The sequence below is a fragment of the Sciurus carolinensis genome, chromosome 3, assembly GCF_902686445.1.
Source record: "Sciurus carolinensis chromosome 3, mSciCar1.2, whole genome shotgun sequence".
Taxonomy (NCBI): domain Eukaryota; kingdom Metazoa; phylum Chordata; class Mammalia; order Rodentia; family Sciuridae; genus Sciurus; species Sciurus carolinensis.
Window position 1 is genome coordinate 129,701,493 of NC_062215.1, and position 72,089 is coordinate 129,773,581.

A 72,089-nucleotide genomic window follows, 5' to 3' on the forward strand; every position below is an offset into this window, starting at 1 on the left:
AAAAAAAATTACCTTCAAGTTTAGGGGAAATTTTGAGATTTAATTTAAGCTTGCCATAAAGTATTCTTTTGACTGATAACAGCAGAATTGGCAGGTATTGACATTTTAAAATAGAATCAGCTACTATAACTTTCAAACAAATAACAGTGCTATTTTCACCAACTTTAGGAAGTTTGGATTATTGTACTGGGTGCAAACTAGCATTCCAGGGGTTGCCCTTATCAAGAGCCTGTGTACTAAGCTACAATCACTCCTTCCTGGAAAGCCTGGATAACAGGGGCAGCCTGGGTAGTAATTCATCTGCTATGTGAACTGACTCTCTTGTAGCTGAATAAATGAACACATGAGCAAACCAAAACATTGGTCAGCACACTCTCTCACAGCATTCCTTTAAAAGTAGTGTGGATGCAAGTTAGGTACACGCGCGAAAAATGCCCTTCTCTTGTCTAGATGATATCTAGGCTGAAAAGATTTGGAATTTATGAAACAGGGCAAGCAGAACTCCTTCGCTCAAGTATGCTACCATCACATCAGGAAAAAATATGTGACTTTTTGATCAAGTTAGCACCTTGCAAAGGTCTAAAGTTAGAAAACTTTTTGGGAGAAGGGACTTCAGGTGTACAAAATGCTTAGCAGAAGGACCTAATGATTTCTGGGAATATTGCAAACTCACTGTCATCTATCACTGACATATTTTTATAGGAATGCTTAAAACTGAATAAAATTTCTGGCAAAGAGAAATTTGTTAACTTTTAAAAAATAAAAATTAATCTCTAGTAATTGTGGAATAGTTGACTTTTTAGAAATGGTAATATTTTGGAGATGTGGTTTTACTAGATAAACCCTAGGGAGTACTGTTAAGCAGCTTAATTTTGGGCTTTGTTATGACAACAGATATAATAGTTTCAAGTTCTTTTCCTGAGATTATAAATGAACTGTGTTCAAATCATGACCCTCTCACTTAGTAGTTCTGTGGTTATGAACAAGTAAAATAACTACCCTTCAGATACTTGTCTTTGACATAGGACAAGTAATAATACACACTCAATGTCCTAGGGCTATTAAGGTAGATCGTGGCTATGATAAGAATCTAAGATAACCAATGTTCACTAAATATGAGCAATTCATATTATTAATTGCACAACTCTGAAAATAATGTAACTGTTTATACAATAAAACTATGTAAAAATCTTGACAATAAAAAGTTCCCTGTTAGCCATTACCTCCTCTGGTGGATAAGACTTTAGCACAGCCAGACTAACTGTCTTCCCTTCTCTGACTTGCTTTCTGCTTAATTACCTATCTACTGAAGCTGATGAGCTATTATTATTCAAATGCAAATCCTCCTGCTCCTAGTTAACAACGAAAAAAGTCCATAAAAATCCAATGCTTATATTTTCATAATGGTCAAGATTTATTAAGAGTTTATCTTCTAGACATTATACATAGTTTCATTTAATCTTCACAATAACTCTATGAAAAAAGTCCCATTATGACTTTTATTCCTTTTATGGGTAAAAGAACTGAAATTTAGAAGAGTTATGTAAGTTACTGCATGTCCTGCAGTTAGGAAATGTTACAGATGAAATTCAATTCAGAAAATCTGATTTTAACACTTACAGTTTCAAACCTTATGCTGTTTCCAAATGTATGATGTATATAAGATTTAAGATAATTAATTTGGTAGATAAACTTTTTAAGGGTTTTCTTATTTATTTAAATGTATATTTTAAAAAGCTAAACTTAAAATCACAACCATAATATCAAAATATTTTTACACAGACTGAGACTAAAGCTAGCTCACTGGGGAATGTGCCCAACTTAGGTCATGTGATTTCACGGCAGTGCTTTGACATACCTATTAACACCTCCAGTTATCAAACCATGAGGATGTAAGCATCATATAGATTACTTGGGCACTAACATAGATTCTCATATATCAAAATTCTACATTATTATGCCACACATCTATTATAAATTGCAAGTGGGGCTGTGCATGCTACAATTTCCTTTTCTCTTGAATCTATCATGGGTCAGCACTTCATAAATAAGTCCTTTAAAAAACATAATGCTAAAGACACTGATGGAAACATAGGTGCTATGGTGATCTCATTGAAATCAGTCATGTGTTTTCAGAATAGTAGGAAGACCAAATTGATTAATCACCTGAAACCATCTGTTATCCTTATAAAAGCACCAGCTGTAAAGAAAACAAAAATACCATGAAAATATAGTAAAAATTATTTGAAACTTGGACTGTCAGCAAGCGTAAACATCATTAGGTGAAGTGTGTTTGGGGATGCTCAAAGTTCTGGTAAGGAAGCATTCTGTGTCAAACATCAATATCGAAAGGTACAATGACTATGGTGGGAAGAATTAAATTTTTATGGCAAAGCAGAAAGTATTCAAGGCCTCAGAAACATCAGCACTGATGACAGGAGCTGATATTGCAAAGTTGCAGAAGCCTTGTTTATAATGGTGGTTTAATTGGCAAGGTTGGAGCTGTTCAAGTAATTGGTGAGACACTTATCAAGCCAGCTGCCAAATAGCCCAGGTATATTCTATGGGACCAAGTAACAGGAAATTTTCTGGTAGGGCAACTCTATCAAATACAATGACAGATAGGACCCATATAGAGAGCAGTGTTTATTTTCCTCAGTACAATGAAGTCCATGACCTTCACTAGAAACTAAGACGACAGTAATAATTCAGCAGATCTTATAGTATTTGTCAGAGATGAGCTGAATAAAGGAGCCCAATAGGACATGGTTTGGCCAATCTTTGTTAACTCTTGAAACTGCTGAAGAGATTTTAAAATCATTGATAACTTCAAGACAAACAGCGACAGGCAAGCCATGTATTGGGTTATGCACAGATGGTGTGAAGGCAGTGGTGTCCAATAAGAATGACTTGTTCCATGTATTCAAGCTGTTGCACTGGAAGCAGGATCTGCTCCCCATTTCACACATGGGGGAACTTCTCACCACCAGAGATATGAAAATTTAAGAAAAGATTACTATTGAAACTATGAAGATTGTCAACACCAGTAAGGACAACAAATTGAATTCTCTTTTTTCTCAGCTTTGAGAAAATATCAACATTAATTACAATTACTGTTTCCTAGAGTAACTTGAAAAATTTCATGACTTTGGTGATAAATTTTACATAGTGGGTAAGAACAAATGCACAATGGAGACTGGATTTGTAGATCAGTAAGTCAAAAATATTTCTCCTTTGAATAACCTCAACTTGTTTCAAGGCAAGCAGCTTACCACTTTTTACATGAAATAAAAAATGACTGTGATGATTCGCAGATAAGAAGCTATGGAACATATATTCTGATTATAGTGAGTTGGATTATTACATTGGTTTGAATGACCTTATAAAAACTTATCAAAAGCAGTAAAATTCTGAAAATTACAAGTATTCATTTGATAAATATCTCCATCAATACTTAGCAAAGGAGAACAACTTTGGTTTATGAATGAGTAGCATATTTTTTATGACTTGGTCTATTAGGTGTTCTTGACACATTCATATTTAAATGAATTATGCAAATGGATTCTTCCAGAAGTTTGTTGAGTCAAAGTTACTTAATACATTTTATGGCACCATGATCTGGGAAGTAGCTCAGGATGTGTGTACACAAAGGTTTTAGGGACTTACTACAACTGGTCAATTTGTGGTACATTTTTCATAGATTCTTGAAAAGTGGTAAAGTCCCTCCTTGTAGATATAGAACTCATGATAAAGCTACTAAATAAATGTTTTGATGCTATTATTCATGTCCTCGATATCCTTATCATTTTTTATTTGCTTGTGCTTTAAAAGTTTGAGAGAGTCATGGTAAAGTTTGCTCTTCTGTTTTTTTTTTTCCCTCTGTCTTTTGCTTCATAACTACTTGTTAGGTTCTTCAGTATATTAAGGTTGCCATGATTACAACTTCATCATAGATAGTAGCCATCTTTATAACAAGTTAAACTTTTTGCTCTATTAATCATGTTTAGCATTGAACTCTGAATTGTTTGATTTTTAAGTTTTCTAGACTTTATTTTGTTTGTGTACACCAAGCATTCATTTGTTGGATAGTTTTCTTTCATCTACTTCGAGTGGCTTTAGTTTTATTATATGTGTCTGTGGTTTATCTTTTGTATGTAGCATATAATATATCATTTTTGACCAAATTTGGGCAATCTATTTCAATAATGAATTTATCCTGTTTATTTTGTTATCTTTTTGTATGTATATGTAGACTGATTTCTTTCACTTTACTTTTGTCTCTTAATTGTATTCATCTGTTTTATTTTCCTTTAAATTTATTATCAGGGATTTATTTCTTCTCTAGTAATTTTAAGATGTGAAATTTATATTTAGATGTCAACTCTAGTTTTCTAAAGCCCCAAAGAATTTATTTTCTAACATATTAGCTTCAAAAATTAATCAGTATACTCATGATTTCATTCTGCCTTCTCAGAATAGTAATGTTGTTTATACCCCCTTTTTTCTTTTCTCTCTCTCTCTCTCTCTCTCTCTGGTTATAACAATTCTCCCTTCAAAATGTATGAATTTTATCAGCTTTTAACTATGTTCACATCTCACCTATGAAAACAGTCTTCTCTTGATCACACGTTGCTCTTGTGCAACTCCTTCGTTTTCTTCTTGCTACTAAGCTTCTGGAAAAAATTGGAAATACCAGCTATCCCCATTTCTCACCTCCCTAGGCTTCTGCCTGTCACTCCACTGATTTTCCTCCTACCTCTAGGAACTGGTCCTCAGTCCTTTCTTTCATACCATTCTCCTCCACCAGGACTTTATATGTTGTTATTTTCCTTAGGGTTTTGTCCTAGGTCCCTTATCTTCTCTCTTTGGGACATTCAGCCTAAGCGTTTCAAATGACACAAAGAAATGACTTGCAAATGCGTGTGCGTGTGTGCGTGCGCGCGCGTGTGTGTGTGTGTGTGTGTGTGTGTGTGTGTGTAGCCCAGACCCAACCTGAGACACTCCAGGTTCATACATGCCACTGCCTTTGTACCTTAAAATCAGTGTATCTATAACTGAAATCCTGACTGTCTTCCCAGTACCTGAACAGAGAGTTGTGAGAAAGCCAAGAGTGATGGTAGAAATGAGATTTAAGACATCGCCCAGGCCTGATCATGACTAGCTTTGGAGGTCATGGCAAGACTTTGGTTTTCACTTTGCGATATAATGCCATCTGAGCCTTCTCTAAGAGAAGTAATTGTATTTGCATTTTAAAGGATTGCATTGCCAAAGGAGAGTGGGCAAGAATGGAGCAAGGAGACCAGTGTACCTCTGCTGCAGAGGTTTAAGTGTACACAGCCTTGCAAGAGGATTGTTAGCAGCAGCAATGGAAAAGATTAGATGTGATAAGATTCTAATACTTTTCCAAGGTAATCTAACATGTATATGTAATGTATATGTATATACTTTGTATGTGTATATGCCTCTTCTAAGGTTTAGTTCCAGCATCATCTGCTTATGAATTCTTTTCAGCCTGTACTGTTCCTTTAAACCCTATAGTATTCTCTTTTGTGACCTGTAAATGCCTCAGATGTTACCATTACTACTTTTTATTCCACCTGTTTCTTTACATATGTTGTTCTTCCAACTCTTTGAGGGCTGGCATATCATATCTGATTAGTATCAATGTCCCTACACAAATCCGGGCACATAAAATATACTTAATAAAACTTTGTCATATTCAGGGGTAATAGTCAAAATTATGAACAGCCATACTGAACATGAAATGGCCAACCTGAAGAGATGTCCAAATGATCATAGAGGTCATCATACTGGTGCGTATCAGCTGAATATTAACCCTTCAAATTTCGTTTTCTTCTATTTATATGCCTTTATGTAATTTTGATCTATGTGGATCCAGTGAAATAATATATAACCAAAGATTCCATAGTTCAATATATAGTTCTTTTCAGAACCCAAGTTCTTAAGACAGCTCTGGTCTTCACTCTTACCTGGGCTTTACTGCATGTCAAGTGTGAAGACAAAATCTTACCAGATCTTCAAATCAACACATCTTTCAAATTATCTAAAAGAGCATTGATTTTACCTTCCAAAGAGAGAGTTTTGACACTCCCCAGGTAGTTCTCCATCACATGAAGTGCTTTTATCTTGCCTCTGACACACCAGCTGAATCACTGAGAACAGTGAATTACAGGCTTTCATTGAAAGATTATTTATACAGCAGTCAGAAATATCTTAACCATTGACAATGTTAAATAAAAATCCACTCACTGACTCTATGCAAACCAACCAGCAAGACAAAAGCAACCATGAATACTCAAAGGGAAAGCACTGAGCTGCTCAAAAAGGGCCTCTTTTTGACCTCCTGGATTTAGTGATACTCTTCTTCTGAAGACATTTCACTAAACAAAAGTTAAGGTGAAAGTAAAGTAAGTAAATGTGTGATGATTTTTTTTCTGTATATACACACACACATATAGATAGATACATGTTTTAATCATCCTGTTATAAAATAGTGCCTTTTAGAATTTCAGCATATAGGACCACAAATCATCTGAAATGCTACTTAATCTTTAGAAAGTATTTACAACAATCCAATGCCCCCTAGAATAAGAGAGCATTTAATGTGGCAGACCATGATGAAGGGGAGGCAATAAAAGAGAAAGCACAGCTTGAAGTACAGTATAACTGGGTGACTTACACCTCCCTGCTGAAGGCAGCAGACTTGCAGTTACAGAACTGCTAATCTGTTCTACTGTTTTTTAATCAGATGTTGGCATTATCTGCCACTAATTGCTTTTTCATTTCCACTTGTAATTATTCCATTGCATGTTTGTAGTGAGAAGCTGAAAATGAGGCAGATCACTGAGAAAGAATTAATTGTTAATGAATAATCATCAGTAGGAAGCCAATTTCATTATCTTCAAAGAGGTAGCCAGAGATTAACCACTAGCTGTGGTTCTCCTACTTTCTGTGCATGACTGTAAAGTAATCACAAATAATCACGCCCTCCAACTTCATCAATTATTTTCTATTATGTGGATTGATACCCATTTTTGTCTTTGTTGTTTAATTATAATGGCAGTATTCATGCTGGGGAGTGCTAATTGGAAGGTGTTACATTCAGTGGGCTCTAGGCCTAATTATTAGAGCATCTTCTTCATTAGCACATGATCCTAGAAGGGTTGCATGGTAGGAGTTACTAATTTTTCCAAGTTACAAGAATATCATATTAGGAAACTTTTGCACATCTTTATGCCAAATAATACACAGAAAATCTTATGTCTGGTCAAAGTTGCATGCCTACCTGTAGAGACTTTTTATTTAAATAAACCAAATGGTTTACTTAACCTGGGTCCTGGAACATAAGGCCTGTATCTACCCTGGAAGTTGGATCTGCCCAGGACTGTTGATGAGCTTTCGCTTCTGCTTTGTTTCTGCCATTACCGACATTCTCCCCTCAAAATGGCTCTCGTGACCCCCTGGGACTATTATAGCTCTCAGTGGAATTCTACAGGCTCTTGATGGACAGACACATGGTGAGATGGGTGTGAAGGTCAGGATGGAAGGGTCCTAATGTTTGTTTCCTTAGTGGTCTGGTGATGCCATTCCACCCATACTTAGTTAGAAAATAAATATATAGTTGTACTTCATATTTGCATGGGCTTCTCAAGGGAGTGTGTCTTTTACTTACTTAATATTTACTATGATTTGACTTTGTTATTATTAATACATATTAATTACACAGATTAATTGGTTTCATTCATGCCTTGATGATGTCCACTCTTCCTTCTACTTTATTTTTCTCTCCCCATTTTCCCCAATTCCTTTGGTCCCCTTCCCATCCTTCCCATTCATTAATTTTTTTTTTTTTTTTTTTTTTTTTTTTTTTGCGGTGCTGGGGATCGAACCCAGGGCTTTGTGTTTGCAAGGCAAGCACTCTACCAACTGAGCTATCTTCCCAGCCCCCATTCATTAATGTTGATGCTGTTGTTGTTGCTCCTCCTCCTCCTTCTCCTCCTCCTCCTCCTCTTCTTGTTCTTCTTCTTGTTCTTCTTCTTGTTCTTCTTCTTGTTCTTCTTCTTGTTCTTGTTCTTGTTCTTGTTCTTCTTCTTCTTCTTCTTCCTTTCTTAGTTTCCCCATATGACAGAAAACATGAGCTTCTTGTCTTTCTGAGTCTGGCTCATTTAACTTAACATGATAACCTCCAATTCCATCCAGTTACCTGCATATGACATGATCTTCTTTATGTCAAAATAACCCTTCATTGTGTATATGTACCATATTTTCTTTATCCATGCATCTATTTGTGGGCATATCTTAGCCACTGTGAACAGTACTGAACTAAATATGGGTATGCATGGGTATGCAGCTCTCTTTTATATGCTCACTTCATTTTCCTTGAGCATATACCCAAGAAAGTGGTATAGCTAGATGACATGATAGTTCTATTTTTAGTTTTTTTGAGAAGCCTCCATACTGTTTTCCATAGTGGCTGTTACTAATTTACATTCCCACTGACAAGGTATATGGGTTCTTTTTCTCCACATCTTGGCTAGCATTTTAAAACAATATACATAGTAGCCATTCTGACTGGGTGAGAAGAAATTTTAATGTAGTTTTGATTTGCAGTTATCTGATAGCTAAGACATTGAGTCTTTTTTCACATATTATCCATTTTTATTTCTTCTTTTGGAAAAAATCTGTTCACAACATTTGCCCATTTTTTTACTTGGATTACTTGCTCTTTAATTGTTAAGATCTGCAAGTCTTTATATATTCTAGATATTAATCCTCAGTCAGAGAAAGAGCTGGCAGATTATTTCCTTTTTTGTGCAGAAGCTACTTTCTTTGATACAATCCCATTTGTCAATTCTTGCTTTTGTTTCCTGAGCTGTTAGGGTTCTTTTCAGGAAATCATTTTCTGTGCCAATACGTTGGAGTATTTTCCCTATGTTCTCTTCTAGTAATTTCAAGTTTTCATGTCTTACATGAAGGTCTTTGACCCACTTGATTTGATTTTTGTAGAGTGTGAGAGATAGAGATCTAGATTCAGTCTTTCACTTGTGGATATACAGTTTTCCCAGGACCATTTGTTGAAGAGCATCACTTTCCTCCAATATGTATTTTTGTCACCTTTGTCGGGAATCAACTGGCTATAGGTTTATGGATTTATTTCTGGGTCCTCTATTCTGTTCCATTTCATCATGTCCTTTAACAAAGCAGTAGATTCCCTGCTGTGGCCCTAGAAACTCCTATAGCGCAAACTCCCACATATAGCACAGGTATATTCACTTGCCTTCCCTTTCCATGGTGCTTCACAGCTCTTTAGTGAGTATGATTGAATAGATTCCTATAGATTTATTTCTAATCTAAAAAAAAAAATCCTCAGTACTTAAAATCTCTTTCAGGCACCCAAGGTCTTTTTTTTTTCTTATGAAACCCACAGCTAAATAAAGGCATAGCTTGCAGTAATCACAAGCTTATTGGCTTATAAAACATGTTTTTGAAAACATTCAGGAAGAAAAACTTTACAAAACAGATAGAAAACTTGGGTGTAGTTAGAAAAGTGGTGTAATTTTGGTGTAATTCCTAGCCACATGTAAGCCATGGGAGGTAGTATAAATTATTAAACCCCATAGAGCCTGAGTTTTCCTCATAAGGTTGTCGTAGCATAATTATATATAAGAAGTATTATATTTAAAGGGCTTAAATACTTGAGTCAGAGGGTGAGAATGGGGAAAGCATACATAAGTTTTTATGGGTGTCTTACATATGGGTCACTGGGACATAATAGATTAAGAAAGGTTCAGATGTCTCCTAAGCTTTATAGGTATAACCACCAGTGAGAGGTACAAAGCCTCCAGACAGACAACACTGTGTGGTGAAATTCCTACTCAGAACTTTTCTCTTGAGTACAATAATAAGATCACAATGACTTTTACCCAGGCACGAAATAACTTTACGCTACAAGGACAATAACACTGAGTTTTTGCACCTCTCATTAAATGAGAGGTTGGTAGTGAGAAGTGGAATTTGCTAAATAAGAGGGAAAAAAAGCAGAAATGGAGTAAAAGGAATGATATACACATGGATACTCCCACAAAATCACAGTGTTTTCTGTTATACAAGAGAAAAGTGATTCCCATGGTATAAAACTAGTAGATTCTCTAATGTATCAATAGGTAACATTTGTGTGTTGCATTATTCCAAAGTGGTGAGCTGTAAACTGATGCTTTGGCATGACATGCTTTCTTTTGTGTAATAACCAAGACCCCTTGTTTACACATCTTGTCTATCTAACTTTTCTTTCATGCGTAAGACATTTTACAGGGCACTGAACATGCGCTTCGAGATCCTGACCTATGATATAAGTGTTAGAGCAGTTTGCTGATGCTCAGTTACTGTTAGCAAAATGTTTCTACCTCCCACTCCCTTCTTGGCCACTTGAATGGTCTTTTTTAATGAGAGAAGCATGTTACCCTGTTATCCTGCAACCCCAAACCCCAGCTCTCTCATGGCTGCTGCATGGCATAGTTAAAATTATGAGTTGAAGTTCTTTTTAAATTTTTTATTCTTTTGCATGGAACTAAGGGATGTTCAGGCTGGAGGTAGTATGATAGAGATAGTTACCAAGAAACTCCATTCTATCCAACAAGAGGATATACTGTCCATAAGAATAGTATATGACCCCTTAGAGCATGAAGGCTTTCTGAAAGTAGGACATCTGACCACCAAAATATACCATAAGCATTCTTTTCATAACCCAGAGAGGGGAATCAAATGCAGCATTCTTTACTTATTGGTGTTGAATATTTAAGTAAAACAATAATAATGTTATCATATATTTTAATATACTTTAATTCACATATTTAATATTGTGCTAAATATATAGAAATGCAAAAGATATAGTCTTTACCCTGCAAAGCTTAAGCTCATATATGTCATCTCTTAATGGCAGCCCTGTTTCAGTGTTTCACAGGTGAGCAAAAGAAATACACCCTGGAGATTTTAGAGACCTCTGAGTGTTACCAGGGATAAAGGAAGTTATAAAAGTAAGTAATATGATCTTAAATATTATGAAATTTTTGAGACTATAGACCTGGACTTCATGATGAAACTCATTCAATATATTGCTCTTTGAAACATATTAATTAATATAAAAGTAGGTGGAGCTACAGTTTATGAAAGAAATCTTGATATACTTCTAAACTGTGTTTGGGAGCATTCATTCTGTCAGTTAAGTCAGCCATCATACATTCTTCCAGATGAGACCTTTCTAGCAATTCATACAGTTTTAGTTCTTCATGCAAGAGATAAAAGCCATGACATAGCACCAGGCCCACATCCTGTACATTTCCATTTGAAGTAGATTCTGAATTAAGCATAAAGATTAGCAGATAATGTCAGGAAACAAACCATGACAGAGCTGTCCAGGACAAGTAAAAACAATACCCCTACAGTACTAGTCTCCTGTTTTGTCATCTCACATCAATTTTAATACCTTATGTCTCATCAGAGAGCACTTATACTCTGACATGTTCCCTCTTGGTGCAAGGTGGCAGCTACTAAAATATAAATCACTATAGAGAATTACTGGATTTAGAGCCAATTCTTCTAATCGAAAATAACAGCAATGTTAATTTCAGGTTGAGAATGATGGCTTTTGTATGGTGATATAATGGTACAGACTATAATGGTGTCAACTACTGCAATAAAATATGCTTCAAATGGGCTACCTTTTTTACATTTAGACTAGAGTGACTTCTGTCACATTTCTTTTTTTGGCATGAAACTGACTTCTATTAAATAAATATTAATCCCTAGCAGTCTTCGAAGCAGGCTGAACCATATCAGGATTTTAAATAACTTCATTAATTGCTTAACTACCTTTTCCCTAAATTCCTAAGGGATCCTTTGATGCTAGTCACTCTAATGAGTTACCAAGTGATTCATGACTTCAACCTGTTATCATGCAAAATACATTTCCAGTTGGAAATCTTTGCAGATGGTTTTGCCAGAAAGTGAGTAACCTTTCTAGACTTTAAAGAGGGCAGATCCCATTTATGCAGTGTATGAAGAAAAATGATTTGGCTCTTTTTTAACATTAGCGCTCTAAAATGGTATAATGTACTGAAAAATCAATTTGAGCAGTATATGGTCAAATGAAGGAATTCTGTTTGAATGGTAAGATTGTCTGCATTGTTTGTTAGTGAATTATCCATGAAAAATCTTTTTATTACATGCTGTCTAGTTCTTGCTTTGTTGCAAACTTTTACTCTACCTCTCTCCTTCCAAAGTGCTCATAGAAAACACAGAATATATAAAATTAATTTAGACAAGACATAATTGGTAAACTATTTTTCAAAGGAGAAGAAATGATTTTTGAAATCTGTTTCTTTAACAACTATGTTTCCACTTAAATTGTAATCAACATTGTATAATCTTTGTTTTTAATTAAAAAATATTTGTATCACACTAGTATATATGTATAATTTTTAAAATCACTGAAATGTTAACAAGGAAGTATATTGTTATGGTTTTGGATCTGGAATGCTCCTCAAAAGCTTATGTATTAGGCAATGCAGCAAAGTTCAGAGGTGAAAAGATTGGATTATGAGATGATGAATCACAGTTGATGAATCCATATGCTGAATTAATAATTTGAATGAACTACTGGGTGGTAACTGGGCTGGTGAGGAATGACTGGAGAAAGTAGGTCACTGGAGGTGTGCTCTTGGGGATTATGTCTTGTCCCTGGTTCCCTCTCTCTTCTCTCTCTCTCTCTCTCTCTCTCTCTCTCTCTCTCTCTCTCTCTCTCTCCCTCCATTGCTCCCTCCCTCCATGCTTCCTGGCTTCCCTGAGCTGAGAATCTTTCTTTTGCCACGTCCTTTCTGTGATGATGTTCTACTTCCCCTAGGGGCAATTGAGTCAGCTAATCTGAACTGAAAACCCTGAAACCATGAGCCAGAATAAACTTTTCCTCCTCAAGGTTGTTCCTGCCAGGAATTTTGATCAAAACTACAAATGCTTATATATATATATATATATATATATATATATAGATATATAGATATATATATATATATATGTATGTATAATTTCTGGAGAAGAACTCTGGTAGTCCAACATTTTCCCTTGCACTCTGGACTGGCTGCTGTCTAGTACTGGTATAGATTCCACTTAGGCTTTCCTTTGTTCTGGTGTTGAATCACCCCTTTCCAGTGTTCTGGAATAAAGGAAACTACTAAACTGCCTTTGGGACATTCATTCTATCAGTCAACTCAGACATCATACATTCTTATAAATGAGATCTTTCTAGCACTTTATACAGTTTTAGTTCCTTAGGTAAGATATAAGCTAATCATATAGTACATTCTGTACATTTCCATTTGAAGAAGTATATCTGTAAAGATTCAGAGATAGCTGTTGAATAGATTTTAAAAGTTGAATGTTTATAATATTCCTAGGTCTAGGAATATTTGCAGGTCTATGTTCTTAGGCAATAAAGAAAGATGGCTGGAAGAATGTATATAGACTTTCTTTTCATCTTCTTTTACAGGAAGATATCTTTGAGTCTCAGACTTCACTAAAGATTAAATCTTTGAACTCCTAGGAGGATAATTGAAAGGTAGTCCTTTAGGTCAAATAATCCTTTTAATTTATAACCATGCTTTCTACTTCTACTTTGAGAATCCGGTGCCTCCAATTCCTAAACATCATAAATGATTTTATTTTCCTGGGACCTGATTTTAACTTTCCATCTTCCCAACATTTGTTGACATTGGCTCCTTTTTCTTTTGTCCAGTAGGTAATGATGGTGGTGGTGGTGATGATGATGTTACTATCACATTAGTCGTGGTAAAGAATGCAACAGTGATAAATAGATTTGTTCAATCTGCTGTTGGTATTTTCAAGCTTTGTCTTTTAGTCAGGGATTTGGGCTGTCAACTAACAGTAGGTCTAATATGAACAGAACATATTTCCAATTTATTAAGATAGAAACTCCTCTAAGTTTCTTTGTGAATATTTCAGTCATTTTAAATCCCTGCTCCTAGGGATTCCACAGAACTTCCCTGGGAGCTACCACATTCAGAAGGAAGAATAAAAGACTTCTACTGGCTAGGACATTAGGACATCAGTCCCTCCTCCCACCCAAAACTTAAGAAATTCAGTCTTTGCCTGATTCAGATATTATATTTCATATGATTTTAATTGGGTAAAGATTTCAGATATCTAAAATGTTTGAATTCACTTTAAGTCAAAATACAGTTAAATATAGACTATGTAGACCTCTTGAGAATGAGTGACTGGGTCTTGTGACATAAAATGACATTTTATGATCCTTAATGTGTTGTCTTTTCTTTACTGTCATTCACACATGGACTGTAGACTAAGCTTCTGTGTCAGCACATGGTCTTACTCCAAGAGGATATATTTCACACCTTAAGGAGATGATGAACTGGGACAAAAAGTAGTACAAAGTTCCTCAGTGTGCATAGCTGCTCTATCTTATGACTTTCATTTTCTTTTCATTCTTTCTCTTGTCTTCCTTAGTCTTGTAACAACTTAGCAAGAAGTTCATTCTTTTTTGCATTAACTGTCATCATGTTCAGAGAACATAAGCAAAAGATTCTTTCATTCCATTTGTAAAGTAGCAATCAGTCTATATTCCCTATAACCACCAGGTGATTGTTTCCATACACGCAGTTCTCCCTTAAATACCAAAGAATTTATTTTCCTGGACACAGAGCCATTTAAAAACTTGATACTTTTGGAAATCTGGAATGTTTTCTTAGAGAATAACTGACCATAGGTGAAAATAATTAATAAGTTAGACACAGTATAGACTTAGTTAAACACCTGATTTGTTTTACAAAGGAGCAAATCCCAGTGTCCTAACTCTCATTGTGAGTATTGCCATTGAGGGGAAAATAAACAGTCCCCATGCATAAACCAGTTTTTTGTGCTTTTCTGACTGGTATAACTTCAGAATCCAACTGTCTCTATGAAATTCAAAGGCAAGAAGTTTATTCCTGAGTCAATTGCGGTCATCTTTAAAAATTATATGCTTATAATATAAAATTTCTCAAATATAGAAATCATTAGATATATCTCAGTTTATTAAGAACCCAACATATGAAATGTTTGGAAACTATAGGATTGTTACAAAAGAATACATGTGGGTATTGGAGTGGGACAAAATTGAATTATTAGAGACTCAGCACAAATTAAGCTTAATTTGGGATCCTTTTATGCTTGTATATATTCTAAGGGAGAAGTTTGTGTGTCAGTTGATCATATCATAGTAGTCAAATAATACTAGACATTTTCCTATTCAGAGGAATGTAAGTTAGAAGAAAAAATACCATATGATATTGTGGACAGATACTTCCAAACATGCTGACTATTTGTTGAGATTTAAAATAAATTTTGCCTATAGCTTTTCAATTCCTAAACTACCTTATTCCCTCTAAAACAAACATGAGAGGCAGAAGTTCTAAAATGTAGTGAAATAAAATGTAAATGAAAATCTTTTCCCCCCCTAAATACTGCAATAAATTCTCAGTGAATCAAGAACTCTACCTTGTTGCTAGGTAAACCATGCTCAGATAACACTAGTGTTTTGAAACAACCCACATCTCAGTGTCTGAGACCAAAGAGAGGTAGGCAAATCTAGAATTGCACAGAGTACAATTTACTGAGGAACTTGAGGACAGAACCATGGTCCTGGGAAGCAGCAAGAGCCAATGGATCCCCAGAGTTTGGTCTGAAGGAGGGACGAATGTATCTGTCAGGACAAAAGTGATTTTATCCAAGTTGTAATGTACTTGGCTTATCTTAAGCTAACATCAGAGTATCAGGCATTTTCTTGGCATGAGAGTCTAGTTGTCAGGCTCCACATTTCAATCTAGTGGTTTTGTGTGTTTATAGTTTTCTGGGAATCTATACAGGAAAAACCAAGTAGAGTTCCTCTGGGTAGGTCATGGCAGTTATAACTCAAGATGGCTACAGTCATGTCAAGTCAAATCCACACGATGCTCTTGCTGCCACTGCCACAATTCCCAGGGCGGTATCATATTCTACAGTGACTCAGACTGAACCCTTAATCTCAGTGTCCTTCTTTTTGCTTTCTATATTTTTCATTTAGGATGAAAGATATGACACCTTTTTTATTAGATAAAATGTATATTAATAGGTTAATATTAATATTAATAGGACTCAAATTACCAATCCCTCCTTTTTTTAAATAAAATCAGATAACAGAATTTTCTTAAGTTTTGTTGGGTATGATTCAAATATGCAAGTATAGCAAATCTGAAATGAATTCATTTGAACTATACTTCAATTCACTTTTAAAACCAAAGTCAAAATGCAGGTTAAGTTCTGATTACAACATTCTCATTCAGTTGCAGTAATATGGTGACTTCAACTGAGCTCATTAATTATTTTCTACTGATGTGTGATGTGATGTTTTTAAAAAGTCATAATTTGGGATTTTCAAAGTTTATGTGTTTCCTGGTGTTTTTGAATGACGTAGTCTCACTACTCAAAATAAAAGACATTCATTTACGTCCTAGAAAACTACAGCTCAAATTTTCTAGCATCTAGATGACTGAACATTTTGAACGGAAAATTGTCTTTTCTCACAATTTTTCTATTTTTAAAGGACAAAGTTTAAATGGATATGGAGAGAATGAAGGCTATAAGGTAAAACCAATGAAATAAAGATGAATTTTTAAAAAAAGACATCATCATGATGGATTTAACAAAAAGTATAAAGAAAAGGGAATGACTTTTGAAGTCAGATTATTAGGTGAGGAAGTTCAGGATAAGAACTCTAGTCATGGGCTGGGGTTGTGGCTCAGTGGTAGAGCACTCGGCTAGCATGTGTGAGGCACTGGGTTCGATCCTCAGCACAACATAAATAAATAAACCAAAGGTCTAAAAATTACAATAACATTAAAAACAAAGTTATAAAAAAAGAACTCTAGTTATTTAGCAAGTATGGATTAAGTACTCAAATAATTCATAGTATTTTCCAGTGTACTTGGGTGCTTTGAAATAACTAAGCATATTCTCTGATCTATCTCAAGATAGACAGACATTGTCTATCTCAAGATAGATAGACACGATATCAGATAACAGAAAGCAATTGATATGAATATAAACAGATATATAAACAGATAACTACAATATTTGCAAGTCTGTGTAGAATGGAAACAAGTCAAGAGGAAACTGGATGAAAATTATAAAATTTACAAGAAGATAAAGGCTTAGCTCTCCCTAAACTCAGAAATGTGGCTGATTTTTTTTTTTTTTTGAGCATAAAAAGGAAGAAGACAGAAATAAACCTTGACCCACCAATTTTGCAATAACCAGTTTTGACTTCCAATATTATTTGTATCCATTGCTGAGAATAAATGTGCCAATAGACTTAGGAAGGAAATCATGTTTAAAACAGGAACTTCAAAGGTTTTTTTAAAAGGTTGTGCAAACGACATTTCAGGCTATCAGGAACATTTGCTTTGTTAAAAAGTCTGGATGTATCATGTGACTAACATTTTTACACCATGACTGAAAGTGTATTTATCATCTTTCCTTTCAACAAACTCCCTCTCCAGCATTCCCAGCTCTAATGATTGTCATCACCAGCTTCCAAGTTGCCTGAGTCAGAAATGTTGGCATCTTTCTTTTAAGTCTTATTGCTCTTTCAACTTTTATGTCGTCTTGGTCCCTGAATTTTATACTTTCACAAGAGTCTGTTGACTTCATTCACTTTTTCCTTTCCCATTGCTTTACTTCAGTTGGAGCTTCCATCAGTTTGGTTCCTACCTCTTCCATTCCTCCCTACTAAAGCCAGGGTAATTTCCCTTTAGTGTGAATGAGAATGGATCATTCCTAGTTTAAAACCCTCCTCTGTCTCCCCATCATCTCAAGGGTAAAGTCTAAAGCCCCTAACATCGTTTATCAAGCCCAACTTGCCTTGGATTTTATTTGCTTCTTTAGTCTCACGCCTGGGACTCTACTTACTACAGTCATTCTCAGTCCTCCACGTAGCAATACGGGGACTGCACCCTTTGTTTCTGGGTAGTCAACAAACTCTGTCTTTCATGGAATGTTCTTCGCTCCCCTCTTCCCACAGTCCCCCATTACTGTTCTTTCTGATTTACTCGTAATTAGTCACCTGGCCCTCAGCCAGGTGAAATTTCCATAAAAACAACTCTCTGGACTCCTATCCTTGGGTCTTGGGTGAGGGGTCAGTTACTGTGGTGGGTGTTCCTTCTGTTGTCATTGCGTGTTTATTTGTAAGTCTCTCTAAGATACAAGTTCAGTGGGAGTAGAGATGGTACCTTGTTGCCTTTTAGACTATATTTCCAATTTGTAGCACAATGTCTGGTACTCACGGAGTATCTGTTGGAGGAATTAATCAGTGGTAGACATTTTTATATATTATTCCACAAAGTTTTCTTCAATAGGAAGAAAAAAACTGTGCTAGTATCAAGAGACAGATCTGTCACACTAAACCTCATTAATCGTATTTGTAGACAGATCTTTGATACTATTCATATAGGGCTGTCTTGACTAAGCAGACTTGAATCTAGACTAGCAAAAAATGATGATAACTAATATTTACTGAGGCCATACTGTATGTTGGACAATATATTAAATTGTTCTCAAATATTATCTTATTTAACCTCAGTTAATCCAAAAATCCTGGCAATGCTTCTTAATTGCTCTTTTCTTCATTCCATATCCTTCAAAACATATTCTGAATCTATCCACTCCTTCAATTCTTTCCTGTTTCCCCCTTATAACCATTACCTAAAGTACCATTGGATTAATGTCATGTTTATTAAGAAGTAATTTGCATATAGTGACACTTGCATGTTCAGTTCTACAGTTGGATGAGCTTTGATCCATGTAAACTGCTGTGTAACCACTACCACAGTGTGGTACAGAAATCACTCCAGAAAGTTCTCTTCATGCACTTTGTCTGTCTCCTCATCTCATTCCAGCTACTGACCCAGTCGGTCCTGCCCTATGGTTTTGCCTTTTAGAGACTTTCACACAAAAGAAATATGTAGCATAATGATTCTGAGATTTATCTGTGCTGGCGCACGTAGCAGTAGTTTGTTCCTTGTTATTGCTGAAAATTATGTTTTATGGATGTATTACAACTTGTTTGTTTCTTTACTAGTTAATAGACATTATATTGTTCCTGGTGGGTTATTATTTTATTTAAAACATGCTATAAATATCCTCACACAGGTCTTTGCATGGACAAATTTTTTTGTGTATGTGTGATTAAATGTCTAGAAGTAGAGATTGTTGGGTCATATGATAGGTAAATGTTGAGCTCTACAAGAAACTGCTTAACTGTATATTTTGTTTCCTCCAGAAATACATGAGTGTTGCAGGTACTCTGCATCCTTGCCAACACTTGGCATTTTCAGTTTTTTTAAATTAATATAGATGTGTATTAGACATGTAGTCATCTCACTGTGTTTTTATATATTAAACAAGGATGTTGAGAAATTTTTCATGTACTTTCGTTGCCACTTGAATTTCCTCTTTTATGAAGTGTCTGTTCACACCTTTTATAAATTAATGCATTGTTGGCCTTCTTTTCCTTGAATTGCAATACTTCTTTATATATTCTGATCAATTCCTTTAAGAGGTAAAGTGCTTTGTCAACTGTCTGTGGCTGGCCTTTCTCCTAACAGTATCTTTCAGTGTAGTTTTAAATTTTGATGAGGTTTAAATGCTCTGGTTTGCATATACTTTGTCTCATCCAAAATTCACGCTAAAATTTGATTGCCAACCTTTTGGTGTTGGGAGCGGGGCCTTTAGCAGATGATTGGAACTTTAAGAGGTTAATGTCTTTCTCATAGGAATGAGTTACTCTCAGGGGAGTAGGCTGTTGTTAAGTGAGTCTGTGGTGTTTTGTCTTTTTCTCATGGGCCTACTCATCCTTCTACTTTTCTAATACCTTATGTAGTAGAAGACCTAACCGATACAACCACCTGATCTTAGACTTGCAGCCTCCATTCAGTATCATGAGCTAAACAAAACTTTTCTTTAGAAATTATCCAATTTTAGGTATTCTGTTATCCATTAGAAATGGACTAAGATGCCAGCTTATCAATATTTTTTCATGATTCACATATATATTTGTGGTTGGTGGACAGTAACAGAGATTGGACCCAGAATCTTGTGAATGTTAGGCAAGTGCTTTGTCACTGAGTTATTTTTATTTTTAGATAGGGCCTCAAGAGTTGAGTTACCCAGGCTGATTTGGAACTTGCCATCCTTCTTGCCTCAGCCTTCTAAGTAGTTGGGAGTATAGGCATGTGCTACTGTGTCTAACTTGGTTCATGCTTTCTGGGTTGTTATTCTTATCCTATCTAAGTCATCATTGTCTAACCTAAGGTCACAAAGATATTCTCCTATGTGTTCTCCTAGAGGTTTATGGTTTTAGATGTTTTACATTTAGTATGAGATCATATTAAAGGTTTATTTTTTTGCATAAGAATGTAGTTCCAGACTATAGCTTTTTTTTCATAGTACTGGAATCATCTTAGACTAGTGGGAGTTACATTTTTAGTATCTACATTTATTTATATTATCCCATGCCTATGATCATTTGCTTCTCCATTAGGCACAGGCTGGAACTGCTATGCTGACTTTCTTCTGAATATTACAAATACCTGATTTTAGATATCACAGACTAGTCATCATTACCTAGTTGCAGTATGGCTGTGTATAGGTAATACCAAATCATTGTTATATGAGCAACAAACACTGTGGCAAGATGTTCTGGCAACATAGTAAAAAATTAGATCCAGGTGATATGAAGTAGGACCTTTTTTTGGACACTCATGGTGAGCAATATTGGCAATGCCTTATAACCTTCCCAGAGAAGGCAGCAATCATAGTTCTAGAATTACAATATTTTATGAAGAAGCTACTCTTTCCATTTTATAGCATTCACATTTATCAGAACTATAAGACACCAAAAAATTGCATAATGACTCTATTTACATGTATTTGGTCTTTTATTTTTTAAGAGACCGATGCAGATTTCCTGATGGCATATACAGAATTTAATTTGATTGTTGGAGTCCTCAGAAAACTAGATAGGAATTACCATTCTGGCTAGAAAGCTGGGTTCTTCCTCCTGCCAGCTTCATGTCTGTTTATTCTGCCTTGACTCCACATGGATCCTATAGGTCTTATTTAAATTGTACCAATGTGCACAGACGTATCTGCCCTAGAGAAGCTCGACTTAACATTCTACTCACCACTAATGTTCCTTTTTCATTTCAGTTTTTAATTTGGATGAATTCCAAATCACTATTTATTCTGATAGAAACACTACTAATTGCACAGAGCATCTTAATAAAGAATAGAAACACAACTCCGAGCATCCTCCTCGTGGTTTTCTAATGCCTTGTACTTTTAAAACAGCACTGAGGCACTTTTCTTTCATAACTGTTATCTAATGCTGTTAAAACTCTGACTCCTTGATGTTTTTCTAATGTTGAGCCAACTTGAGATTCAAGGGTTTTATGGTGAGTTCTTAATGTTTTTATTAAACTTGACCAACTAAGAAGTTTGGAAAACATATTGACCTGATGGTGATGTACAAAAATAAGTCTCTAGAGTTGTGCTTAAAACAGATATAAAAATAAAGGAATCATTTTTGTTTTCTTGATCCTGACACTCCTTAGTGCTTATTATTGGATCTTCCTTTGTTTATTTTGCTATAAAAGATTTAGTAGATTGCATTAATGGCTCTATTCTTTTCCTCCTCATAGCCATACCTCTTGTTAAGTGACTTTGCAGATTTCTTGTCAAGACATGAGATGTTTTTCTTTGCCTCTTGATTCTGAGTACAGGTTTATAAATGGCTTCAACCAATGGGATGCAGTCAATGTGAGGCCAGCAGACACTTGGAGAAGTGCTTCTGAGGTTGGGTTTATTCTCTTGTGCTTCAGTTATTGCCACAAAACTTCAGGACCAGCCCAGACTGCTGGTCTCAGGGTGAAGGTAAGAGAAACATGCAGCAGACCTCAGCTGCCCCAGCCAGGACTGGCCTGGATTTGTTTACCTCCAGATGACGTTCAGATATCTGAGTGAATCCAATGTAGATAAGCTGATCCTCATAGATACATGAAGGATAAATGTGCATTGCTGTATATCTCTGAGGTGTGAACATTATTTGTTGTAGTCACCAACCAGATTAAGAACTCTTTGAGGATAGGACCCTTACTTCACTTTTCAGTTTTTTAATCCTAGGTGTCTGGAACTTGGTAAGGGCTTATTTAATGTTTATTGGAGCTTTCATCAATAAAAGAGTCATTGAACATAGGTTTTCTCAATCCCATTTTGTTACCCTCATATCTCATGCTAATAGCCACACTGAGAACCTCCACATCTAATAGAGAGACTCCATGAATGAACTAAACTTTGATTTACCATCCTAATGATTCTTACCCATTTATTTTTCAACAGCTAAGCTCTCCAAGAATAATTTCCACAGCCTCTCCCAAACCCCTGACTTGGTTGGTATTTAACTTCTCAGCAGTAAGAACTTGGCTCATAAAGATGACTGTCCATGAATGAATGATGTATAGACTGTGAGTGCTAAATGGAAAATCTGTTTATACCCCAACTCAACACAGGCAATAGTGTTTTATCTCAGGTCACATTTTATAGCAAATTGAAAAGGGAGCTTTTCGTGCTTCCTGTTTGAGCTCGTCTCCTCCTATTCCTCTTCCAAAATAAATATCCTCTTCCCTATCAAACCCAATTCTAAATTATCAATCTAAAATGGCAGCTAAATGAGGAATTCCAGGTAGCATTGTCTCTCATAAGATTTGCATGTTGACGTTCCTTCACTCATTCAACAATGCTGTCCTTTGCCTAGCACAATGAGAAGTGTTGGGCGTCGAATGGTGAGCTGATCATTGTATCCTTCTTCATAGAATTCATGATTTAGAAGTGGGGATAGCTGGGAAGAGACAGACACTAAACAAGAGCAGTACATGTTGAGGAGAGGGAAAGGGGACAATAGTGTGTGTGACAAAATTTGCTGATCTAGTCTAGAGAGAAAGGGAATTCCCCTGGGGAAATGATGGTTTTCCCTTAAAGAAGAAGTTGAATGTAGTCCAAAAAGTATAAGAGAATCATTCTTGGAAAAGGAACTGCATAAAGGTCCCAAGGAGAGGTAGATCATAGTTTTTTTCCAGGAACCAAAGAAATCCTGGTGGGTGAGAGTGAAAAGGAACAGGGCATGATCCTTGGTGATGATATTTTGAATATGTTCAAAGTTTTGTTTTTGTCAAAAAAAATTGTTTTAGAGTGGTGTTTACATCACCTGGGATGCTTCTGACAGAAACTAATAGCTGAGAAAAATCCAGTGTTACAGAATCAGAATCTCCAATCACCACCTCTGATTCGGGCTTTCGTAGGCTCACTGGGCAATTCTTATGTTCTTTAAATTTTGAGAACTACTGGTCCAAATGAATAAAACTCTCAAGTAGAAGAATGTCAGATATTACCATAGGTGAGGGATGATTCAGGTAGAATGCAGAGTATTCATGAAACTTTCAAAAGTAATACCACCTAGACCAGAGTCTGCTATTTTTAGCCAGCAGCAGCACTGATCCTCTGTGTATGAATAGGAGCATGGGGTCATGTTAAGCAGGCCTAACTTTCCTGAAGTATTTCATTTTGAAGGAATATACTCAATGTGGAAATATCAAACCATTTTAATACACATTTAGCTCTAATTTATATATCATAATAATTCTTGGAAATATACCTGGAATATAATTACTGTTTTCTTAATAGCTGCCTCCAGTCACACCCCATTTGAACAATTTTTTTGGGCTTGCCAATCCTGTCCAGTCCCACTGAGCTGTGGTATCTAGATGCTTGTGAAAGAGGCTGTTATTAAGGATAATTACTCACCTCTTCTGCCACTTACTGAGTTTTACTCAACATGAAGCAGTTATGTTTGTTCTCACAATAAATGTTATCCTACTTGTTTCCCATTGTATAATATGAAATGTAAATGTTCGACAAATACAACTTTTCAAATAAAACCATTATTTTATGGAGACTAAATGTATTGCTTTGGACAGTTTGAAATTGCTTTAAAATTGCTTTCAGGCTGGGAACAGTGGTGCATGCCTGTGTCCCAACAACTTGGGAGGCTGAGGCAGGAGATGGCAAGTTCAAAGCCATTCTCAGCAATTTAGGGAGGCCCTGAGAAACTTAGTGAGATACTGTCTCAAAATTTAAAAAAAGAAAAGAAAACAAGGGCTGGGAATGTGGCTCAGTGGTCAAATGTCCCTGGGTTCAATCTCTAGTACCTAAATTAATTAATTAATTAATGAGTATGGGAATTTTTGCTCTAACAGCTTGGAAGGTTGTTTACTGTAAAGGGAAGGGTTGGGTCCATGATCACCTCCAGTCTGTCAGCATAGGATTGAGATGGTAGGTGGTAGTGAAAGTCTGTAATAGTCTGTAAAGAGCTATGCATATGTTATTATTATAATTTATGGTGACAATTGAAAAAGTGTTATAAGGCACGAATCTTTTCCTTTTTCTGGAAGGATGCGTTATTTGTTCCTTTGATTTATTTCCCCTATGGTGCAAAACCAGAAGCACATTTGTTTCTGTCTGGAAGTCCCCAGAGATTACGAATGCTTTTGAGATGGGATTTTTTGCTCCGTTTTTTACTCTCTCTGATTGTAATGGCAGGTATTGTAAGATCAGAGAATTTCCAAAAGTTTCTGCTCCTTCTATAGTCATTCTCCGAAAGACCCAAATGAGACAAGAACTTCCTTTCTGGCTAAGCCAGGGCCTCTCTCACAAGCCTACTAGAAGCCTGTTATGGTTTAGATATGAGGTGTCCCCCAAAAACTCATGCGTGAGACAATGGAAGAAATTTCAGAGGTGAAATGATTAGATTATAAAATTTGAGATCTGATCGGTTCATTAATCCACTTAATTGGGTGGTAACTGTAGGCAGGTAAGGTGTGGCTGGGGGAGACGGGTCACCAGAGGCATGAATTTGGGGGTTATATTTTGTCCCTGGTGAGTAGACCTCTCTCAGCTTCCTGACTGCCAAGACCTGAGCTGCTCCTTCTCCATGCTCTTCCTTTCTGCCTCACCTCTGGCTCAGAGCAATGGAATCAACCATCTATGGATTGAGACCTCTGTAACTGTTAGCCTGAAAGAAACCTTTTCTCATCTATGTTATTCTCATCAGGACTTTTTGGTCGCAGTGATGGAAAGCTGACTAAAACACAGCCTAAGAAAGAAAGAGATGCTTGGAATTCAGGAACATTTTCCTAGAGAGGAAGAATTTCTGGTCCCTGACTAGGGTGTTACATGTAAGAGACTGAGATTAGTCAGCAAGAATACCATACCTAGATTCAGTTGTTGTTGTTGTTGTTGTTGTTGTTTTTGAAACTAATGTATGTATAGTGAAAGCATTTCCACTTCTTATGGGTGAAGAAGAGGGGCTCCTAAATACTGAGTTTTATTAAAGCCAAGATATCACTGTGTGCCTGTTAGAATGGTCAAAATTCAAAATACTGACAACAAATATTGTTGAGGATGTGGAGCAATAGGAACTCCCATTCATTGCTGATGGAAAAGCAAAATGGTCCAGTCACTTTAGACAGTTTGTTTCTTAGAAGCCACATGACCCAGCAATCACACTCTGTGGTGTTCACTCAAAGAACTTAGTCTGTTCTTTGGCCACACAAAAATCTGCCCAGGGATGCTCATAGCAGCATTATTTATAATTTTAAAACTTGGAAACAACTGAGATGTACTTTAGTAAGTGAATGGATGAACTGCAGTATATACCAACAATGCAACATTCAGTGCTTAAAAGAAGCTAGCAAACCATGAAAAGACATGGAGGAGTCTGACATGATTGTAAGTAAAAGAAGGTAATCAGAAAGGCTGCACATTCACCAACAAAGGAAGAGAATATGACTCTAACTGTATGACTTTCTGGAAAAGGCAAAACTTTGGACACAATAGAAAATATCATGGGTTCAGGGTGGGGACGTATTTGGAGCACAGAGGGGGCTCTGAAACTACTTTACACTATTATATGAAACGACATTATTATGATGGATGCATATCATCTTCTTATACAAACCCATATATTGTACAATGCCAAGAGCAAAGCCTAATATAATGGGTAGACTGGTAGCTGATGATGTGTCAAAGTCTCATCAACTATAGAAAAATGTACCACTGTGATGGGAGAGGTTGATAAAAGGCGAGAACCTGTGAACCTGTTGAGGCACAGGGTATCTGGGAATTCCCTATACTTCCTCTCAATTTTGCTGTGAATCTAAATTTACTCCAAAAAATAAAAATGAAGACTTTAAAAATCTAATTTGTTTTCTAGGATTAAATTACTTCCAGTGATGTACATTTACCAACTCACCCTTTTCTTATCTATTTGAATATCACTTTTATAATAAAATCTTATTTGAATATCATTTGTATAATAAAATCTTCCTCAAGAATTCTTAGAAATGGAGCAGATGAACAAATGTTTGAGGTTGCTACTGTCATGATTTTTATTGCTGGTCCAGTAGTGACCTTTATGTAGCCCTGTGAGCATTTCCATGATCTCTTCTGATTCTCTCCATATTAGGATCTCTGAACTTAACTACAACTACTTGAGCAATATGTTTATTGGGGATTTTAGGTGACAGATGGACAGGTGCTAAGATGATGTGTGTACACACCTGATTTTTCTAAATACTTCATAGTAAGCAAATAAGTGGATGTGCAGAGAATATTTGCAGTGCTGTATTTAAGGTTTCCATGCATATTTTGTTTAGCATTACAAATTGACTGTCTAGCAGAATTAGATAGGGAAAGTATATATCAGATCCATGATGCTTTGTGAATAATTGACTAGCCACACAGGTGCAAAAGATTTCAGATGAGATTTTTTTTGGTGGGGAGTATGTATTATTTTTAAAATGTCAGAGGAAAATTCCAGGGATTTCTTGTCATCTTCATAATAAAAAATTTGCATAAGTATAGTTTATCAAATAGGCAACAGTTTTCTTTAAACTGCTTGCCATTATTGTGATATTATCTGTATCACACTTGCCCTGAGAAAGTAGCATTTTATCATTAATTCTTATAGTCATTGTTATGCTTTAAACAAGATTGGCTTAATTTTCCTTTGTTTTGAGGACTAGGATGCTGCCACAGCATGGTACTCTCATCACATTCCATTAAAGCACTCTGCATTTCTCTTTTGTAGCATTCATCACAACTGTAATGATACAATAATCCACATAATGATCCATTTCATTTTTATCACTTCTACTAACTTATAAGCTACATGCAGGCAGCCTTCATGGTAGAATCCTAACTTATATCATGTCCCCAACACAAATTAGATAATTAACTTATTTTTTTTTTTCAGTTGAAGGATGCATGGACAGAAGGGAAAGTAGGATCCTATACTTTCCTCCACCCCTTCTTTGCTTGTCTTTTCTAGTGCTCTTGTGGCTGGGGGTTCCTAAGAAGAAGCAGAGGGGGCTCAGGGAGCAAGATCCTCATCCCCTTGCCCCAAACCTCTGTGCAGGTTCATACTCAATACTACCCCTTTTGGCTCTGGGTGCTGGATGTCCTACCACTGTGAACATGTGCAGATGGAAACAGAATTATTCTGAGACCAGTAAAGGTTGTATCACCCTGCAAAATTAAAAAAAAAAATCATTTCTTTTACATATGACCAAGGTCATCCTCACATTCAGATGCTTTTGTAGAGAAAATTTATTGTGGACAACCATACTATTTTGAGAACATCCTTAGCCTTTTGAAGTTGATCTCACAGAGGAGAATGGTGACTTCACATAATTCTCTTCAGCCATCATCAGGGACAGACTATGAGGCAACTGGAATGCAATTCTAACAGAGTTTTATATTTCAGAGTTTATTTATTCTGATTATACTAATGCAAACAACTCACCACACACAGTATAGTTAAAAGAAACCATTAGAAAAAAATAGATCTATGACATGCTAAGTTACAGGATGAGGAGGCAATGAGGTAGCAGCCGCAGAGACTAGACTACCAGGTGAAATAGATTAAAATGAAAAGTAACTGTTATTTAAGGAAACGTGTGTTAAAAATCAGATTATAATAATAGTATATGAAACATCAGTGAAGATAGTATTGAAATCTGTTGATGGAACGTGGCCTCAAAAATATCTAGAGTCAAACAAAGATTAAAGCAAGAAAATTCTTAATAGTACGTAAATTCAGTGTCAAATGATAAAGAAAATTCCATATCATGTTATAATTTGTGATTCAAACATCATAACAAAATATAAGAGATGGTAAAGGAACAAAAATGTAGGTATGGCTAATTATAATTTTAAAGTCAGTTAATCAATAATACCTGGGGCCCTATTGCAACTACTGCAGTAAACACCTAAATGACTCCCACTTCCCTGTCTCTCCTGGTAGTAATAAATATGTACTACCCTTAGGTTCTCTTCTCCTTTCACACGTGCATTATCTTGTAAGGCCCAGTTGCATGCCCACTGTCTTCCATGAGGCCTTCTCTGATAACCATTATCTTCCTCCTCTAACCTGCCATAAAACTTTATCATCACCTCTCTTATTTATGACTCAAAGTTAAATACACTTTGTATTTTACTGACTAAATGCACATTTTTAAAACACAAGAGTGAAATTTCTGTGTACATTCTGCAGAGGTTATTAAACATCCAGGACACCAGGTCCTCCATGGATTAAAGTAGACCGTGAATGACTTTGAAGGGTAGATTTTGTCTAGAGAGCGCCATCTTTCTCTTTCCTCCCCAATTTCCCTTCTCTACTCTACTGAGACCCCACTCAATACTTAGCTCTTTTGTGAAGCTTCTCAAGACCTCCAAGTTCAAGTGGTCTTTTCCCTGACAAACACATGCATTCATCATCCAGAAGGTTCGAATCACTGTGTCACCTTTATGGTACTTCTATGATACCTCCTGGGGTAGGTCATCATTTTTGTGTTCACCAACTCCTGTTCCTCCATTCATGATTTTAAGCACTTTGGGAGCAGAGATCACACTTTACCCACCTCAGTTCTTACTGTCATTTAGTCCTTATTATGTACTTAGAAGTTATTATCAACCCCTGAATAGTAATTCACATTTATTGCTTCTATTTTGTTTCTAAGTTACCTTAAGCATCTGGCACATAGTAATGGTCAATACATATTTGTCAAATGCAAGTGAATTGATGATTATTAAAAGTTCACTTCTAATCATTCTGCATAAAAGATTGAGGTTTTTGGCAGGAACTTCTAGGAGCTAATTTCTTGGATATGAAAAAGTAGAAAGCAGTGTGTGTACTCCTGGCACACCTGTGCATTAGGGTAAGTGGACTATTTAGACAGGCCTGTTCTCCATGATCCTCATGTCACTTAATCTTAGGCATGCCTCCTCTAGCAGCCACAAGCTGCATGGGAATGGTCTCTACTTGGAAATACTGTCAGAGATGATGTAGATAGGTAGTGCCATTCCCCAGGGGCCACGTCATTTTCCTGTGACTGCTCTGAGTAGGTATATGCAATGTGTCTCCTCTTTCAGAAATGTCCTTACTTACATGATAATTTCCAAAATAAATTTTGGTTACCATGAATTAAGGTGAAGAACTATGTCTCCATTCACTTATTAGTAATAAATACAATCATCCATCTCATCATGGAGGTGTAGGTAAAACAAGAGAGTTCATGTCGCCAAATGCAGTAGTATTGAATCACAAGAAAGCTAGGCTTAGAACACTAGTCTGTGTTTCTCTTTTGGCTTTTGGAGCTCTTACCTTGCAAGATCCACCCTTCCTTTCTCCCTAACATCTATTGACAGCCCTCCAACAGAAGGCACACTGCTACTTGTGGAAGATATAATGGAGATGAGGTTAGAAATACTTCCTGTACTAATGGAAATTACTCTCTTAAAAGAGATTGAGATATTCAACTACCGGTTTTTGCTATTTTAATTCCAATTGTTTTAAATGCAGCAAAGAAAAAGAGAGAACTACAGGAGCTTAAAGATTCCATCCTGCTTTGGTGGGACAGGGGAACGGTGGGGTTTGGTAGTCTGAAAAGTATCATCTGGGAAAATGGGTTAAGTCTGAGCCTTGAAGAAGTAGTAGGAGTAAGCAAGTGAAGTGGGGGAAGAGGAAGGGAAATGTTCTAGGCAGAAGATAACAGGTAAAGACAGTCTCCAAGCAGGTACAGATGATCCCCAGCTTCCAATGGTTCAATCACAGTAGTAGTTTCACTTTACCACAGTGCAAAAGTGATACACATTCACAAAATTTTTAATTTTGAACTTTTCCTAGGCTAGTGAGATTGTGGGTAGTGACAGAGAGCCCAAGCTCCTGGTCAGCCATGTGATCACCATTACAAGGTTGAACAACAATAGTTTATGGTGTACTGTGTTGCTGAGCTATGATGGTTAGATGCACTAAGTGAATTTTCAACTTATAATAGATTCATTGGAAAGTAACCCCCATTATACGCAAGGGGGCATCTACCTTTATGTGACTTTGAGTGGTTATTTCATTTGTCCTCCCACATTAAATAGATAACAATTAATGAAAATGAAATTTTTAAATCAAATTAGTATGTTGGCTTAAAGAGACATTTGACTCATAAGAAACACAGCAGTATACTAATTTAAAATTTTATACATTTTTATTAAAAAAGCCTGCATTTTCTCCCTGATCATATGACTAAATTGAAAGTCTGCCTTCATTCACTGATTTGCAGTGGTGGCATTAGATGAAGCCTATATATATATATAGAATATATATATATTCTTAGATTTCTTTTTTGGGTCAAGTTTCACAGAAAATTTGTCATTTGTACTTTCAGTTTTTTCAAATATTTAGTCATTCCCATCCTTAAGAAAACGTTGATTGCTGATCATTGTCATCTTGGTGACTTTTAGTCAACTTCAAATGGAATATTAGGAAATTTTTCACAATTTATGTTTTCTGGGTTGATTAATGTTTCAGTATATAAATCATAATAATCTAAATATAATCTTTGAAAGTCAGATTAAAGGTTATTAGAATGTAAAAACTGGGAGGGGAAGCAGCCTTACTACAGTTAATGTAATGATGTACTTTAGTTGAAAAGAAACAAAATGATTGAAAATTGAAGATTACTATTCTAAGGTAATCCTATGACTGATGGTGAATAAGGCCAGATTATTGGATTTTTATGCATGTTGTGATTTTGCCCCTTTCTAGAATGAAAATTCTATATAAATCTGAAACATTGAATATAATTTGAAATAGATGTTATATATATATTAATAAGAATATATAAACATATATGTTTATGTGTGTGTGTAGTTATTCCTGCAGCTAGTCCTAGTAAGAAATATCCTTCAGTCAAAGGTGATATGTGAACTCTTTTTGCCCATAAAACTAACAAATCCAATAGATGAAAATTTATCTAAGTCACAACTGTCAGAATAGTGGCATTGTTCTCTCAATAAGATTACAAAGGCAAGTTTTACCTCTTTCAACTCAGTCAGACAAAGTCTCTGTGACAAAATGCTGTACCACTCTGTAGTCTTGCCACTTTTAGTAGTATTTATTTTTAACTGCATTCTCTATAACTGAAGGGGAGTAGGTATGTAATTTTGCAGGTGCACAGGAGAAATGTGAAAACTTGAGTCCTCATTCTGAAGAAAGAACTATCAGACCTAACTCTGTGATTCCCCCTTTGGGTGTGTACATAGGAATGTTCAACTTTTGGGAAATATCATTAATGGTTTCTTTACTTAAAACATTGTAGGATTTCTTACTGCCAGTATCCTACTTTCTCAAGTTTTATTGAACATCAAAAATCTCTGGGGGACTTTTGAAGTCATAAATTACTGGACCCTGTCTCAGAGTTTCTCATTCAGTAGGTCCAGCATAGGAGATGTACTTTGAGAATACTGACCTAGGAGAAACACTGAAATGCTCACTGTGTCCTACAAGATTCATCATAATCTGAAGGCAGCAGAGGTCACTGGTGAATGGTGTGAGTTCTGGAATCAAACACTAGAGTTCAAAGCTCTGCCACTTGCCATGTGATCATAGTCAAATTATTTCATCTAAAAAATTGAAATAATATCTCCCTCTTGTTGTTATAAATATGTTATACTACATTATAAAATTAGATGCCAAATGAATATCAGCTATATGACTGCCTCCAGTCTTAATTTGATGTCCTAGTTCAAACTACATGGGACTTATACCAGACCAAAGATACTTCATGATTTTTCTTTCCTTGAGGCTTTCAAATGTCCAGTTTTCTTCATACAGTTTCTACTTCCTACATCATTTCCATCTGGATCTAGCTAACTTCTATTCATTCATGAGATCTTAGCTTTTATGCCACTTTTCTAAGCATGCCTAACTTAGATATGGTTGCACTTCACCTTTGAATCTGTTGTCTATATACATGTTTTTATATTTCTTCTCTACTGAACTATAAGCTTATGAGGGCAGGAACCATCTTTTCATTGGTGCAATCCCCTTTCTAGTAGTTACTTAATAAATATTTGCTGAATACTTGAATGAATCATCACTTATACTGTCCTTTGGGGCTCTGGACTGGGTTTACAAAGAGACCCAATGAAGAACTCTTACCCCTTTTCTGGAAAAATGTGCCCAGACTGAAGATTTAAATTTTACATTTCATTGTTGTTCCACTTTGAAGAAAGAACTAGTGACAATTAATTTCTATCTCCTTTCGTGATGTTCTAAATATCAGAGACAAATCTTGGGTCATATTATATTTATATTGAAATTTTCATTTATTTTATATTTAGATATCATTCTATTGCTATTTAAATATTTAAAAATGATTAAGGTAAGAAGGGTTCTGGGAAACATATAGCAGCTTGTGAGTGTGTGTGTATCTTACTATGGCTATTTTATATAACCAACTTCATGCAGTAGTTAAAAATACAGATACAAAGATGCAGTACTGTTCAATTTACTATTGGATTTAGCCAAGATCCTTTACTTTCTGAGTCCAGATTCTTGCTCTGATAATTACCAAGTAGAGGTATTATAGTTGAGATAAAGTATGCAAAATGTTTAGCCCTTATTTCTAAGAACCAGAGGAAATAAATTTGTTATTCATTGCTTTCTTAAATGGCAATGTGCCTGCCTTCTCATGAACATTTGATCAAAAGCCAATAGCACATATAACTCCACATCCACTTGATTTTTTTATAAAAGGAGAAAGAATGCTGGGTGCGTAATGAAGAGAGAAGTGAAAATGATGAACAAATAGGGTACAAACCAATTCAGTGATGTAATCTGTAAGAAATCTCCGAAAAATCCCCCTCAAAACTATTTGTGAATCTCTAGTATAAAGCACATAAGATCACTAAAGAGTTTGATCAGTGGAAATGTTGGGCTTCATTTGTCTTTAAAGAACCTGTGCAATATTCTTTTTCTACAATTTCTTATGAAGCAGGTGCCAGGCTATTGCTCAGGACAATCTCCAAGCTTACATGAGCTTTCTGCTATTACCTTTCATATGGCATCATATGACCATATGGATCAGACGAATTACATTTATTAAGAATGGCAAATTCCAATGATGCTGGAATACCTGGGAGAACTTTCTGGCCACCTTCAGCCCATTTTATTCCAAGCTGTGCTAGGGGCCTTTCTTTCTACACACCATCACCATCGAACTTCCTACTTTGGGTGATAATTGCCCATTTTACTTGTCTGCCTCTCTTATAGACTGTTAGCTCCTTGAGGACCAGTTATTCTTCTTGGTAAACTCAGTGCCTGGCACAGTACATGGTCCAGAATAAAGGTTTTATTGTTGAACTGAGCTGTAGTTGAACTGAATTGAATGCTCCTCCATTTTTAAAGGTTCATAAAAATGCAAGCTACTAGAGAAATGTCCAAGTCAGTACTTGACAATAAACTATTCTCATCATAAGGTAGGAAGTCTTGAGACTACTGATCAAGAAAGATTCAAATATAATTATAGAGTTTATAGCATGTTGGGTTATCAGTTTCTCAGGGGAAAAATGATTTGACATCTGTTTCTGGCATCATTTTAATTGATAGAACTCATAGAGTTTAGATTTTTAATGTACCCTGAAAAACTCATGTGTTGGGCAATGTAGCAATGTTCAGAGGTGAAATGATCAGATTATGAGATCTGTAACCTAATCAGTTAGGGGTTAATAATTTCATGGGTTAATAATTTGAATGGGCTACTGGGTACTAACTGGAGACAGGGTGTGCATTGCCTTGAACTGAGCAGCTCATCTCCACCATGCCAATCCATCATGATGTTCTACCTTACCTTAGACCCAGACCAGTGGAGTTGGTTGACCAAGGACTGAGCCTCTAAAACCCTAAACCCAACATAAACTTCCTCCTCTAAGTTCTTCTTTGTCAGGTATTTTGGTCACAGTAATGAAAAACTAACACAAGAACCAAATTTAAGATGCTAAAAGACTTTCAGGAATCAAAATATATGAATCAACATTCACTGCCTAATTCATGGATGCATAGTCTTCATAGTATACATATAGGTTTACATTAGCAGAAATTCTTGATGCAGAACCTCTTGAGTAGTGATTTAAAAGGGTATGACTGTTGACAACATGGGATTCTACATGGCCACATGTATAAAATGTTGTTGAGATGGAAGTGATTATTTTTTCTTAATATTAGTCATCTGGCAGTCACAGCAGAAAACTTTTGACAAATTCTTTAAATTCTAATAATTTTTTTCTCTGTTCAGAAAGGAACTTGAAATTCAACCACGAGGATAATTTCTTTGGAAGTTTTAGATTCTCATCACTGAAACTTGGTGCAAAATGATATTTCTAATAGCAGAAATCTATGATCCAAAGGTTCCTCACAAGTTCAACTTCTCACTTTTTAATCCTTGGTAAACACAAGCCCTTTACACCTCTTTGGTTATTAAGGACAACTAAACCACAGGGGGATTTTGAATTTCTCTGTAAGTAGTCATTGTGAATTCCTTCTTCTGGATAACAAAAGGGGCTATTAGGGACAGACCTTTTCTGCCCTTCAAGTTAAAGTGACTTCTCTTTAAAATAAATTAATGAAACTTCTGTCACTGTATACCACTCTGAGTTCCCTCCTCTTCCAGATGTATTCTATACGAAGTCAAATGGATTACTATTTTATTTCTAATTTAAAATAGCTGTGAAGAGTGTTGTGTCATGTCACAATGGACATACGTCAAGACTGTATTTCTATGGGAACTCTAGGGAAGAAATATCTTAAATTTATATGCTTCAATATTCAATAAGTACAGCATGAATATTTCAGTCAAAAGTTAATGTTCAGAAAGGTAAATTCAAATCAAAAAATAAACAAGTAAAATGAACTTCTAGATTACTGTCAAAGCCACAGAATGTGTATTATTCTTTCTATATATCTACATAATCTAAATATCTGATGAAAAAAGAAAAAATATAATTCCATTATTTTGCCCATCTAGTATTTAGCATTTTTTAAGATTTGCTTTCATCAGAGACAGAAGTTTCTCATTACTTATGTACAATATTGTATAAAGATTCAGTATGGGAGAATATCTCCAAAACTATTTTTGGAGAAAATCATTTATTTATGCCAAGTGATATTACAAAAATATCTCTTTGTTTTTTGGGGGAAATAAACTTTTTCCAACTTGTAACTGGCAATATACAATTCATCTTAAAAATTTGGAGTAGTGTATAGAAATATCATTGGAAAAAGGACAGAAAGAAATAAATTTTAGATAAATAGAACAGAAATCATAGAAGACTAAAATTTAAATATTATACCAGGCACAGTTTGGTTTACAGAGTACCAATGGACCTAGCTCTCTGTCAATTCTTTGAAATAAAGATAGATAGATTTAAGTTTTATGGTTTCTGATCTTTATCTGAACAACAAATCTGCTTAGAAAAGGCTCTAGAAAAAACAGTGGGATACTGCTTTATAAAGGTCTCCAAGAAAATTTAAAGGAAAAATTCTTCTCTAGTCAAATACGTATCATATTCTATAAATGGACATTGGAACTCATTTAAAAGCCATGATTTTGTACATAAAGATAAGCCATGATAATGTATTTTGTACATTAGATCCCCATAGTGTATTCATGTTATAACTGAAAGTTTGTACACTTTGACTAATATCTCCCCATTTCCTCTTTGTCCCTGGCAACCTTGTATCATGAGTTGGACTTTTTTAGATTTCACATATTAATGAGGTCATATGGTACCTTGTCTTTCTGTGTCTGGTTCATTTCACTTAGTCTAATGTTCTTCAGGATCATCCATGTTGTCACAAATGGAAGGATATCTCTCTCTTTTTATGACTGAATAAATATTCCATTGTGTGTACGTTCACAAAAACACCACATTTACGTTATGTTAGTAACATTACTAATATTATATTATTCATTTGAAATTTGATAAAAGAGAAGATTATAAGGGTTCTAACCCTCCCACCCCACCCCCACCCAGGGATGGTAACTATGGGAGATAATGGATATATTAATTATTATAAATTGTGGTTTTAACTCCACTATATATGTATTTCAAACCATCTCATACACCTTGAATATATATACAATTTTTCATTTTTGATTAAATATGTTTAAATTACAAAACAGGGATAGGGAATAGAGTTTTCTTGGGAGGAAAAAAATCCATGATTTTAATAAAGAAAATTTGGATGCTGATTTTTTTTCATAGGATTATCATCCTTCTTATGCTTCTGGAATTTGTGTGATCAAATACAGAAATGAATACTGTTAAAAATGAGAGCGACCATGAAAATCATGTCAAGAGTAGACCAGTAACCTTTACAAAGGTTCACAAAAGGTTTACATTCAACCAACAAAAATTGTGACTTTGTTTACTCTTGTTCTCTTTTTTGCATATTTTTTTCCAAAGACCAGAATGTCGGCAACTGCTTTGCAGAACTTAAACTGTGAATCAAAATGTCTCACTTAGAACCCTTCTTTTTATCTGAAGTAATTGATATTTACAATAAAAGAGCCTACATCTGTAAATTAACTTACGCTTTCAGTATGTGACTATTGCTGTGCTAAAAATTTTAGTCATGAGATAGTTTGATTGTGTTGGATGTTTTATTGTTTTACCCTTAGTGTAATGATGTAGAATTAGAGCAAAGGATGTCACATTGGAGTATCTCAAGGTATTTAAACAAAAGAATGTCTGTGGTAGCATCGACACTTAGACAATGGTAGTTATTTTTTATTTGACTGTAAAAAAAAAATATGTTCTAAGTTTTTGAGTAATATCTATGCCAGACCTAAATAGGAAATGGCAAAAGGTCAAATTCATGTGTCTGCATAAACCACTTGAATTCTTATTCACACACCAGGTATGCAGTGAAAGAAATATTGCCTCTTCAAAAAGTGCTGCTATGCTTATCAGTTTACAGTAAGGGCAGCTTGGAGTAGCTCACATGGGTTTAGAAAGGCAGCTGTATGCAGGATAAAAAAAAAAAAAAAAAACAGAAGCAAAATGGCTTATCATTTTACTTAAGAATTATTGTCTATTTGGTATCAATTTGCATAGTTGCAATCATGTCAAACACAGGCCTTCCCCCACGGGTTTACGTTCCAGGGTCAAGAGCTTACAAAATGGAATATCAACTACAGACAACCGGTGTGGAGGATAAGGAGAAGGAGAGATGAGCAAAGAGGTGTACTATTGTTTAAAAGCAAAAAAGAACTTCTTCAGTGAGAGGGTGTCTCACTCTTAGATGTTCTCATATAGCTAGCTAGGATGTACTTTAACGTTTTGAAAAGGTGTTTTTTTAGGGCAATTTTAATTCCTGAAAATGTTTCCAAAGTCATTTATGGTAAAGTCAGTTTTGGGGGACAGTGGTGTTTCCTTCCTAACTTCCAGGTGGAAGAGGGCTTTCTGTAGTTTCCAGAACTTGGAAGGAGCCTGGCTGCTCTGCAAGAACAGAGAATTTCCATGGAGTAAAGGAAGTAGTAAGTGTCAGGCCCCAGAAGCCTTTTCTATACCAAAAAAGGAATTGCATTGCTACATTAGTCAGAATAGGAGGAGAGATCCAGACTACATGCTTTTAATCATTTTAACTGGCAGCAATCAAAGCTCCAATAAAATAAACCTTAAGAAAACTGTTTATACAACAGATTTAAGTGACCTCGAATGTTTTTTTAAACTCCAATTTATCATAAGCAAACCCACACTGGGCTCATATGCAATGCATTAATCATCAAGCATATAAAATAAGCTACATAATAAAATTAAATTAAATCTCAATTTACCAAAACATTAACATGCTAACAACTACCAACTTTGTTAAGTCACAGTGTAGAGAGGAAATGAATAAAACACTAGAATCACTACACCAAACAATGTAATTGAAGTTAAAATGCTGTTTTCTGTGGTTCTTTTTTAAAGAAAATAACAAGTTGTTTACTTTAATGCAGTGACATTTTATTTTGTGATTAATTTTAAAATAACATTGTAAAAACTACAAACTCATTTTAATTTGACAAGCATTTGGTAATTAATTTTCAAACAATGCTATGGGAACCCAGAAAGCACTCTTCCTTTGACATGTATTTTATAATTTATTTTAAAACAATGCTGCACAAATCTGCAAAGGCATAATTCATTTGGGAGTTCATTAATTATGCAAATGAGTTGCAATTAACAAATCTGTTCCAAGGATGACATTTGCATAATAATGAACTTCATGTTTGTGACATTATTTAATAAGATACCTTTGTGCATTTTAAAACAAAACACTCCTGTGAATACTATATGATGAGCTTGGGGTTGAAAATGGACATCTATCTAGTCAATGAGATTCAAAACTGTATGCAGAAAAATATTGTTAAAATAAACAGAATTATATTTCATTAAAATAATAAATATGGCTATTCTTTATATAGCACAGGGGTTTTGATTAATCTCAGCTTCCCTAAATAGCATAAGATTTTAATTTACATTTATAAAGACCAATATACAAATTAGCCAGCAGAACTGTTACCTTCAGTTTACTATTTCGAGTGAAGGTAGGCTCTATGCTAAACCCACAAATCCCAAAACATAAACCTTTTACTAGAAAGGAAAATATAGCATGGATTCAAAAGATATTATCTCTTTCAAGGTTGTGGCAGGATGACCATAACACATGAATTTATTTAATCAATAATTGTTTATTAAACATCTACAATGGGCCAAAACTGTGATCAAGAAAGGGCAAATAAAAAGGAGATCTATTTCTATCCTTCTTGGCATGAAGTCTAATGAGGGGCATAGACATATAAGCACCAAAACACTAAAATGAAAGTTATAGGAGAGAAACATACAAAGTGTCCTAGGAGCCTAAGGGCTAGAATAAAAGACTCAGTATGTGGATTCCCAAGAGTATAAAGAAAGAGGGACAATGCTCTGAAGGATGGGAAGGAGTAAACCAGTGGGCAAGAATGTGAAGAGTATCTGAGAAACAGATAAACAAAGTGCTTACACAAAATCAAGAAATAGCTAATGACACAGATGAGTTTTAGAAAAATGACAGGAAGGTCACCATGACTTGACCCAGAAGATATGGATGGGGGGACAAATGCTTTTAGAGCCAAACTATCAGGAATCTGAGCGATTCAGATTGAAATGTTAGAAAGATAATGAGAATAGTGTTAGAGTAGATGACTTGGAAGGGACAAGACAACAGATATATTTTTTCAGCAGTTCATCAGTTGCAAGGAGTATATTGATTAATCAGTGATATATATCTTGCTTTTAATTTTTTATTCTTATTAGTTATACATGGCTGTAGAATGCCTTTTGACATATCAAACTTTCATGGAGTATGACTTCCATTCTTGTGGTTGTACATAATGTGGAGTTTCACTGGTCATGTATTCATTTATGAACATAGGAAAGTTATGTCTGATTCATTCTACTGTCTTTCTAATTCCCGTCCCTCATCCCTTCCCTTCATTCCTCTTTGTCTAATCCAGTGAAATTCTATCTCCCCTCCTCCACTTATTGTGAGTTAGCACCTGCATATCAGAGAGAATATTCAGTCTTTGGTTTTTGGGGATTGACTTATTTCACTTAGCATGATAGTCTCCAGTTCCATCCATTTGCCAGCAAATGCCATAATTTCCATTCTTCTTTTATGGCTGAGTAATATTCCATTATGTATATGTACTTAATCAGTGATATATATCTTGAATATAGGATGAGATCAGGTCACTATGAGCCAAGTATATGCCATCCCACATCAATATGACACTGTGATGATCATAAGATCCTATGATTCTATTACATGGCTTCCCTACATGGCTTTTGTGTTTGTTTGTACCCTGTCTGGTTATATCTCAGTTTGAAACCAAAGATCTCTTAAGAGCTTCTCCAAGCCTCTCTGCACCCATTTTATGCAGTTAGCAGGGTCTTCCAAAAACGATCTTATCTGTCCTCCACTTAAACCTTCAAAACTTTATCTTCATGGTTTGGAAATAAAGGTAAAAAAGTAACAGTGGGTCATCCTGCAAAGCACAGTAGCCAACCAGTCGAGCGCACTGCTAGTACCTTTAAATGCATTCCTTGCCAAGCTGCTCCCAGAGTCACGCGGTAGAGAGAATGGGTGAAAGAAAATGTTCATGATGATAAAATTGAACAGCCCTATTCCAATCCAGTGGCAAGAATTGTCTTTGTTATAGTTTATTTCGTTTTGTTTGTTCATTTTTAGCATAAAGACATGAATTTTTTCAACTTCAATTTTGTTCTAATAAGTTTTTTCCCTATTTATTTAGTGACAAACTGCTGATAGATAGCAAATCCTATTCTATAAAAACAAAAATATGGAGATGGACATTATTGGTTGTTGGCCACCCAGCATAAATTCTCTGTTATTATCTGTACCCTGTTTCTTTGGGATATGGTCTCTTCCCCACTGTATGCAGTTCAGGGTGGGGGTCGTGGTGGTAATAAGCTACTGCTTTCCCTTCTCATCTTTCCTCTAGATTCCATCATGCGTTGCCTCAAATCCAGGACACTGAACACTCTCTTCCTGATTTGGAATCTTGGTGAAAGTGTTGCAAAGACAAAAGCAATAGTAAAGCTTCATTTCCTACTGTGGTGGCTGGCGCCTCTTCCAGAGCTGGGTCACTAGTTACCACTCGGGTCCCATGAGCTCCCTCATAAGCCTTCCATAAAATTCCCTCTTTGCTGTCATTACTGGAGAACTCTAAGGCAATATAGAATTACAAAATGCTCATGTTAACCCTCCAAACGATAAATTCCTTGTTGGGTAGAAGAACCAGAAATTCTACCAAATGTAAGAGAACAATCTAAGGGAAATGCTACTTTGAACACATGAAATATAAACAAAGGACTCCAGACAAGGTCTCTGTAATATCCATGGTAATTTTAAAAGTGGCATTGATCACTGAGCCGCTGGAAATGGAAACAGAGGTTGAAAGCCTGTAGAAGCTTGCAGAGATACTGAGACCAACGGGTCTGCACTCTCCACCTTCATTCTATCTTCCCAACGTAGCCCTACCCTTTTCCTTCAACAGGTAAACCTACTTACTGTCTCACCTTGAAAGCAGGAATGGGGAAGTTGGACTCGGTAATGATAATAATGTTGAAAATACATATGCTCCTCCGCAGGCTACAAGACCTGGAACATCAGGGCCATCATATCTGCCCAGAGCAGCTAACTGACTTAAAATGGACTCCAGCTGTCTCTACCTTGCACCAGATTTAAAGTGTGAAAAGTAATTTTTAAAAATTATAACCATGTAATAATTGCATTATCATGATTAAAGTAGCAGTTGCATTTGTTTGTATTTGTTCCTGACAAGAACTATATTACTTTATATAAAATATAGAATAAAAATTTTCAGCCACCTCCAGCATATTTTTAAATATTTAGATACTAGGCATTGTGATGAAATACCATACAAAAATTATTGAAAATGAAAAAAAAAATTATCATCAAAAAAAATGTCTTTAGAGCACACGCTGTCCCTGTATATTTTATATGAAGTTATATATGTGGAAGGTGGGAGGAAACACCTCGCAACACCTGTGTTTGTCTAATGATGCCATTCAAACTGTAGTCCAGGCTTTGAAATTCTTTTTTCAGTGTTTATATTTCCCAAATCCTCCTAAAGCATTCCCCATATGCTCAGGATCTGTCAGCACTGTTCTCTCCATGTGCCCACAACTATGAACAGTGACTCAGACTTCCCAGCTAGTAGATGAGCCATCGAGTGCTCCAAAGCATTTCCTTTTCATGTCCCTTTCCCCTTTTGAAATCCAGTTGCCAGAAATGCTTAGTGTCTTAAAGCTAAACCAGGCATTTAAAAGAGGATATCTGAAAACTACGTGGAACATAGACATGTTCTCTGCTTGGACTTTATCTGTATGTGAGGCCAAACGAGGTTCAAACCTGGTTGTTATTAGACAAAAGTTCACTTTTTTAAAAAGTTGACTAACACTGCCTGATTATTTACATCAGCAATTGTCATTCCTAGTTGAACATAATAAGCACCTGGGGAATGTTTTAGAAATGTCATTGCTCCATTCCCACCTCCGAGCAGGGTTTAATCATTAGCATTTTCTAAAAGCCTCTAAGGCGATTCTAATGTGGAACCAGGTACAGAAGCACAGATTAGGGTCATAAAGAGCATGTTTAAACACTGCTGATGGTAGTCTCTCCTACCTCACATTTCTTCACATGTCTGTTAAGAAGTTAAGAAATTTTCTGCCCCTGATGATAACAGTATTTTTCTTTCTTTTTTCCCTTTGCTTTCTCCTTGGATCTTCAAGTTCTGTTAATTATACACATGGATATGTTGTTCATATTTTATAGTTCTAGTACAAATATGTGTATATATGTGCATATATATATATTTTTCAGTGATGTTGCTGCACCTTAGTTCAAATCAGTTGATACTTTCATACATAGAGCATCATTCAGCCAAAATCCACTTTATATTAATAGGAAAGAGCTAGAATAAATGAAGAAGTAAAAAATAATAATTATAATTTATCAAGATGTGAGCCCAGGAACCTCATTTTTTTTTTTTTTATCTAAAAAGCACTGACTTGCTTATATGAAGCAATTCTCAACCATCTCAAAGTGATCAATCACATCTACAAATTCCTATCAGCAGTTCATGCCCTTTTCTACACCGTCACCTGGAGATCTTGTATCATTGTAGTGAGACGTCAAGTAGCATGTGATCAGCTGAAGTCTACTGGTCAGCCGTCCAAGATGACTGACTTACATGGCTGGCAGGGCATTTATAGCAGTCTTTACTCTTTTCATACCATATTTCCTTACAACACAACGGTAGCTGATTTTGTGAAACTACCAGGATAATATTCTTTTAATGATATTAGTTGGCTGCTTTCTGTGTGCCCCAGTTTTTCTGTTAGGTGAACTAAATACATTTCTTGCCTTCTATGAATTTACCTTTGAGAGGGAAAGAAAAAAAAAACAACAAAAAAATAAATTTGTAGAGTTGTTAATATGTGAAAATTGGCACCTATGGAAATGCCCAGAAAAAGCATAGGATTAGGGAGCCAAGCAAGGCTTCCAAGAAGATACTCCATCTCTCCTGGCACAGGGAAGTTATACAAGCATTAGCCCTGTTAATAAGGGGCAAAAGAGCTTTCAGGAAGAGGAAATAGCATACAGCAGTGAGAACACATGGTCAACTGGAGAAATTAGAAATACCTCAGAAGGGCTGGAATAGTGAAGATATCTGACTCTCTGAGAGAGAATATTGCTGGCACAATATTCACCGTTGGTCTTTTCAGTGCCCCCTGTGTGGAGGCTCCTTCCCCCACCAGTTGATACTGGTTTTGGCCACATGTCTTGCTTTGCCTACAAAACGGTAAGCAGAAATGACCTGCGCCCATATTTATCAGCAGTTTTTACAGCTTGTTTTCCATTTGCACTGCTATGAGGGTAGCTGTGTTCTTCTTCATGAGACTGGGTCCTCCTGGGACGATGATACGCACAGCAGCCCCCCCCCCACCCGTAATGGATAGAAAGTAAGAGTGAAAAATAAGCATTTGATATGATAGGCCTCTGACAAGAGATTTTTTTCTTTCTATACATAAGTCACATTATCCTGACTGATACATAGGACTTACCAATTTAAATAGTCTATTATTCTATGTCTCTTTTGATGGTGTTCTTTGCAAACTAAATAGCTGTAACAACATCAAAACACAAAAGAAGAGTGGAGGAAAAGCTATCATTTTCTGTGACATTACTAATTATTGTATCTTAAGCAAAATAACAAAAATGTACCCTCTTTTATTTTACAATCTGAAGATAAAAGAAATCCAAATAGACTGTCTCCCAGGGATCTCCATGTAGCCCTGGAGGGTTGCTTCCTTACCTGTATGTGTGCTTACTGCCTTGCTCAGGAAGACCTTAAACAGAGTTCTGGGATTCATACCCTCAGGCTGGTTGAGGAGACACTTTACATGTCACTGAGCCCTGCCCATAGGGTCTCTACTCTCCCCTCACCCCTGTGAAGGCTAGCAGTGTTGGGTCTGAGAAGACACTTTTCTAAGTAGGTAGTTCTCTGGGGCTCTGTGATTAACACTGTTTACTCTGAACTAGGAATTGATGCAGGTTTCCATGTTATGTAAAAGAGTTTTGATGGTGAAATAATTAAAAAATGGAACTGAACAAGTCTAATGAGAGAAAATGCTTAGGAGAGAGCTATATTCTTCACTCAGAGGTAGTAGGACTAAAGATTAAGATCACTGTCTTTTGACGAGGGTTGAGTTCCCAGATCTGCCACTTATAAGTGGCTGCCTATTCTCCTCACTTTCCTTATTCATGTAACAGGAGTAATAACAGCGTGTGGGGAAGTATATACATAACCTATGTATACACACACATTCTGAAGTGTAGTGTAGGTAGTATAATTAAATAGAAAATCTCTAAGAAGAACCTTGAACAGTGACTGACCAAGTTTTTTTTTAAGTGGTAATAATATCATTATCATTCTGTGCTGTCGCATGTGACCCAGATTGACCAAGTTCCACAGCAACTTATGTTTTGGCTTGCTAAATTCATGTTTATTAAGAGAAGGACCAAAAGTCATATAGCTCTCCCCAGTAATAGCAAAATTGAGATAAAATTCCTCCTCCTACCACCTTGGGTTACAGTCATAATTCAGAATAATAGAGATTTTTTAAAAGATAAAAACTGTCTTTGTATCTCATATTGAAGAAATTTGGAGTTAGATAGTCCAGGATGGCATGACAGCAACCCTGTCAACACTTAGTCCTTTTCCTCTTTTGATTCCCATTCTGTCCTTCAAGTTTACCTCATAAGTCCAGATGGCAACCAGAGCTCCATTCATTACATCTGCAGTCCACAATTCAAGAAGAAAGAGCAAGTAGTTAAATGCCCCTGTTGAGTCAGCTGATTTTCAGCAGTCTACCCAGAGAACTACTTCACCTCGGAGGCCAGAGCTTAGTCATTTGGCCATACCTAGCAGCAAGTGGGGAAGAAAAATGCAATCTTTAGGTTGGTGGCCTTTCTACCCCAAATAAAAATTTGTTCCTGAAGAAGAAGAGAATTAATACTGGAAGCCATCAGCAGCCTCTGGCCCTTTTCCACACTTGATGGAGAGATGGAGGAGTTAGATCTGGGCACAGATGCGTAACTGTGAACTTCTGAAGTACTGACCCGGAGCCAGATATGGGCCTCAGGCTTTCCCTGCGTGCCAACCACTTTAACTGGCTTAATCAGAGCCATAGAGGAATGTTCATAATATAAAGCAGAGACCCAGAGACTGTATGGTTTATGAGTCAATGACCCTTTTGTATCCTTTAGCCACTCCATAATGGGTCACTTTTTTTCTATATATTACTCAGAGCATTTGGACTTGTTGACCCTTGACAAATTATAAATTAGCTCATTCATCCTAAAGAGAAAGAGCAATATCCTTTCTCATGTAATACATTCTGAATACTTTTATTTAAATGTAATAATTTTTCAAAAAAATATGTTTACTCATATAATCATGTTGTCAGATTATTAAAAATATCAACAGACTTATGAATACATACTAACTAGTACAGATGCAAAATACCTTCCATGATGATTTTTCCCTAAATATTTATGTGTGATGAAATTGAGCTTAATTCTTCTTAGCTAAATAACAAGCAAAATGTTGTTTCATTTTGATTCAAATGTATAATCGGAAAACAGAAAAATTAATCCTAAATTTCTCCTGAAGGATGAGGAAGAAGTGATAAACGTGTTTCTTTTGGTTTTTGAGACTTTAAACTTTTTATTATTTTTATTTGGTACATGTTAATATCCTCAAGGAAAAATTGATTCATTTTGTTTGTTATTTCTAATGATCTGAAATGAGCAATTATTTAAAATGAGGCATATTGTGAAAGGGGGGTATAAAATGAAGACTAACATATGTATTCTTAGTTTCTTCTAACTGTAATAATGTTGCAAAATACTACATTCATTTCATATCGACCCAATTAGAACTAAAACAGTGAATCCAACCGATATGAAAAAAATAAAACACTGAGGCTATTTCCTAAACAAACAGCAACAACAAAAATTTGATTCCAAAAATCCAAAAATGAGGAAGGTAAAAAATCATCACTCTACAACTGAAATCTGGTTAACAGGCAAATGTGAACAAAGAACCATTGACATTGAAGGAAACCCCATAAAGAAGGAAGAGATAGAAGAAAAGGCTTTCACAGAACAGGGACCCTTTGCTTCCAGAGGTTCCACTGCCCCCTAAATTTCTCTGACAAAGAGCTGTTCTTAGACAACCCCAGTAACCTCTATGACCCCTCTTCTTTCCCCTGATACAGTCTAAACTCTCCTTTCAAAGGAAAATATTCAGGTCCCCCGAATCTCTCTCACTGGGCATACAGACTAGAAATTCCACAGCAACTTAACATTTTGGCTTGCTAAATGCACATGTTCTATAAAATCCCACTGTATACTTACAGAACCATTTGAAGTCTCAAAAGTAGATCAAGAGTGGTATTATCAGATGCTTGGAGACAGGTGGAATATTTTCTGGGTTCTGGGACCCCTAACATTACACCCTCTAAAAACCCTATACAGTCAATAAAAATTCAATTGAAACTGAAAAAGTGGAACTTGATATTTAGAATAAATCTAACTCAGGAGCCCTTGAATGTGGCCTAGTCCAAAGTGAAACATTTTCTAATGAGGAAAACCATATCCTCCTTGCAACAAAGCCTGTTTTCAAAAGCCAGAGCGTTAGCACTGTTAAATAGACCATCGAGTACAGCTGTTCAAGTTCAACAGTGAAATAATCAGACATTCCTCTCTGCTGCCATTTGATATGCAGTTCCCAGACAAGCTCTCTAAGGCAGGGAAACAAGGGTTGGTAACAGAAGACACAAGGAGGGGAAAAAAATAGTGTGAATGGAATGAGTAATACTAAATGGAATTAAGATTCTGCACTTGCTTCACCAAAGATTTATATGGGCGAAAATCCCAAACCTAAATACAGTGAGGCCTGGAATGTTGGAACGCTTTCGGAGATGGGAACATGTGTGGGGCTGCCAAATGGGTCATTGTTTCTAAAAATGATGTGTCCCAAGATGACAGCAAACGTGTTTCTTAGACAACTGGTGTTCATTTGTGTGGCTGAAGCAGCACTTCCTTCCTTTTTGATTTGTCCGGAAGGTTTTGTCCTGACAAGGCTGCAGTGTGATCCACACGTGTTGCCAAATTGAAGATTATGGCTATTTGGGGTTTTTGTGTTTTAGGAATATCCTTTTCATTTGGTACATGTTACTATAATATTAGGGAAGAAAGAAGAGATCGGATGGAGTGTTTCATTCAGCAGTCTGTTCAGAAACCCCAGAACTCTGAGGGTATAAAAGAGTTCGCTGTGAGGCTGTAATGCACTCTTTTTATTTATGTTCACATGACTAATTTATTGTTCGTATATATTAGCTATTTTTCCTCATGATCATTCCTTTAAAGGAAGTTTTTCCAAATGCATTTCCTTTTGATAAGCATGAGTGAGATTCTGCTTTGCTCTGGTTTGATTTGCTGGCTTCATTAGTGATAGCTGGAAACAGTTTGGTATAGAGCTACTCATTATTTTCCAAAGCATCATTTCTGGAAAGGTATGTGTTGCCCTTCCCTGTCCTTGAAGTCTTCACAAAAACTCACAGCTGCTGTCAGCTGTCCTGACGAAAGGTTTCAGGGTTTACACTAACTCTAGTTACAGTCATCCTCTCTATGCACCTCCACATGTGATCAGCCACTAAATCTTAACATTTCTGTTTAAGGAATGTCTTCTTGTCCTTCCTCATTGTCTGTCTGTGAAGCTTTCCCATCAGAACTCTGTTCCCCTCCCATCAAATGGCCATCCTTGGCAATACCAGCCGTTCTTCCTCTGCTTAAAGGCTTCCTCTGGTTCCCAGATGCCTGTAGCATAGATTCCACAGTCACTATCATGACATCAAGGCTCCTTCTCATGATGACAGATGCTCTCCAGCCTCACCTCCTGACACACCCTTCAGTGTCCTTTGCTTCCAGTTATTGACCAACCATCTCACCAGATCTTCTCTGATAAAACCCTGCACACACTTAATGATTTTTAGCAGCAGGAAAATTCTGCATAAAATCAATAAATGGAGCTACAGAAGCAGGGCCCAAAAAAGCAATATGCCTTCCATCTACCCAGCCACCCATTCATTCAAAAAGTGTTTTTCCAAGTGTCCACTCAGTGTCAGGCTCTGTGCTAGACACATCAGCTGTGGGGAAAGACTGAATAGCCTTTATAGGTATACCTGGAAATTCCAATAGTTCCATAAGCAATATTCTCAAAAAACGAACAATAGATTATGTATGTGTGTATGTTATGCATGCACATACACATGTTTATAAGAAGGATATTCAAATTATTCTAACCACTGGTAGGGCATAGGCACAAACAACTCAGATTGATTCATTTTTTTTTTTTACCCTGAAGCCCTACCCCTCCCCCCCCCACCAAAAAGGCACTGGAATGACATGGAAAAAGTAGAAAAAGGCACAATGACATAATTTTCCTATAAGACTGGGGTATAGACAGGAGCTTTGAAGAGATACATTAACTCTCTTCATTTTTATTTCTTTCCAATCTCACAAAGGAATTAAAGATGGAAACATCTTATTTTTTATTATTTGAGTAGCCACATAACATTGGTACTCATTTTCTTAAAAGTATCAATCTCCATAGCCCCCAAAATGGCATTCCTTCAAAATCAGTGATTTTTGGTGAATAAGAGGGCAGTGGTCAACCAAGAGAGATGAGAAGTCCAGTCCTTACCAGCAGGGCTGATAATGATCATTCAGTTGCTTGCTATTTCACAGTTGATACCTCTTAAAAAAGAAGAAGAAAGAAAGAAAGAAAGAAAGAAAATGATATTAATTGCAAAAGTTTCACAGATGTCTGCAGCAGTTGACCAGAGCTCCTGGGTTATTGCTTGTCAGACTATTAATGGGTTTGGCTAACCATGATAGTCATTACTTTCCCCCTCCTGTGAGCTACTTTCTGTGTAATTTATGCATAGGTTTTGCCAAGATTTGACAACTTTCAGGATATTAACATAAAATTAGACTGCAGAGCCGAACAATGGGTGGCTTTAAAATTAGCCGTGGTGAAAACCAATCAAACAGAATTGGCTTTCCCTTTGCACTGCTCCTAAGTTTATTATCATTGTCTTTCTTTTCCACACATGAGAGTCCATGTCAACAGTTCTGCAGATTAGAGAGAGGAAGAAGGGCCCAGAGAGGCATGCTGACCTTGGAGAGGGGTTCAGTGACCCAGGCAAGTTCCCACCAGATAGAATACCCACAATGGCTTAAAGGAACCTGTGCGCCAGCCATTCTCAGAAGTGACGGGGACAGGGGGGAGGGGGGCACACCCATATTTTGGAGCTCATCTGAGAGGAGAACTTTTCCTCTGCCATCTCTCGGTTCCACACAGCTTGCTCAGTGAATGCCATTACAGAATGCGATGTGCGTGTTAATAAGCCAGGACATCTGGTAACCAGCTTTTTTCTGATTCATTAACTGACTGTATTTCTGTGGCCAGCGGGGAGGAGAGGAGAAACTGGAAGGTTTTGCTTTTAGCAAATGGGTGCTTGATGTATGTTTCATTTCTCTGGTCTGGCCTCCACCTTCAAACTTTGCTCCAAGGTGAGCATTGAAATGCAATTGAGCCTTGGTCAGCAGTGTCTTCTCTGCCCCATAGAACACCTAGTGCTTAGATCATTCCATGTAGTCTAAGAATGTAGGAAAGGAATCTTAAAAGTCTTATTTTAAAGGAGAGGGCGATGGAAGCAAAGGACTCGTTTAAGATTACACAGGTAAGACTGAGGCAAGGCAGAGGCCAGACTCCAGGTGTCTTCACCCATGATCCAGTCTTTTCTACCTCAACTCGTTGCTTGAACTATTCTCTTTCTTTTCATTTATCTGACTGTTATCCTTTAGGTCAACCTTATCTGCTTGATTTTTCTTTTTTACTTCTTCAGATGCCTTTCGAACATGTGAGCAATGTATTGCTGAATCAATCCTCCTGCCTCTCTAATAAGTGATTAGGGACCCATTGGAGCATTTATAAGAGGTACTTAGGGACAGCTAATTTAAACTTTCTAAGAAGGGATAGTTTCAATCCAGCTCGTGAACAACCCTAGCAAATACAATTAACTAACAAGAATACAACCACCACCACCAACTCAAATGGAACATCCAACAAGGTTATGAAAACCTGTTAATGAACAAGATGTTTGAAAAAAAATTTTTTTAAATACTATTATTCCATCAAAAAATATTTTAAACCAGCCTCTCTATTGAAGTAAATCAGGCCCAAATGCTCAAGAGAGAGATCGAGTAAGAGAAGTGTGACTTGATGGTATGTGTTGAGGGATGAAATGGACAATGAAGTTTCCATATGTTGTTTTTACGCAGTAATTAGAAACTGTCACACACCGTTTCATTTTTTCATTTCCTTGGGCTTATTTGAGTATTGGAACTTCCTTTGGAGCAGAATGGAGAGCGTCAGACTGGCACCCAGTTGAAAAGAGGAGCAGAGGCTTGTGGGCACCCTCCCTCCTCAGAGGCAGGAAGGAAGCCAGAGGCAGGTCCTGTCAAGGCACATTGTTCAGTGAAGCAGCGAGTGGGGCAGCTGCCCTGGACGTCATTCACGTGGCACTGCAGCCTGCCTGGCTTGAAATGCTGACCAAGCCCTCCAATTGGTCATTATAAAGCACTTTGGCTATCCTAAGCTCATTGCCCTTTAAAGCACTTTCATTCCGTCCTAATTTTCTTTCCTTTTCTATTTGCATGACCAGACTTGAAGTGGGTATCTCATTATCCCTATGGGCTGGCACTAAGAGGTTTGCATGGGACTGTAGCAAATCTAAATAAATAACCTTACCATATTGGACCCTCATATAAGATCTTTCTTTTTCTAGAAATCTTCAGCAATGTAAAGCAAAACAAAACAAAACAGAAAAACAAAACAATACCCCCTTAAAATACAACAGGCCAACAAGTTTCCCTGAATAGGGATTGTAATTAGGAGATGAAAACTTTGGAAGTCTTAGAATGTCAATGGTGTTCTTAAAATCTGCTGCTTTCTAGTACTACACCATTATTAGTGAACTGACAAATTCCAGAAAACTGGAGGTTGAAAGGAATTTCATTTGTCTAAGATGGATTATCTATGTGGACAGCTATTCAACTGAATACTTAAATGACCCAGAACATAAGAAGAATTGAATTACACAGGCATGATCTGACTCAGAAAAAGTAAAAATTCTCCCAAATTAGATTTGGTCAGGAAGAAATTCCTGGAGAAGTCTAAAATGCCATCTTAATTAAATCCTTTAAATAACATATTTAACTAAAAATACAGATAAACAAAAGAAAATAAAATAAAAAGAAATTATAATAATCCCATCCTTAGAAGCAAGCATTATTATTATTTTGATATTTGTCCTTTGACATTTTTAGTATGGGTATTAATAGGTTTTTTTTTTTAAAAAATTTTGTAATTTGTTCTAATTAGTTATACAGGGTGTCGATAGGCTTTGTATGTGATTTTTTTCATAAAAATAATAATGAACCTAATGTCCTACAAGAGTTTTATAGCATAAAAGACATTAAGAACATTTTTTCATGAAAAATGTTTCTACTGTATCATGTTAATTTCTTATTCTATATTCTGATAGTCAATCTGTATTTCATTTATGCAGTTTCCTTTTTTAAAGACATCTAGATTGTTTGAATGTTTTTTATATTTTAATAAATGTGATGATCATCATTGAATATCTGTCTTTGGCATGTCAATATTTCTTTGGGATATATTTTCAGAAGCAAAAGTGCTTACTTTTTAAGCACTTTTCATTTTTAAGACTTCTGATACAAATCTCCAGTTACCTTCCAGAAAAGTTGTATTAATTTAGAATCCCACCAGCAGAGAGTGAGGCACTTGTTTCCTGGATCCCCTGCCAACACTCAGCATTCTGGTTTTTTTTTAATCTTTGCTAATCTGAGGAGTGAAAAATGGTGTCTCTTTGTTGTTTTAATTAATTCATTCTTGAAACCAACATTTCTGAAGATAGAATGGCACCCGCTTGCTCCCTTATACCACTGCATATGTCAATAATTATGCATAGAATTCATTATTACTTCTATATTCTAGTTTTGTTGTTTAGACTACAAAGACATTTGATTTGCTAGGAAAATACAGATGTACGTATATGAAGCATGGAGGCTGTCCTCCTCCTTTGTCTGGGAAAATACAAAAGACAATGAGATGTTAAAAACCCTACTTCATTGCTGAGGGAGTAAGGAGTGAAATGACTGGAAGATAGCATTATTGGTCAGCCAGTGGAAGGCATCCATTGGCGACAGCACAACTGCTGGAGGTGACTGTGTTGGTATCTGTAACATGTTGATGTGTGAAGTGAAAAAATGAATCCTATTCCTCAGGAGAGTCCTGCATATGTCAAGTATATTGTCTCATTAAGCCAATCCATTTATCAACCCACTGAATGCCAATTAAATTGCACAGGATGGTGCAGGTATATGGTGGGCTGTTGGTGCCAAACTTTATTACAGCTGAGCTTTTCTGGCACAGTATGTTCTACCCAGCAAAATGGCAGGCATATCAAAGCCAAATTAAATGTTCTTGAAATAATGCCTTTAAAGAGGACGAAATGCCACAGCCTGGCAGAAAAGAACGTGAAATGTAATGTCAGTTCTTAGTGTACTTTTAGTTCCAATGAAGATGTCAAGGCTCAGATCCAGCCAGTGCCAAATGTCTTCACAGCGTGCAAATTAGATCAGTGTAATTTCATCAGGAGAATGATCAGACTCTGCCGTGGTTATGGCTGAATTCACTGCTTCTGCCGAGGGCTGGGCGGAGGACCTGGGGCCCAGCTGAGCTTGCGCTGCCACCCTCAGAAAGAGAAAGAACCGGATCACACGTATTGCTCTCTTGATGCCACTGTCAAAAGTCAACCCCACCCCTCGGAGATGTTGCTGAATGGGCATCTCGCACAGATGACAATAAATCTGTTTGGAATTTTTAAAGAATCTTGTTACTGAAAATTAAACCTGAAGAAAGTGAAATTCTAAGCCAGTTGCCAAAGGATACATGCAGAAGCATTTTATGTTTATGACTAAACATGAAATTTGTGTGAGCTCATGTAGATATTGGTATTAGGCACTTAAAGTATTTCCAGGTATATTTGGAAATCTGTATAATATAATGGTAGATATTCTTAAGAGTCAATAAAGAGAAACAAATCATAAATATGGATTGAAGAATACTGAAAATCTTTGGCTGCGAAACAGAAGACCAATAAGAATACCATGACCAATTTTCAGTGTTAAGTATAGGAAAGAAAGGACACAGTATGGATCTTGGAAGGGAAACTTGAGGTGATACCTATTTTAGCTAACACCTAAAATAAGTTAGAATGAGTCAATTTTATGGCAAGAGACATCAGTTATCATCATAAAATTGTTGCCCATTTTGAAACTGTTTCTTCATGCAGCAGTGTTAAAAAAACCTGAGATAATATTTCAGTTTAAAAGCAGATTTTCCACATATTATTTTCAGTCACAGCAATAGTATCATGATTCCTCTTTGAATTTGTTGCTAAATCCTCAATAAAGGCAAACCAGAATTCCCAGCACTTGGTGACAGGCCTGAGAACATCTAGAGAGTTCTCAGTGTTTCGTGTTTCAAGATGTTGCAGTTGATTTTTCAAAATTTTCAAACCATTTCCATTTTGCTGATACTATAAACTGCTTTGTTTATAATTCCTGTTTGTATAGTATTTCATAATGTTTTTATATGATCCATATAAAAATATTTAAAATTCTAACAAATGTAAAGGAAAATAAAAATTATCCAAAAGCCACCATCCAGACCTAATGAATGCTAATACATTTATGTTTTCGTAGTCTTGTTACCTGATTTTTTTTTCATATCAGAGACCCATTGTTGATACAGTTTTGTTTCCTTCCTTAAATATCATTAACATTTTCTGTGCCATTATAAAGTCTTAATGCTATAGAATGTTGCATATAATATCCTCTATTGTTGGAAATTTGTATCAGTATTAGACTATTTAATTACCTTCACAACCTTACAACCCTTAGCCAATATCTGATTTCTTTGGACAGACTCCTAAGAAGTGGGATTACTGAGTTAAAGGTATGAATTTTCAAAGTTCTCATTTACTGTGTTACTTCTCAGAATCTACTGAGATAAATAAATTTATCACATACCCCAAGAAAAAACATTATCTTCACAAAATCAGATCCATAAAATACTTCATTTCTATATCCCAATAGCACTATTATGACTTCCACATGGCAGATCTTAATTTCATAGCACTGGGATGAAGAAAAATTCAAAACACTATAAACTGTGAAACCTGAGAGCAGGACCACAGCTCCCTTCTGTTGTTTTTTCACTGCCGAAGCCTGCAGTCTCCAATCCTGGAAAATAATTTGATTGATAGATACAATTACCTTAAGACATGCTTAAAATCCTAAACCTTGAAACTATTTTGACATTAACTATATATTTAATCCACATAGAGAAACCAATAATTGACAAAACTTAGTGTTACTCTGAATTACTTTTCATTCCCATCTCTCTTCAGAATCATTTAGACCTTCTGCTGTGAAACTTTCTTTCATTTCCTATTTTAGCAATAGGCACAGGACCCAAGGCTATCTCCTGGGCTTGCCAAGACCCCAGATGCCAAGCCTTGGAACATTCTAGTAGCAACATCTGGCCTTTTGGTGAGCTCCACAGGCAGTTGTGCACTCAGCTCAGAACTGCCTCTGGGGATGTCACGTGGTCAAGTCATCTACTGATATTTGGGCTGGCGTGCTTTCTGAGGGAGCATTTGTCTTTCTGCTCACTTTGAATACGTAGCAGATAAAATTGGAGCTATTGGGCAATAAAATAATGTTTTCGTACACAAAACACTTTGTTTTAAAAATCTTAATTCTTTAATTGGCAGAGTTGCATTCTAACTTAGTGTCTAGCTATTTGTAAATTTTTTCAAGACTAGGGAAAGATATTGACTATTTCAGTTCAGGATAAGGCTTATAAAACTGCAGTGAATTCATGAAAAGTGGTCCAGATTTGCATTCAAGAATGGCTTAAAGTACTGGTAATAATTGTGGGAAAAGTATTAATATTTTCCAGACATTTCCTCAAAAATAACTTTCTAGTTTATTTTGTCAAGAAAGCTTCCCAAGCACATACAATGCTCTAATCCAATATGATATTTGGTTTCCTAAGTTATTATACTGCTAAAGATCTATTTTAATGTCTTTTTCAATCAAGAGATTATAATTCATATTCAAATAATACCAGTGATTTCTTTAAAGTTATTATCAATTTAGCATAAAAAGTAATCCCAAATGTTTCCCTTTTTGAGCATGCAAGATTAATCAGATGTGAGATAAAATGCAATTAAATTAACATATTGCCTCTAACAATTTTCTATTTTTCAAGCGAAAAGAAAGAAAAATGCATTTATGAATATTTTGTATGGTATGTGAAAAATTAGATCTAACACTATGTCAAAGCACATGGAATTCTTAAGATAAATCTTTATGGTATCATGTTTAGAAATTGGTGGATTTGGGCTTCTTGCTAAATTCTGTTTATCATGACATTACTCTGTAGTTCATTTTTATTGGCAAAGAAGTATTCAAATTTTCACACATCTTTAGAAGTGTACTTTTTTCACAAAAATTTAAAAGCAGAAATCTATTTCCATTTATTTTTATCTCTTGATTTTTAACATTATTTTAAAAGAAAACTTTCTTTTTATAATCTTCCAAAGTACTAAAGGAGTGGCATGGACTCAAATTATGTATATGTAAATGACTTATGTCCACAATGAAATCAGAAACTTCCTAATAGGTATCAACTGAATACCCATCTTTCAAAATAAATAAGAAAAATCCCTGCTACTAGGACCATTTAGAAAATGTGGTTGCCTATGATTAATGATTAAGACTGAGGATCAATCAAAATGACAGAGTACGAGTACATGGTTCCCAAGCAAATATAATGCAATGGGAATTGTAGATTGAGTACTAGAATTGTAGAAAATGGTCAATTGAAAACATTCAGATTTTGTCATTTCTCCTTTATTTAAAAGGGGGCAATTTCTTTTTAAACTCAGAATTTTGAAAAAAAGCAAATTAATCGAAACAGTATGGGTTAATGTACCCCCTTTGAAAAGCTATCAATTTTATAAAACTATTTCTAATTGCCATATGAATTAGACAAGTAAGAGGAAGGTCTTCTGATCTGCACACAGGCTCAAATTCAACAATGACACAGAAACACTGAGTCACACATTTAACTGTCCCTTTCTTATCAAACCTAGTCTTTCATTTCATTCTAACGGTCACTCTTGTTTCTAAATATTCCAAACAACCTGGGAACAACTCTTTATTTTGTCCACATAGGAAACAACAATTACAATATATCTTTGAATAGGAGATTGGCAATCCAGATGTGGGCAGCATAATCTGTCTCTGCTTCAACTGTCATGGTGAACCCCCAGGCCCATACTTCCCTCCTAGTTGATAGTGGTGGTGGCACCAGCATAGCAGTCTCCAGTCAGTGCCTTAGACTGGACCTATCATCTGCAGTGTGGTTATGGATGGAAGGTGGAACAGGGAAGTAGAGACACGGACTCACTGAAAGGGTGCCTACTTTCTTAGAAATAGAGAACAATAAAGTTGCAAACTTAATGCAAGAATATTCAGGCCTTTCTTCTGGTCATATTGGAATTAATAAGCAATTATAACTTTGTATAGGAAAGAGTCAATTCATGCAACTACAAGTTACTTGGAAAATCTTTGTCTTCCCTACATTCTCCCCTTCCCATGTCCTTCTTTACTCCTTTCCTCTTTTGAAAAGTTTTCATCTTGGCATTAGAAAACATTGTGGAATACAAACCCCTGAAAATTCTCTCCCCCATAAAAGCAATGAGAAAACTGGCAATAATGATCAGAAGAGACTTTTTCAAAGCTCTGGAAATTAACCAAGGACTTTTATCAATTTGAGAAGTGTTTATTCAATAAACACAACTGAGTCATGGTAGGAACAGTGAAGTTTGTGGCGTCCTAGCTTGCTCTATTCCACTCCCCAGTCTTCAGCTCAGTGATAACCTTGAAAACTAAGAGCCCATAGTCACAGTGAAAACCATCAGTGTGGCAGCCACTGAAAGGGGAAGAACACAGCTGGAGTTCCTTCAAAATCCCATCCCCAGAGAACTGTCTTTATTTGGCCTCTCAGATGATTCCCTGGAATCCTTACAAGCTTTTCTTCATTTGACCTGACTCAGAGCTCCACCAGTGAGAAAAGTCTTTTCTCCAGGCTTTGTAGAAAACAATTAGAGACAATTGTTAATGTTGTGACTGCCTGAGTCATGGCTAATAATTGGGGCAAACAGTAGTTTAACAAAAGGATTAAAAGGACAATTTGAAGATGAAATACCCATAAAGGTTTGATAAGCTCTAACATATTCCAGAATCCATGCTCATGCATTCTCAGGAAAGATCCTTAAAATTCCTCAGCTCTCTACTCTCATCTCTGGCTGACCTTGAGGTTCTACACACGCAGGAAGTAAAGGCTATCACAGTTCTCAATTGTCTGGCTCAATGATGAAAGCATTTTCCACAGGTACATAGAGCCCCTTGGCAAAGATTAGGAAATTCATCAGTTACAGTCATTGACAGAATCTCTCTCCAATGATTAATTTACCCCTTAACATACTGAGCAGAGATTTCAGTGACTATACATGGAAAAGAAGATAGACTTTACAGAATTAAATCAGAACATTCACTAAACGAACAACAGCAATAGTGAAAGTAATAAATCCTGGTGAGGTAGGATATTTTGATATTCAGAGTTCCTACATTAAATTATTTAATAAGTCAAAATTTTAGCAAAAAGTGATTAGATATTTGAAGAAACAGGAATTTTAGCTCATGTACATGGGAAAAAATAGAAAATGCCCTTCAGGAGCCCTAAATATTAGAATAATTAGACAAAAACTTTAAGTAAACTGTGTTACATGTTCTCACCATAAAGAAATAGTAAACATTGCTGGGAGCAATGGCACACACCTATAATCCCAGCAGCTCTGGAGGCTGAGGCAGGAGGATAGCAAGTTCAACCTCAGCAACTAATCAAAGCCCTAAGCAACTTAGTGAGACACTGTCCTAAAACAAAATATATGAAAGGGCTGGGGATGTGGCTCAGTGGTTGAGCACTCCTGGATTTAATCCCTGATACAAAAAAGAAAAGAAAGGAAAAGAAATGGTAAATGTTTAAGGAGCATTTGTTTAACTTGATTTAAATATTATGCAATGTATACATGTATTACATCACATGGTACCCCCTAAATATATGAAATGTTTTATGTTACTTTTTAGTTAATATTAAATTTGTAATAAAATATGTTCAAAGAACTAAAAAAGTATTTAAAAACTAAAGAAAAGTATGGGAATGATGTCTTATCTGAAAAGAAAGTATTACTGAATATAGTAATATATGACTGGTATTCATTTTCTTTTAGCAGTTTGAATATATCACCTTTCTGCCTTCTGGCCTATTTGATTTCTGATGAAAATTCAGCTTTTAATCCTATCAAGTATTCCTTGCATGGGCCTCATCTCTCTTGCTACTTTGAAGATCCCTCTTTGTCTTTTGAAAGTTAGATTATGATGTGTTGAGGAATGGATCTTTTTGAGTTTATCCTACGACAGTTTGTTAAGCCCCTTGAACATGTACAATAATGCTTTTCAGTAGATTTCTGTATAAATTTCGGTCCTTTTTTCTTTACATATTCTTTCTGCACTTTTCTCTCTTTCCTCTCTGGCTAAGATCTTGCTAGACATATGTTGCTATGCTTGGTTGAGTTTCAGGGTCTCTGAGATTTTGTTAACTTCTATTCATTCTGTTTTAATTCTGTCCTTCAGGCTGCATAATCTCAATTGATCTATCTATAAGATCACTGACCCTCTTGCCTACTCAAATCTACTGAATTTTTCTTTTCAGTTATTGTACTTTTCAACTCCAGAGCATTTATTGGGTTCTTTAAAAATAATTTCTACCTCTCTCTTGGTATTCTATATTTGGAGAAAAGAAGTAGACAATATGAATAAATACATAACAAGAGATTAAATTAGTTGTCAAAAGCATCTGTTTTAGTCAGCTTTTTCATTGCTTGATCAAAAGACCTGACAAGAATAATATGTAAGGAGGAAAAGTTGATTTGGATCTCATGGTTTCAGAGGTCTCAGTCCATAGGCAGACAGCTTCATTCCTTGAGACTTGAAGTGAGGCAGAATATTTTGACCGAAGTGGGTGGTGGAGGAAAGTGGCTCAAGACATCACCCCAGGAAGCAGAGAGAGTGAGTTCCACTCACCCAGGACAAAATATATATTCCAGAGGCATACCCCAGGGACCCAGCTCCTCCTGCCACACCCTACCTGTCTGGAGTTACCACTCAGTCAATCCCTATCGGGAATTAATGCACTGATCAGGTTAACACTTTCATAATCCAATCATTTCACTCCTAAACTTTCTTGCATTGTCTTACAGGTGAGCTTTTGGGGACACCTCATATCTAAACCATAATAGCATCCCACAAAGGAAAATCCAAGACCAAATTATTTCATTGATGAAATTTACCAAACGGTTAAAGAATCCACACCAATAATTTGCAAATTCTTCTAAAAAATAAAGGAAGGAGTACATCCAAACACATTGCATGAGACCAGTATTATCCTCATGCCAGAACCACACAGACAACACAAGAAAAGACAACTACAAACTAATATAACTTAATAATATAGAGGAAAAAAGTCTCAACAAAATGCTATCAAACTAAATCTGGAAACATAGAACATGTATTTCACCATGTCAAAGTGGAATTTATGGTCAGTTTAACACCTGAAGATCAATCAGTGTAATACATTGTATTAATAGAATAAAATACAAAGACAATATGATTATCTCAATAGATGCAGCAAAAGCATTTGACAAAAATCTTATGTCCTTTAACCTGACAAAACCCTCAACAAACTAAGAAAGAGATGTGAACTTTCTTACCCTGATGAATCATATCTATTTTTAAAAACCCACAGTCAGCCTCATACACAGGAGTTAAAGACTAAAAGTTTTCTTTCTAAGATCTGAAACAAAATAAGATCTATTCTTGCCTCTTCTGTTCAACACCATAGTAGAGGCTCTAGCCAGGTCAATTGGGTAAGAAAAACACAACCATATTGGAAAGAAAAAAAAAATCTTTTTATTTGTTGACAATATGTCTTTGTGTGTGTGTGTGTGTGTGTGTGTGTGTGTGTGTATGGATAGATAGATAGATAGATAGAAAGATAGATATAACTCAAGAAGTCCACTAAAATACATTAAATCTAATAAGCAAGTTCAGCAAATTTGCATGATACTCGACCAATATAAAATGATCAATTATAATTGTGTTCGACAATCTGATAGTACCTTAAAGGAAACTATTGGGAAAGTGAAAATACAATATAAAAATAGGAGAACATATTTGCAAATCATCTATCTGAAAAGAGTTTGGTATTCAGAATACAAAACTGTTATTGCAGATTTAAAAAAAAACATGAATGTAATAAAAGGGGGAAAGGATTTGAATAGACATTTCTTTAAGGAGGATATGCATATTACTAACAAGCACATTATACAATGCTTGACATCATTAGTCTACAGGGAAACACAAATCAAAACTGTGAGGTAGCATTTCACACTCACTAGTGTGACTGTACTCAAGTTAGAAAATAACAAGTGATGTCAAGCATGTGTATAAACTGAAACCCTCAAACAAAGCTGGTGAGAGTAAAAAGTTATAGCCACTTTTTGAAAAGTTTGACTTTTAAGTTAAATAAAGAATTGTCATTTGATCTTGTAATTCCATTCCAAGAGAATTGAAAACATGTTTTTGCAAAAAAATTTACACAAGTATTCACAGAAAATTTATTCAAAATAGTCAAACAGTGGAAACAACATAAATGTCAGTCAGCTGATGACTACATGAACAAAATGTGACATGTCCACCCAATGAAATATTAATCAGTCATAAAGATAGATGAAGTACCTACTTGTGCTATAACATGTATGAAGCTTGAAAATGTTATGCTAAGTGAAGGAAATCAGACAAGATAAGGCATACACTATATTATTCCATTTATATGAAACAGCTAGAATAGGACAATCTGTAGACAGAGAAAATTAACTTGGGGTTACTGGAGAATGGTAGGGTGAAATGGGGAATGAATGCTAATAGACTTGGGATTTATTTTTGGGCTAGAATTAGAAATTGATGGATATATAGTCTCATGAACACAAGAACAATGACAATGGTATGCTGTACAATGGCTTTCTTTCTTTTTTTTTTTTTCAATGTAAAGAAAGTTATTTTATTTACCACCATAAAACAGAAAATGCTGCAAATTGTTTATGGCACAGTACTTTTAAAAAATCACATTCATAGTCTCATTCTGATTTCAGAGTTGAGAAATGAACAATATGTATCTTGGACACAATGAAATATGATATACACATGATAAATGAACTGAACAGGCTACAACTCCATAAAATGAGAGTTTGAAAAATAAATACTTTTGATGGTACATGAATGTATTCATCAAACAAATGCTACTGAGACCTTCACAGGTATTAGCTAGTTATTGTAAAGATGCCTGTGAACCTTGCCAATAAGATTTAGATTCCGTAGGAACAGGAATTTTACTCAGGGGTTCTCTTTTTTTTTTTTAATTCATTTTTATTTTAAACAAATGGAATACATCTTGTTTCTCTGTTTGTACATGAAGTAGAAGCATACCATTTGTGTAATCATACATTTGCCTAGGGTAATAGTTTTTGATTCATTCTGTTATTTATATGTGAATTATACCTTAATAATAAATGGTCTTACCAACCCATTCGACCCCAACCCTAATGCTCACAGACATGGTTATTGATAAGAAATGGTGTAAATTTTCAGAGAAGGGATGCTTTCAATGTCCTTGTCACCCACATGGAGCCCTTAGGTAGCTCATGGGCAGAGAGAAATCCTATCGCACCCTCTCCCAGCCATCAACAAGCATTTTATACAATTAAAATTCTGTTATCAATACCACAGAAAAGTTAGAAGAGAGCACATTTTTTAAAGGCAAGAAAACATGTTATATGTGAAAAGAACTAAGATTCTCCCTGAAAACCAGGCTGGGGACATCAATCCTGCCTTGAGAACCTCCATGACTCCCTCTGACCTTCAGGGAAGAGCCCAGGGTCCTTATCACGACTAGCAAGACCTCCACAATTCTAGCCCAGCTTCCTAGAAGCATAAGGGCACTTTGTAAGTTCTTGTCCCATTGAACCCCTCACCATCATATTCTGAACATACTAAGATCTTTTATAACTCAGAACCTTTAAATTTACTTCTACCTCAAACTAGAAAGTAGGATATTGTCACTTGATTTGTCTTGGAGCAATTTTATAGGTTTCTCTTAAAACACACACACACATTAATGGCTCAGTGGTTACTACATATAACTCAACCAATGATTTGTGAATTTCCTTTGACAAATGTGATGTTTATAGACCCTGCTGGACATAAACTGTCATTATTCTACATGCTACTTTGTGTTAAGAATAATTATCCAAAACCTAGGTCTGAGGCAAAAGGAGTAACACAGGAGTTCTCATGGATTAATTATCTTAAGAAGTGAACTTCTGTTTGCTAAAAACTAGTGAGAACCAGACTCTGAAATTTCATGTTGATTTGTAAATTCTTATTTTGTAGAGATACAAGTAAATTATTCCTGGTAGAAAAGTTAAATGTCATGGTTTTATTAACTATAGAATATTATTGTTTTGTATCTAATCCAGTGATCTTGTTCCTAGTTTCTTTCATCATTTCCTACTATTTTCATCATTTCCTACTATTTCCTATAGTAGTAGGAAATGTTTGTTCCCTCATTAGTGAATTCAGTAAATCTTTGACATGTTCTTATTTTATAGTTGTATATTATTCTATTTTACTGTTTATAACTTTATGTTAAGTACTACATTAAGTCATCCAGTGTTCAGAAATCTTTCCTAAGATTGTGTCACAATTTATTTTTCTAAAACTCAAAATATTTTTCAGAAAAAATATTGTTAAAAAAGAAAAATACTTATACATTTCAAAACTACCTCCTTTCTCCCAGCCCAGTGCATAAGTAGGGTGATAGATGCCCCTTCTGCATCTGTTTCATTAGAATAATGTAAATGCAAGGTCCTGTTTTCACCCACAGGAAGGTTCTCCATGAGATATTATCTATGAAGTGAAGAAATAAAGGACTTTGACTCAACTGATATAAAAGCAAATCTGATTAATGGAATCCATGCACAAATCTTGACTTATTCATTTGCCTTAATTGAATGTCCAATCATGATTCACAGAGTTTACTTTTTTTCTCTTTTTAAATGTTGGCATGTGATATGCTAACTTTTTGTACATTCCTTCTTCTTTAGTATATTCATTTATGTTTGTTACCCAGAAAACAGTATTTAAAAATAAATTAATATGCAGCAGAAATGGAACAAAAACTTCAATGATTGTGCATAAACACTGAAGATGACCAACACAATATACATGTGTTCCAAGGAAAGGAAAAGGAAGGAAAGGAAGGAAAGGAAAGGGAGGCTATCATCAGATTTATTAAAGGCATGAGGCTCCAGGGCAACTCTAGAATCAGTAGAGTTCAATTCAAGAAATTCTTTAGCTTATTACCTTTCATGGAGTAACCATAGAACTGTTTTTGACCTTACGTTTACTTCTATATTCTTCTGTCTTATGAATTATCTGGATTTTTAACTTTTTTATTTTCTGTCATAGTTTCCTAAAATACCAATAATGTTCTACCTTCTAAATCTTTCTTTTAGTTTTTCAACTTTGCTCATTTTTAAAATATATTTTCATAATCATTAAAACTGGAATTAAATGAATACATTTAAAATGGAAATTTGAATTTCTTCATGAAAAATAATTGCTATTTTGAGTCAAAGAACATTTCTATTTTGAGTTATTTTGCATCTTTTTGATAGCTTATTGGGAAACTAATCTTTGCTTTCACGTTTAAGTCGTACAAGAAGCAAAGGATTATATTTATATAGCATTTTTCGATATGCTTAATTACTACAGTTGGAGCGTCTTATATTTTCCTAATGAATTACTTGCCTATTATGAAGAAATGACTGTCTCAAAGGACAATCATTTATTACACCTGAGCCTTCCTGGTCCCAATTGTACCACATGCTGCTTAATAATTTGCAATGATTTAGGAAGATTGCCATAACCACTCCATTACTTAAACAGCTTTGGATGCAGTCTATATGGCATGAGGCACATCCTTAGTCCACATTTAGAACTGTCTTGTTAATTAAATAGAATCCATAAATGACTGTGTTCTGAGCATCCCACAGACAGTCAACACCTACCTCTCCTGGAAGACTAGCAGTAGTCACTTGCCGTCTTTGGCCCGGCTAGGCAGCTGTGATGCTGCCATTCTGTGAACTGCAGCAGTGGAGGGAGAGAAGCAGTCTGACTCCTGACCTGGCTCTCTTGCTCTTTAGTTGTTGATCTTTGGATAATGATAACTGCTATTCTCTGAGGTTCAGTTTCCTCCTCTTTATGAAAAGTGAGCTGTAGCTGCTAATTGCTTAGGTGTTTTCCTAGTCAATGGCACACCTCTGTGTAACCTTTGGTAAAGGTAGACAGTATTTTGCAAAATGTTAGCAGGATATTTATAAAAGGTTTTAATGACTTATTTCCACATAGTCTCCTAAAGCAACGTAATAAAAAAAATCAGTGAACTACTCTAAGATAGGATAACTAATTTAAAATTAAAATTGTCAGAAATTTTAATTTCTTTTGGCCTGATGACATAGAATTTTCAGGCAATGTATTTGAACTAACATAATTCTTATAGCCAGAATTAACCTTTCTGTGGAGACAAGAGGCACATGGCCATATGTCTCATTAATGAATTGAAGGACAAAAGCAATGCAGTGACTTCTGAGGACAGAGTTTACTGAATTCACAATTCTACCTCCCTACTTCAGTAATAATCTACTTGGGAAATTCACTGTGTTAAATTCTTATAATTTACATAGGCTGAAATTGGGATCAATATGGCTATAAAATCTTCTTTTCATAGTACCTAGTCTAGGGCAATTGAAATTTGAAAAGCTTTTGATGCTTTCTTGTCCAGTGCAAAGATTATAAGTATTGTAGTTGTTGTATCTAATTTTATTCTGTGATAATTTCTGATATATTGGGCAAGCCATTTATAGTTTCTGAGATGTTTTTCCCATGATGAAAGTAGGCATAATTTACCCAGGCATAAAAGTAGGCATAATATTACCCAAGATCTTTTTGATGTATAATAATATGCCTCATTCATTTTCAGTGTAGCAACTATACACATTCATTCAAATAAATCACTATTCCCACCTCTACAGGCATCCCTTGAGAGCAAGGAGGGCATTTGCCAATTTTATAAGGAATAGGAAAGGGGATATAGGAAGAGTGGAAGGACAGGGGCATCAGTCTGCACTTTTTCAACATATGACAAATGTATTTCATCTCTTTGTTTATTTATTTATTTTTTCAGTACTTGGAATTGGATCCATAGGCTCATTGCATATGCTAGGCAAGCCCTCTATCACTGAGCTACATCCCACCTTTGCAATTTACTAATTTATTTTTTAGGCACAGTCTCTCCAAGTTGCCCAGTCTGGCCTTGAACTTAAGGTCCCTTTGCCTCAGCCTCCTAACTGCTGGGAATACAGGAGTGTACCACCATACCCAGCTCATCGCATCTCTTTAAAGAAGCAAAAGCACTAACAACATCTATCTCATAATATATAATTTTTAAATGAAATAATATCTTAAGTGTTTTTGGTTATTTCTTTGTAACTTCTAAAATAGAAATAGTTTATTTTACTTGATTTTGAGTAATATCCACCATTATAAGTTGGATACATGTCTTTCAAGGCTTCTCTAAAATCTAAATATAGGACAATTTTCTCCCTAAGAATGGGGTCCTATGTGTAAGAAATTTTGTAATTTGACATTTTATCCAGTTACATAAATTGAAGAACTCTTTGTGTCAACTGTCTCTGCCAAATACTGTATATTTTCAATGGTTAAATAACATTCCATTGTGTGGAAATATCATCAGTTTATTTAAGCAGTTCCTAATTTTTAACATTATCTTATTTATAGGAGTGAAGATTAAGAAACTGTAGTATACTTCCTTGTTTATAAATACTATGCATTTTCCTGATTGCTTCCTCAACATAAATTAATCAATAGATATCCCTGTATTAAGTCTTTTGATAAATGATACTGAAAAAAAATAGTGGGTAAATTACTTATTGCTCCATTAAAAATCACCCCCAAACTCAGTGGCCTAATATAACAATAACCATTTATTTTTACCTGTAGTTTCTGTAGGGGAGAAATTTAGAAAAAGAGGGACAACTTGCTTTTGCTCTATGACATTTGAACCTAGAAGTCAGGGTTCTGGAATCTTCTGAAGCCTCAGAACTCTCATATTCTTTGTGGTTGGTGGTAGCCAATAGCTGAGGGCATGGTTTCTGCAGGAGATGGTGGTCTGGGCTTCAAGAACCTCAAGAGCATGCAGAGGGCAGAAGGGTGGGAGTCCACTGAAGCAGTTACAAAGGTCACCCAATTTCGGGGAGGAGGACTTGGGGTTATAATGTAAAAAAAACATAAGTGGCATGGGTTATATATAACTTCTGCTGTCTTTGGAGTACATGACCTATCCTAGCCAATACTAGGACTTTTAATACAGATTACCAAAGTGACCTCCCTCAATAGTGTAAGATTTAAGTTGTATCTTTGCCTATCTACTGATAGACAAAATAGTATTTCACTGTTGTTTCAGTTTGTTTCTATAACCATGCCAAACATTGTTTTACAAATTATTTGATATTTTCATTTTTTCATGATTTAAAAATTATCTAAACTACCCTCTACGTTGCCATGAATGTTTAACAGTGTTTTATGAGACATCTTCATCTATTAAGAAAATTCCACTTTGACACATATGTTGAAAATGTTTTCCCTGGTGTGTCATTATTTGATTCTGACTCTGTTTTATTGCATTATTACTCTTTATATCGTTTCTAACTTGTATGGCATGCTTACAAATACCTTCCTTACATTCAGATTACAAAAATGTTTTATTTTTATGCGAACATGTTTGTTCCAAAGTATGTCAAAATAAATTCTGCATAAATTAAAGGCAAGAACTAACATTTTTTCCAGGCTTTTAGCTATTCAGCTTATTTTGTTGAAAGAGTCAACATGGCAACAGGTTGTGAAAATAACAATATCAGAAGAAAGTGGAAAAGGGATCTCAAGATGATTATGCTCCACTGAGTAATCAATACCTGCTCTGTACATTGGAAATGATGCAGTTATCACACATCAAGTTCCACATATACTTGAGTCCCTTTCTGGACTTTTTATTTTGGATCAACATTGCAACTCTATAACACGTTGCTTTAAATGTTGCAGTTTAAAAATACATTTTAATGTCAGAAGCCTCACTTTCTGAAAGTGCTTTGTAATTCATGAGGAACTGTTTGCCTAACTCTGCTTCCTTCCTGGTGATCTCATTCTTCCTCCTGACTCTATGTACCTTCCATACTGACAACTCCTTATTTACTTCTCCTGTCCAGTCCTCTTCTGTGAACTCCAAACTTGATTACCCACTGGGAGGTTGAATGGGCCTCTTTGTTTCGACCAGTCAAAAATGAACCCTCAAATTTATTTCTCTCTACAGACATCATTACTGTATGTACATGTATGGTTACATGAATGGTATGATTCTATATCATGCACAACCATAGAAACGAAAAGATGTACCCCATTTGTATACAGTGAATCAAAATGCAGTCTGTAAAAATAAAATCAGTAATTTAAAAAAATATTTCTCCCTAAATCTTCTTCCTCTGACTTCTCCATCCCAAGCAATGGTATTATGTCAGTTCCTATATTTAAAAGCAAACTTATTATTGTAGTAGTCCAATCAGGGTGGAAATGGTTGGCATCTTTTAACACTCACAAATTAACATGAGAAATGTGAAATTGGGCGTACAGTGTAGTTAAACCTATACTGAATGTAGGGTGTCAAAATTTGTACTTGGTTTAACATGCGAATAAAAGGTGCTAAAAATAAAAATAAGTGAGTCAGGGATGCTGGGTCCTATAGAGAATTTCAAGAGTTTATTTTTATATTTGTAACAGGAGAGATTTGTCTTCAGCCTTTTTCTCAATGCTATTGTGTTTTTCCGATAGTTTCTGGGGCTAAATAATAATTTCGCTTATGACGATGAGCAAGAGGTTTACTATCATACTTCTACATTTCTCATAAGCAGCATCCTTGAAACTAGTCAATGTATTTTCCCTCATACATTTTACATCTGATTATTATCCTCATATTATTCAGCAAAAATAGCCACTTTTTACAAATAATAATGCCCAAACCAAAGGGAGTTTTGCACTGGTTATGGCTACTTGTCCTTGCAGAACTGATCCCTGCCCTAGTCCATGCTGCCTGTGCCCCAGCAGGTAGACTGCTACCATCTTCATCATCTGACCTCTCTCACCTCTTACTCTGCCCAACGAAGGAGACCAGATCGATATCAGCAGGAGGACAGAAAAAGAGACTAACAGGCAGACATCAGATGTCAGGGTATTTTTGTGCTTCTATCTGAGACTATACCACCACTGGCCAGTTTGGGTAGTGAGTGGATTCCTCCACCTGCTCTCAAAGCTTTCTAGCAGTTGCCATTTCTCACTACTTGGGTCTCATCTCACTGTAACATTGCCACACTTTGAGCCCTGTAGGCCTTTGGGTGGTAAAGCCTTTTCATCATGGGCTGCATTACCATTCCTACTTGGTTTCCTAACCCTGCTACACCTGTACAAATATTCCCTTCATTCCCACTTCTCTAATCATCTCTTTGAGAAAGTGTTGTTTCAAGCCCAGACCCTGACTGTAAAAATCCCAATTTCAGTTGTAATCGTAAGAGGGAAAAGCACAGTTTGCAAACCCTATTGTGATCACCCTTCTGAAGCTTTTCATGACCATTACTACTCTTGTTGTTGTGTCATCATGGTCCTATTCAGACTTCCTTTGGGTTGTTCTTAGTAAGCTAAGACCAAGTAAATACTAGATGACAAAAAGAAAGAAAAGACCAAGTACCTGTTCCTTAACAAGCTTTTACTTTACAGGCAATCAAAAAAGTTGAACCAGATTATGTATAATAAAATGTGAAAGAGCGACACTAACTGCAGAAAATAGTATTTGAAAACAGAGAAGAGAATGACAATGTGGGTTTTGTTGAAAAGGCAGCCCTCCGTGTGTACTGTGGAAGTTAGGAGTCTTCTTCTATATGACTCTGCCATTCAATATTTCCTATCTTTTTGTCACAAAAATCAATGTTTCCCCCATTTGGATTCTTCCTTCAATGCTCTGCTGCCATTTGTGGACCACATGAAGTGGTTTCTACACTTGACTGTCAACTCGATTTTCTTGCCTGGAGTGCCCTGTGCCAGATACACTTCCATTGGCCTAGCAAAGTGTTTGCCCAACTGTGAGGGACAATGCACCATGCTGTGTCAGGCACATAGGAAGGTGTGGAGTTCAAAGAAGTTCTGGATGATCACATAGGAAGGATTTACCAAAAGTAATTCAGAAACCGCCTTGGGGCAAGCAATGGCCCTGGCTCTGGGTGAGCAAATCTGTACCTAACTGCTGGCTCCTCCATGGCTCTTCCACCTACTAGTCAAATGATCTTCAGCAATTACTTAATCTTTTGTTGTCTTGACTTTGTCTTCTGTAAAGTGTGATTTTTCTATCTTTTCTAAGGTTTACTGTGAATTTTCAATGAAATAAAATAAAGCATTTATACAGAGCTCATTTTACTTAATTTTATTTGTGTTCTATACTATTACTATTGCTAATCAGATTATTATAATTTTGCAGTCTTGTGGGTGAGAAACAATACCTTAGTACAGTGGTAATTTGGATTTATTTTATTACCAGTAAATTTCACTATCTTTTTGTGAATATAAAAATCATTTTTTATTATCTTTGGGTAGCTTTACCTTCCATACCTTTTGCATACATTTTTTAAAAAATTGTCTCCTCCACAGTTTGATTAAGATTGCTTACCTAACATTATGTCTTCCCTCATCCCAATCCTTCCCTTATTTAAACCACCTGAAGACAGGGCTGGGGACATTTGATCCCCTTATTCCTTTCTTGCCTTTCAAATAGAGAAATAAATTTTTTTAAATGTCACCTGAATTTTAAGTCGTAATTTAAAAAGTCTTCCCTTTTCTAAGACTTTAAGAGAATTATCCTATGGTTTATTATAGTATTGTTTTACATTTATATCTTTCATTTGTTTGAAATTTATCTTGGTGTGTATGTTAGTCAGTTTTCTGTCACTATAACAAAATACCATAGAGAGTTTGACTCATAATTTTAGAGGTTCTAGTCCACAATTGGCTGAACCCACTTCTCTAGGCCTCCAGTGGGGTGCTATATGGCAATGGCAGGGAACAGTGTCAGTGCAAACCTTACATCACCAGCCAGGGAGCAACAAAGAAAAAGGAAGAGAATGAGATTGGGATTCTGCAGTCCCCTTTGGGGTACACACCCCAAAAATGACCTATGGGCCTTTCACAGGCCCCTTATCCCAAAGATCCATTGCACCTCTCAGTCTCACCACCCTGGGGACCAAGTCTTTAATACCTGGGCCTTTAAACTAGGCCAGTGTTTGAAGAAAGGTGTGGATCCAATTTGTCTTTTCTGGTTTATATCCACTATTATTTATTAAATAATACATTCTTTTTTCCCCCTTAAACTACTGATTGCAATGTAACTTGTATCAACTACTAAATCCCCATATGTATTTAAGCTCAACTAGTATTCTCTTGGTATTGAGATTCTGGATAAATCTTGGTTTTCCTTTAAAAAAAAGAAAAAGTTGTTTTAAATTTACTACGAATGTGACTTTTATAAGTAGAAAAATAAATGTTACATTTCTTCTCAAAGTAACATATAAAATAGGTGCATTCTTCAGTAACTTAATGATGTTTAAAAAATCATAGGAATATCATAAGTGAAATACTCTAATATATCAGCACTGATGTTCTTCTTCATTGTTCACTTGAGTTTTATGCTTTTTTTACTTTTCCATTGCATTTATAATTTTATATAATGAGTATGAATACTCTTTAA